The sequence below is a fragment of the Ptychodera flava genome, chromosome 14 (genome assembly GCF_041260155.1).
Source record: "Ptychodera flava strain L36383 chromosome 14, AS_Pfla_20210202, whole genome shotgun sequence".
In the NCBI taxonomy this organism is placed as follows: domain Eukaryota; kingdom Metazoa; phylum Hemichordata; class Enteropneusta; family Ptychoderidae; genus Ptychodera; species Ptychodera flava.
Window position 1 is genome coordinate 3,971,162 of NC_091941.1, and position 72,089 is coordinate 4,043,250.

The 72,089-nt window shown below is 37.9% G+C and overlaps 2 protein-coding genes across 3 annotated transcripts; one reads left to right on the forward strand and one right to left on the reverse strand.

The window, feature by feature from the left end:
- Nucleotides 1-4,045: 4,045 nt before the first annotated feature.
- LOC139148997 (mitochondrial 2-oxodicarboxylate carrier-like) lies at nucleotides 4,046-12,758 on the forward strand. The gene is made up of 8 exons (XM_070720485.1): nucleotides 4,046-4,228; nucleotides 5,775-5,823; nucleotides 6,999-7,082; nucleotides 8,186-8,315; nucleotides 8,606-8,713; nucleotides 9,039-9,203; nucleotides 9,555-9,736; nucleotides 10,480-12,758. Exons 1-8 carry the CDS (start codon nucleotides 4,171-4,173, stop codon nucleotides 10,592-10,594), a joined length of 891 nt encoding a protein of 296 aa, XP_070576586.1. The 5' UTR covers nucleotides 4,046-4,170; the 3' UTR covers nucleotides 10,595-12,758.
- Nucleotides 12,759-25,643: 12,885 nt separating this feature from the next.
- LOC139148998 (paired box protein Pax-9-like) lies at nucleotides 25,644-47,837 on the reverse strand. Of its 2 annotated transcripts, none has more exons than XM_070720487.1 (5): nucleotides 46,744-47,837; nucleotides 43,080-43,688; nucleotides 28,276-28,478; nucleotides 27,648-27,891; nucleotides 25,644-27,221 (listed from the first exon to the last, which is right to left on the reverse strand). In XM_070720487.1, the coding sequence occupies exons 1-5, from the start codon at nucleotides 46,757-46,759 to the stop codon at nucleotides 27,142-27,144; spliced, it is 1,152 nt and encodes a 383-aa protein (XP_070576588.1). In that variant the 5' UTR covers nucleotides 46,760-47,837; the 3' UTR covers nucleotides 25,644-27,141. The 2 variants fall into 2 exon arrangements, with proteins under 2 accessions (XP_070576588.1, XP_070576587.1); XM_070720486.1 differs by lacking the exon at nucleotides 46,744-47,837 and adding an exon at nucleotides 46,277-46,517 and having other exon boundaries at nucleotides 25,645-27,221.
- Nucleotides 47,838-72,089: the final 24,252 nt, after the last annotated feature.

A 72,089-nucleotide genomic window follows, 5' to 3' on the forward strand; every position in this document is an offset into this window, starting at 1 on the left:
TGGAAAAATGTGTGACTAAATTGAATCTTTTATTGTTATCAAATTTGCCATTATTACACCCAAAATTTCTGAGATTAAAACATTAATTTCATGGAATATTTTAACCTTCCAGTATTGTCAATTTTGTAAACATTTTATAAGTGGCATCTAAGTTGTATATGTCTTGTACTTTTGAAAAAAAAATTCGGTAGGTCACTGTGCTCATTTTTTCACAATTTGGTTAAACGTAGCTAGGAATACACAATTTTCATACTCTCTCATGATTGTCATTTTGTGTGCTTTTCAGCTGGTGCCATTGAACTGGCCAGAGTTGGATAAACTCAAGTCGGCTTAGACTGAGAAATCCAAAAAGTTCACTGATGCATTTAAAAATGAATCAATTTAAGAACTTGCCCTAGGTATATGGCTCTACAACCTGCTGATAAGAGGTAGTGTTGAACATTTGCGTGCAGAACCACACATTACATGTTTTTTTTTACTCTGCGTGCATTCCTAATAAATAAGCGGCTATATGGTAATTTGGGGGGGACTTGAAAATTTTTGAGGGTATTGAGGGGGGGGGACTTGAAAATTTTTGAGGGTATAGAGGGGGGGATCTGAAAAAAAAATAAGATTTCAATCGCGATTCCTCCAGCCCCCCCCCCCTCACCATTTTTTTTGAACGCGGCCTAAAGGTTGTACCAGCGGCAATGGTAGTTACCACTTACCAAGGTCTGTCTGCTTTCAATAATTTTGACCCACGCTCAGTATAGCGGCCAAGAACACGCGATTGAAAAAAAAAAAAAAAAGACACCTCTTCAAAATCCTAACATCAAACTGTTTTTTGTGCCTTTTAATCTTTTAAAGGAAAGCAAATGCATTCTCGCGAGCCAGAGCAATAATTTCCGCTCCGCTGACTACGCAAAAATCAATCTTAACGGGTAGCGCTGAGCTGTTGCCGTTTACGACGATGAGCAAATGAAGACGACTATAAAAAAGCACATGCTCAAATACTGGCATATGGTTTTATCAGATGACATTTTACTGAGTCTGCTTATACATCCAGGTTGAATTCAGATTGGTACAATTATATACAAAATATATTGAACTCTTACAGTGGGAGTGAGATATGGTCTGCTGTTGGCAATATCAATTCCACAGTTAATAATGATAATGATAGTTTATGTGAAATTTATGAACAACCATGGCTGAGAAATATTCAGAATGATACAAGGAAGTGTGGAATGCAGAGGAATGAGCTCCGAACTTACAGACTATTTAAGACAAAATTTGAATTTGAAGTTACTTGTTCGATATAAGATCTTTTACCCATAGGAAGTGGCTGACAAAACTAAGAATTTCGGATCACAACCTTCAAATAGAACTTGGTAGAAGGTCAATTCCAAAAGTTCCTGCAAATGAAAGATTCTGCAAATATTGTAAGTCTTTAGTTGAGGATGAATTTCACTTTGTAATAGAATGTCCAAAATACAGAACGTATCGAGATAGTCTATTTTCATCCACAAGTTTGTATAATCCTGGCTTTCTTGATTTGAATGACAGAGAAAATTTCATGTATATCTTTATTCACAAAGATAAACTACCTCTTGCCAAATGTATTTCTTGTACTTTAGTTCCTCCCCAGCAGCAGCTTCATCCATTTGTTGAGCTGCATCTTTGATTTTTGTAATTTTTGCCTTACCACACTCCTTGATGTGTTGTTGAGCAACAAAGTATTGTATTGTATTGTATTGTATCAAAACCAAAAATTTGCGCAACTGATCTCAGTGCCAAAAGACAAAAACGTATGAAATCAGTGAAAGGTTAAGCACAAACACATAAAACGTTTTTATTTCCTAAAACAGCCTTTCACGTTGAGAAAACGAGCACAAGCGTGGGCTTGAATAAATTCCGTATCTTTTAATAATTTTGTCAGGTATTTAGCTTAGCAAAACATTCTGGTAAACTTCTGTACACATGGGGAAAGTTACTGGCCCGCGTCTTTAGGAACATTAACAGCAGGACATCTTTCAAGATAGAGTTACTGGTCCGCCATGAAAACTGCTGGTCTCGGGCCATCGGGTTAGCGTGAATTTCGCACGCTTCTCCCGTGAACCGAACGTGAGGTAGAGAAGAAATACCCTCCGCGACTTGCGCAAGTAGTTTTCCCCACCGGTTTTAAGGTCAATAGTAAGCAAATTTGTTGAAATATCAGAACATTGTTATAATCTGTCGAGTAACAACTACAATGATTTAGAACGGACTAATCTTAATGGTCAAAGTGGGCGATCGACAAACACTGGGATTTACTAATTTACTGGGATGTAATGCTCATACACTTTTTAATTGCCTAGAAAAATCCATCGAAAGTTGATAGTAACCTCCATAAATGTAACAATCTCCATAAATGTAACATAAACCATAATTGTAATAAAGTGCACCCATAAATGTAATATAACCCATAAATGTAACAAAAATCAACCATCTTAAATGTAATAAAAACACCAACCACAATTGTAATAAATGGTAACCATAAATGTAATAAAAAAATCACCCATAAATGTAATACTTGTCAACCATAAATGTAATAAATCTATTTTGTCGTTGCAATTGAGGAATTAGCAGTTAAATATTTATCTATGTAATAAGGAAAGCAACTCCACATATTATTCATATCTTAATTGTTTGCGTTTAGTGTGTTTTGTATATTTGAAAGTGTATTTTACGTTTCCCTGTTTTGTGTACAGATCTGATTGGTCATGGCGAGACACAGCTGTAATCTAAACGTCAGTGCAGTCTCTACTCCGGAGTGGAGGAGACTGTATAACACTACGATCATTTTTCGAAAATTGCCGTACTTTCTTAATCAGTCGCCTCAAATTCGTCTTCAGTGAATAAATTGTGTGGAATAATCGATAGATTGTCTGCATTCCTATGTTGTCCCACTTGAAGTTTGTTCCTTCACTGGGGTGCTATAGGATGTCTAATTTTGTTCTACTGTGTTCAAAGAGTGATCGTATTGTTTTTACTATATTGAAATATAGATATATGTTCTCGTCAACATGTTTTGTGTCGTAAGTTTCTGTTATTAGGGTTTATATTTCTCTGTTATTTGTTCTGAGTCATCTGTCATAAACTGTGTGGTATCACTGGTTGACGAGTTATTTTGACGCTTCCTTATTATGTAATCATTAGGTCTTGAACTGCTATTCCACTTCCATTATCTAACGGTTTGATCTGTACACCACCGTTTTCTGATAGTGTTCTCAAAATATGCTATTCTGTGTTTCGGAAAAGAAACCTAGTTTCAGGAAAGTACGCAATAACATTACACTGGTCTTATTAAAGTTATTATTTACTCAGGGCATTGATAAACAAATGATCACATATGCAAGTTCAAGTTTATTACATTTATGGTTGAGTTTTATTACATTTATGGTTAATTTGTTTATTACATTTGTGGTTGCGGGTTGTTACATTAATGGTTGACTGTTTTATTACATTTGTGGTCGATTTTATTACAATTGTGGTTGATATTACATTTGTGGAGATTATTACATTTATGGAGGTTACAACTGTAAATAGGTGCAGCATTTCTATTCAGTTTTTGTTGAAAAAAGTAGGTACCATCTCCACCAAAAGGAAACGTCGTAGGGCAGTCATTTATGACACGTCTAGCTTGGAAGATGCCCAGGAGTAGAGCTCATACATACTATCAAGTTGAAATTCCGTGTTCAACAATGTTCAAGATTGACAATTACTTATTAGGCCTAATTGTTTGGAATGTGTTTTGATGTTTATGATGTTCAACTTGCCATTTATCGATCAAATCCATCCCTTTCACAACAATAAAAATAAGTTATTAGCAGTCCATCTATGGCTCGAAAATAAAAAAGTTACATATACGACATTTATTGATCAGATTCATAACGTCTAGACGAATAATGCTTGCCATATCCTGTGGAACGTCACTGTGTTGATGGCTGCGCATAAATATTCATGATGTTCGAGCTCGAGCTCGTACATGTCATGTCACATGGAAAGCCTGCCCTCGTGCGTGACCTCTGTCTGAACTACGACCTCATTTCTTTAATCGTGTGTTCTCTGCGGTTTCGTGTGTGTGCTACTCCAACCGTGCCGTGGCCGTGAATGTTTATGCCGTTAAACTTGACGTGATCCTACCAAGAAGAAATGCCAGAAAATATAGCTAAGCAAGCAGCCCAGCAGTTGGCAGCTGGTGGGCTAGCAGGTAATGTCTTTCGAAAGTGTGAGGCCGCTTGGCCTGTGCTTTCTCGTTTTGCGGTCACACAGACTTTCATGCAAGCGACCTCGACTCAGGCATATGCAATTTGCAATCGGTCATTTTAAAATGGGCGAGGATAGATTCTCATCAAAATCGTGGATCGTAAACGTGTACAATTTCCACTTATGACATTATCATATATCGCACAGAAAACCAACAAACTTGCGCGACCATTTCAAATTGCTAGTGCCTAAATGCGAGAAGTACACTATTACAGGTCACGAACCCTACTGCACGGCTCTGTGTAAAGGTCTGATAGCCCGGTATCTGAAACATAATTACATACAGACCCTGGATACAAACCTACACACCTACCTATCTAAGACAAGGTATATATAAAATGGAAAGTGAAATGTCGGTTTGATTTTAACATGACATAGAAATATAGTCCATTGTAATCAGTGAATATTTGCACATATACAAAACCGGTAGTACTAGTAGTACATTACAAAAACTGAACTCTTTCTAATTGAGATAGTTTTAATTACTTTGATTTTGTTGAAATTTGATGATTTAATATATGTAAGTGAAGTGACGACTTCACAAAATCTCCAATTTTCACAATCAATTATAAAATTTAAATCATAATATAATAGCTGGTACCAGTAATTCCTGTTCAATATTGTTTTCTATCATTCTTGAATTCTTACATTAGAATGCTGTTGATATGTAATTTAACCCTTTTCCTGCCAGACAGTATCCATTCCCCATCAACCAAGTCAGTAAAAAGCGGTTTTGAGCCAAAACACGACGTATTTTCACCCACTTGGCTTGGTCTGTTATAGCATCTTTAGTCCAAAAAAAATCAAGTTAACAGTATTTATGTTTTCAACAGCCTTCAAATGTACAGTATTATGTTTAAATACACCATTTGGAATATGTTGTGTTTCATTAATTTTAACCATCTTGACCACGTGGTGAAATATGGACTTGGCAGGAAAAGAGTTAAAGTAGACTAGCACCTTTTCTTGGTAATGATGAACACAACACTTCCACTGAAACCTGCATTTGGTGGAAGCGTATCGTATACTGCAACCGAGGAGAGGTCATAGACTAAGTTCAAGCACACATTAGTACAAAGAAAACCCAAATGCATATGGGGAGGGGGAGGGTTGTAACTCTATTTCAATGATTGTGCACACATACTGAAAGTTTATCTTTTGGACTAATTCCAAATCGACTGAAAGTATCAAATGTATCAGGTGTGATACAGATTAGATTGTCATCAGCTCAAGCCAATGATGTTTCGAGTGCAAAACATTTTTAACTATAATTATGGGACTTGAAAGTTCATATTGTTTCACAGAATGATAAGACTAACTGTAATTAGAATATATAAACTGTCATCGTTGAAACAGTCCGCATGTTTACTTGGCGAAAAAATGGAACAAAGCATATATTATTGAAATTCCACAAATTAATAGCATGTTCAACCATCGTCTGTTTATTCTTATGTTTTAATGTTATTGCTTGTTGATTTTTTTTTCACAAGGTATGGTTGAAGTCAGTTTGATGCATCCGCTGGACTTGGTGAAAACAAGGTAATTCAGCATAATGTTTCTAGCTCAAGTTATCTGTAGTCTCAAGCGATGTTCAATGGAAGCATTGACCTTGTCCCATTTCAAGGTCAGGGCTAGATAATAGAGAACAAGTACCAAAGTACAGTGCAGTTCAAATTTCAAAAGCTGGAAACAATGGAAACAATGTCATCTAATTGTTGTTGTAAAAATGTTGGTAGCAAAAATCTTATTTTTGACGATGATTCCAGTCCAAAATATCCTGTATTCAAAATAGTATTGTACTGTACCCATTGTTAGTTGACGAGCTAAAGAGTCCACTGATATAGCTCATTTGCATTGTCAATAATCATCAGCTGTCTCAGGTTTAGAATAGTCTTTCACATTCCACTTTCTGTGGAGAGGTTTAGAGCCTTGTGAATTTCTATAGATAGATACATCACGTTGATGTTATTCATAATTCATAGTTCTTCACTGATTGGTAAAATCAGAGGGTATCTAATTTGCATACTGATATACAAGTTGATTTGCATGTAATTTTAATGAAATAAGCCCAAATAATTATATCTCGAAGCTGGCTTTCCAACTATAATCCTGAAACTTTTGGTAAGCCTCTGATAATGACAGTAAAGCAAACATACAAGTTTTTAAGATCCTTCATTTCATCATTGTAAATATATGTAAAACATGGCACTTTCATAGCTATTTTCACAGCTATATGGTTGTGTGTACAAATGTTCCATGAAATTTAGTGGATGAGTGGATCAAAAACTCTTTAACTGCCAACATAATCGTGCCATTTGATCAAATCATGTACAGTCTATGTATGATCAAGTGTGTATTTCTCAAATTGTAAGTTGTATAATAATTGTGATAAAAGGATTTACTTTTGGTAAATGTTTATGAAATAAGCGTAAAAAGTCAGGCCCTTGGCTAATTCAGCTGCCACTCTTCTTGTCAAACTCACTCATAGAGATGGATGTCTAGATAAGTTGCTATATATAGCGTTTTCTAGTTCCATATCCATACTCCTTTTCATTGTCATCTATTGTCAGAATGTTGTATGAGATTGCATTGAACAACATGTTGTATATTCTTGCAAAATGCAGTAATGTGAGAATTTAGTTTCCAGTTGAGTGTTCAAAGTTCACATGAATATCACTGTTATTTGCATATTTGATTGTTTACTTTTGCGACAGGTTTCAAGTCCAGCGGGGGCCAGATGATCCAAACAGATATAAATCACTTGCAGATTGCTTCAGAAGGATCTATGCAACCGAAGGGTAAATTTATAAAACATTTATTCACCACATCCTTCCAGTCACAAATGCACATATACTAGTTCTACTCCACCACAGTATATGAAGGGTTATTGTTGAGGGAGGAAGATGCATCAGGAATGCACAGTTGTGTCATCATCATCAGGAGCCTGTATCAAAAGACACTGCAGGGCTATTCATAGAGAGTACTGTGTCAGTTCAGTATTTCAGAATCTTGAACTTTCTACTCTCATTTCATCTTTGCCAGCAAAAAAGTGTGGATCAGTTAGAAAGCTATATCACTTTACATTATGAGGTAGTCACAAATCTGTTCACATGCAATTCCAAAAGGTATAGCTATATTGGCAGTGACAGTCAAACAGCCATTAGATAGGGAAGTTTTCTAGATTGATTCCTTGTCATCTGTCAAATAGGGCAGTTATACCCAAAATTTCAGTGATCTTGGCAATCTTAAAGGTACTAGCTGCAACTTTTGATTCTTTTTTCATTGTTTTTACTCTGTATGTCAATCGGAAGTTCTTTTTTCTACTCCCTAAAGCATGTTAAAACTACCACTATTTACTTGTCAACACTGCGCCTGTACATGTGCAATGCACTGTTATTGTTTACATATGAATTCTAGTGTGGGGCAGAATTCGATTTTCAATAATAACAATGCAATTCACATATGTAGAGGCTGAGTTGACAAGCTGAATACTGTGTATTTCAACATGCATTTGGGGAGTAGAATAGGAAACTTTAGTTGATATTAATCACAAAAATAGTGGAAAAATCATCAAAAGTTACAGCTGCTGGCCCTCTACATTTGTAAGTCACTGAAATGTCTTCAAATGTTGTGAGTGTAGTAAACACAAAACAACGCCACTTGTAATAATTTCTATATCATTGTCGATACAGATCAAAACCCAGTGGGTGGTTGGCAGTGTTTTTACAATATTCTTCTTAGCGTGCACAACAAAACTCATGTCTGGACTATGAAGGCAAAACAGGAGGAATTATTTTTATCTTCAGTTAGCTAATTTGTATCAGGAATCACCATTTTCTAATTTGCATTCCAGTTGCAAGTTGCTGTGTTTTAATCGTATTTAACTTTGAATTTTCCCCAGAATCATTTCCTTCTACAAGGGTATTCTTCCTCCAATCATGGCAGAGACTCCCAAGAGAGCCGTCAAGTTCTTCACCTTTGAACAGTATAAGAAAATGTTTTTATTCGGGTCACCTACACCAACATGGGTGGTGAGTATATGAGTATATTCTGCTGATGATACAACCACTATGTGATATAAGATTTGGTGACGGCCTGTAACATTTTATGGTCAGTCTATCTTCCTTACACCTCTCAGATCAATATCCACAATTTATGAAATATCCACCATGGTGAAGCATATCATACAGTACATACTGATGTTATCATAATTATCTAAATATGTTATGCCAAGAACATACTCCTCTATGTTTCCTCCAAAGAATGTCAGAATTTTCCAAAATGTCCTATGTGTTACACTGTATTTCTTATCTGTTCACAGACCTTCACTTTAGCAGGCCTTGGTGCTGGACTCACTGAAGCAATCGTCATCAATCCATTTGAAGTGGTCAAGGTTAAACTTCAGACAGAAAGACAGGCTTTTACTACAGTAAGGAGTGATTAAGGTTACGTGTAAGAATCTTGTACAGTAAAAACATCAAAAGGAATGAAATCTTCAATGAGGTCAATCTCAAGAATCTGCAATTATGTTGTATGTTGCCCTCAGTGGCCAGTTACAAAAATCTTTTGGTTTGATTCATGCCAGCAGGGGTGTGAGAAGCGCATGGGTGACACAGCTATCAATTTCACACAGCACATTCCACAGCATTTCTCACAGATAAAGATGGATGATAGTCATTAGTTATCCTAGAAAAACATTTTTGTTTAGTATAAATAATGATAATTGTATAAAATTTGATTGCCTTTCTCTTCAGCAAAAATCAGCTTTCGCAACTGCAAGAGACATCGTCAGAGAGAAAGGTCTTGGCTTACAGGGTCTCAATAAAGGTCTAACAGCAACCCTTGGCAGACATGGTGTCTTCAATTGTGTCTACTTCAGCTTCTATCACAATGTCAAAGGCTGGATTCCCAGTGTGGAGGTATGTCATATTGCATTCTTTACATTTTAATCACAAGATCGCAACACGTTGTGGTGATGTTATGGCATCCACTTTTGAACAAATATGGAAGAAAATAGGAAATTTGCAATTGAAGAAAATGGGAAAACATATTCAAATCCATTTCTCCATATAGTGCCTCTACTATGTTTCCACACATATATGTACCAGTTTATGTAACATTACCAGTACTGTGTTTGTGATAGCATGCCACATGTAACTATCTTTTCCATTGAGCAATATTGCCTGTTTCTGTCACAGAAAAGGACTTACAATTGATTCATTTAACTTGTTACATGGACTAATTTTGCATTGAACTCTTTGTACCCACAGGATCCAACTTTGGAATTTCTCAGGAAGTTTACAATCGGTCTTATAGCAGGAACCCTGTCTTCCATTGTTAATATTCCATTCGATGTAGCCAAGAGTAGGATACAAGGGCCTCAGCCAGTACCAGGACAAATCAAATACAGGACATGTTTCAAGACAATTGCCATAGTCTACAGGGAAGAAGGGTAAGAGCCTAGTACTTTGTGAGTGTGTCTGTCTGCCAACTGGTTTTCTGTCTCAGAGGGGGTTGGTGGGGGGGTGCTCATGTTTGTTTGAAACAGACGGCACAAATGTGACCTATCAGATCTATACTTAGATTGTCCCTTTGCCTTATGTAGCATAGAAAGGTCCCTCAAATTTTTGCGGTAATTTTCGAAGTAACTCTCTGTCGCCAGCTCTTACAGCATGGTTGCTATTTGAGTTACTATCGTGAACAGTCTATGTCTAAAGCCATCAGTTTAAGATTCAAAAATCTAAGACATGAGAGAACTTTGTTTATCATAGATTTTCTAACCCCCCCAAAATACCAGTATATCCCTTTCAATTAGGCATCTTTACTTGCATGACATAGGCTATTATTTTGTAAGTTGTAAGAAATACACAGGGCCAATGATAAAACATTAAGATACAATGTGCTGTCTTCGTGTCTATCAATCATAAAGTTCAATGGCAGATCATCTTAAAGTGGGATACTCCTTCTGCGTAACAAAGTGGACACAAATGTGGAGATTGGAATTGTGTTATTGATAATATATCTGGCAACGACAGAGAAAAAAACATAAAAATCATCAAACCACATTGCCATGAGATATTTTTGCTAACATACATTTACCATGGTACACCATCAAATGTAAGCTACTTTCAATCATGTCTATTTTGAATTAAAGAAAAAAGTCTCTAACACAAGGTTTGTCATTCTTCCTTGCAGGTTTTTTGCATTGTACAAAGGATTGGTGCCAAAAATAATGCGACTTGGACCTGGAGGTGCCATTATGCTTCTTGTTTTTGAATATGCATACGACTGGCTGCAAAAATACACATGAAGATAATATTCTCCTATTCTGAAGTTTTGAATTTAAGCAGAGGTGCAATTTGTATTTTAAATTTACTATAATTACACCTTCTAATGTTTTTTAGTTTTTGCAATCACCTGTACATGAAAAATATGCGTTAACATTGGTATTATCAAACTTCTGAGTATTAGGAATACTGATGTAGAGAGTTTAATGTTTGAAAAATGTGGCTGATCAAAAGATGCCTGACCATGATGTACACCAATTGTCCTCAGTATTGCGATATGGGTATTTCTGAAATTAGTGGAATTGTTTCCAGATGTAGTCATAAATGATTTTGTGTTGAAGGTTGAGCAACATACAAAGAATGTTAAGAAAAATGTTTGTTCCCATGAAAATCCAGATTCCCTCTGCCATATTTGTCATACACATTCTTAAAAATGTACAAAAGTCGTATTGAGTGCTACAGGGTCCCTTTTTGTAGAATTAATTTTTGCAGTGGAAAGAGATGTTTCCGAGTAAGACAGCAAAAATTCCAATTTCATACAGTGTTCACAGGGTCGAAAATACTCTTCCGAAGACTTCCCTAACTGAATGGTTCATGTTAGTTGTTGGATTGCATAAATTGCACATTTTTAACCACAATGTTTCCCTGAAAAACTGCCCAAGATACAAAATCACAGACTGCCAATCTTGCAGTGTGTTTTGCCTTGTAAATCAACTGCTCTAGACGGATAAAATTTTGCCATTGATTCAGTTTTGAGTGTGTGGAATTGATCATAAATGCATGTTTATCAATGAACACAAGTACAATTTTTGCTTTCATTCATTGGCCATGGCAGATGTTGAAAGAGTAGTGTGGAATGTTTTATCTTCTCTGGATTTCATGAAATTCATTATTCAGGCACTTTTCCATCAACTGAAGAAAACTTATTTGTTACATGAAGTCTACAGGCTGCATTTGATGAATTTGGAGTAATGTATACAGTGAAAAGCAAGTTAAAGCTGAAGTGTTTAGCATTTGCCACACTCAAGCAAACCTGTACTATGGTCAAATCTACATAAGTGACTTTCAGTAAGGTCATGAAAAGATAAGAAAACTTCACAGCTGATGATGCTGCCACAAGTGATGATGTTCAAGTGTTGACTTTTGCTCATCACTCGCTCTGTTGTATTTTGCACTGTCAACTATGATCTTTTTAAAGTCTTGTGAATGGGGTTGTGATATTAGTATTTAAAAATTGAATTTTATGCTGAAAACAGCAACGATGTCTTTATGCAGCTTATCACCATTTTATACACCAATTTATAAAGCGTAAGTGATTTATATTGAATAAATTGCACACAAGAGCTTTTACTATAATTTTTAACATTTTATCAGGGAATTACCGTTTAACAGTGATCACAAATCATGTTAAAATTATACATTTTTATTGACCTTTATCGAGTTAGACTGTGCAGCTAAGTGCTTCACTCCAGACTTCAGTGCTTCATCGAAGATAAATCTGAATTCTGTTTATGACAAGAAATCAAGTTGGCTACAAATACAGTGGTGCTAATCTTTATTATTTAGTGTGCTCAGTTTGAAAAACTGATAAAATCGCAATGTAGCAATTAATAGAATTCTTTTAGATTTTTCAAATAATGTGAATTTCTGCCGAGTATATAGATCTTATGATAGATGTGTTTAGCGGGTCTTTCTTGATAGTGAACTCAATTTGCCACTTGGATTGTTCAAAGACTAAACGTGTGCTTTTCTGCCATCTCATGTGCACACGACTTTTTAACTCTTCTTATTTGCATCTGTGTATTTCAGAATCAGTACAGGGTAGATATAACTATTTATTCCTTCAAAAATGTACAATTGGCTCAAAGTCGCTGAATTAATACTTTGTGTGTTCTTTCCTTTGTGTTTGTGGACATTGTAAAATCATATTGGTTTTGATACAAATCATGGAAATAAAACTAGTTTCAGATATTTTAAATTCAGCAAAGCTGTGATCTCATCAGTTAGAACAATTTGTATGCTACTGTACATGCCATGGCAATACTGGTTGTAATTTTTCTATAGGACAGTGTATGTAATATTTTAGGTGCTCTGCATTGATATTGTCACAAATGATATACAATTGTAGCATTTTAAATGAAATAAAATCTGATTATCCCATCAGGTGAGGGTGGGATTTAAAGTTCAGGCTGTGTCCTCTTTGGCATTTTCATCATCCTGAGTAATATGAATGCTATTTTGAAGACACTGACACCTAGAAATGTGCCATCTCACATGGTGAACACATTGTAAAGAGTGCATAAAAGAAACTACTGATTTTCTTAGGTGATGTTTTGTTATGCAAGCACAAAATCTCTATCCATCAAGTTGTAAAATCGTATTTCCATGGTCTGATTTCACTGAACCTGGAACATCCACTCCCGGAAAAACAACGTTTTTCCCTCTACAGCTTGTAAAGAAGCTGCCATTTTACAAAAGTTTACCTTTCACACTTCTAGTCCGGTTCCCTGAGCCATTTCTACCGCTGGCTGCGCTGCCTATTTTCGTTAGCAGCGCAGCCAGCGGTAGAAATGGCTCTAGGAGCTAGACTATCACAGTACGAAATTAAAGTTGACAGAGAGGGCCGGTGTGAGGGCGCTATGTGACAGGTATCTGAAGAACTGAGACTGCTGGTTTTTTTTTTGGGGGGGGGGGGGGGGTCGCCTCCACAAGGCACAAGATAGATGTCCCATCTCGCAATAAGCATTGTACATTTAGTTCATATGTAGTGCTAAACCTGTTGTTAGATAATACTTTAGTTTCCAAACGAAAATTTGAACGTCATATGACTTAACGTTCAAAGTACATGTACATCTGTCGCCATCATCAGATAGACAGTATTGCGGGATATAAGTGCGGAATACAATTCTGTACAATACGATCACAGCTGGACCGTGATTAAGCTCACAATACGGTTTAACAACTTGACGTGTCCTGTACCCGCATAATCTTCTTGAAAAATCTTTGTCTGGGGACTGAATGAATGGAGAACAACAATTTTGCATGATATATCATAATGACAGGAACAAACACTGCTACTTACAGATATGATCGATGTTATGACTAAATCTTTACGGGCATTTCCATTTAGTTAACGTTCATTTATGACAGTAAAACTGTAGTGACAGACCGGCCTGCTTGCAGAGTAAAGTAAAACGAATTAGTCGCAATGGAGTGACCCAAATTCCATAAAATAGCATCTGACTTTCTCATACTCTATCTAGTATAGTTCATGTGATAGACGGGATACTGTAAATAGTATCTAATGTTATATTGTTATAATTTAAAACGAACAACTTTTTAAAAAATGACATTTTATTTATTCTATACAGAATTTTATTCCTGTAAAATACAAAGAAATTTACATTTTCGTCATCCTATCTCGAGTTTATTTTAAATCGACGCAATTTTTAACTCTCAGTTCCCTGTGTAACAAATCATAATTCCCATCCCGTCCATACTTCTCTAACATATTTGAATAATATGATATGCATTTGTCTGTAAGTTTGTATCGTTCACGCGTACAGAAAAAAGCCAATTTCAGCAATTTAGTAACTTGCTTGTCAAAGCACTCGGCCCAACGAGCCATTCTATTTACATATTCACGACCCTACCACCAGCACATTTCTTTCCTCGAATAAAGTGCGTACCTCATGTTTGAACCGCTCACTTCCCTAGTTAGGGCTGCGACCCAAATTACAGGGGGGGGTGGGCCGGTGTTTTTTGGGGGTGGGTCGCCATTTTTCGCGCAAGCATTTTTGAAGGGTCATAAATTTTGTGCAAGCCTATGGGGGAGGGTCACCTTTTTTTCATGCATCAAAGCTGAAATTGCATGTGCACGTTATGGAATACTGAAAAAAGAAAAAATACCTCCTGGCACTTTCATTTCTGCCATTACCATTTTCGGCGCGCCCTTCGGGCGCAAATTTCAGGTATAATAAACAATGTATTGATGATCCAAGCAGCCACATTGATTTAAGTTGTCATGATTTCTACTTATTCAACACTATTGTGCATAACTGTCCCCTATAATGACTCTTTCAATAACAATTTGGGAGATTACTTATTTGACATCATTCTCCCATTGACAATACATTGGGTATAGGTCGGTGTCAAACGTTCATGTCGCTGTATGTACATTTTTTAATTTTTTGAGGACATTGACAGAATACAAACTGTTCAGAATAGTGCATAGTGTCATCAATAACAACTGGAAGCTTCAGGTCGAACAACTTTTGAATAACAATTTAGGATCAGATAACCTATGAGTTATTTGTAGTTTCCTCATAGCCTACAATGTATAGTGAATCAACATTTTGGTGAAATTCCAAAATCAAATTTCTTGCACAACCATTGACTTGAAACCACTCTAGTCTAATCATGAATATTAATACTAATGATTAGGTGTACATAAATGCACAGGTTTACCAAGTTTTGTATTGGAAAAAAATTATTCATAGTTTCATCATAGACTGCCATGTATAGTGAATGGACATTTCAGTGAAATTCCAAAATCAAATTTCTTGCACACCCATTGACTTGAAACTACTCTAGTCTAATCATGAACATTAATACCAATAATCAAGTGTACATAAATGCACAGATTTTCCTATTTTTGTATTGGAAAAAAATTATTCATAGTTTCATCATAGACTGCCATGTATAGTGAATCGACATTTAAGTGATATGCCAAAATCAAATTTCTTGCACAACCATTGACTTGAAACCACTCTAGTCTAATCATGAACATTAGTACCAATAATTGAGTGTACAACATGATGTTTACCTATTTTTGTATTGGGAAAAAATTATTCATAGGGTTTCACCATAGACTGCCATGTATAGTGAATCAACATTTCGGTGAAATTCCAAAATCAAATTTCTTGCACACACATGGACTTGTAACCACTCTAGTCTAATCAAGAACATAAATATCAATAATCAAGCATACATAAATACACAGATTTGCCAAGTTTTGTATTTAAAAAAAATTATTCATAGTTTCTTCATAGACTACAATGTATAATGGATCCACATTTCATGCGAAATTCCAAAAACAAAGTTATTGTACACAGATGCACGTGTTACCACCCTCTTCTAATCAAGCACAATTATGTCAATTATTCAGGGTCATATATACACAAATAGTGCATATTTTTAATTCTGAAAATTTTTTTTTACAGTTTTGTCATAGACTCCCATGTATAGTGGATCAACATTTTATGCGAAATTCCAAAAACAAAGTTATTGTACACAGATGCACATTTTACCACCCTCTTCTAATCAAGCACAATTATGTCAATTATTCAGGGTCCATATATGCACAAATAGTGCAAATTTTTAATTCTGAAAATTTTTTGACAGTTTTGTCATAGACTCCCATGTATAGTTTTGTCATAAACTCCCATGTATAGTGGATCAACATTTTGAGAGAAATTCCAAAATCAAATATCTTGTTCACATGTGCACTTGTAAACAACCCATGCTAATCAAGTATATCTATATCATTATTAAACATCTGTATATGAACAGATATAGCTAGTTTTATACTGGAAAATACACGTTCGTAGTTTTCTTATAGTCGACTACATGTATAGTGAATCAACATTATCGATAAAATCTAAAATTACATTTTTTGTACAGGCATGCACTTTTTACCTGCCACTTCAAACAAAGTACATTTACATGAATTATCACACACATATGATTTGATATTTTTGGACAACGCGTTATATCGGCCACATTTTGCCTTCCTTTCGGGAGGGCGACTTAAAAAGTATAGCAAGTCAGAAGGGGGTCTTTAACACATTGCAGGTTTTTTTGGGGGGTATTGAGTAACAGGGGAGGGTCACTTATTTTCATGCACGGATAAGGGGGAGGGTCACTAATTTTTGTGCATGAACTTTTGAAGGGTCACTATTTTTTACGCAGCGGTTTTTCAAAAAACACCGGCCCACCCCCCCCCCCTGTAATTTATGTCCAGTCCCTTAGGGTGCCACAGTCTCATGTGAAGTCCCTTTAGCCTGTACTCCCTGTCATTCGCCCTTCCTATAGAATAAACTATGATGCCCATCAATACGCCTATGCGCCGAGGTCTTACACACCAGCTTGCCTCAGGGGAAGTACTCCCTCAACCCCCCCCCCCCAACGTTTTCCTTTTTAGGGAGGATATACTGGCAAGTTTCTTATTAATGGAAACACTAAAACTAATCCTAACTTTTAAAGCTTTTCAAGGTTGGAACTAATGTAATTCTTCCCAGGGACGTTCCCGTATTAAACTAATCTCAGGTGACGAGGGGTGGCTAAAGGAATTTTTTTTATTTGATTTATTTAGCACTTAAAAAAATAACCATACAATACAACAAGAAAAAAGACAAAGACAAAAGTGTTGGGATAACACAGAAAAGTTAAAAACTTATTTCCACTGTGTCCCACGAAAAATAAAATCACAAGAAATCGGCTCGACAACAATTAATAAAAAACAAAATCATTTTGCTCACGTTGATTCATGGCTTCATAAAATACTCCTTTAACTTTCTTTTAAACAGAGAATTTGAAGTAATACTCTGTATATTTCTTGGAACTTTGTTCCATTCAACACTAGCTGTATATACAAAACTATTCTGATAAAACGAGCCCCACCTTGAATAAAAATAGAATAGGAAGACATTGAGATCAACCTTCGGTTTATGTCATTCTAAATCAGCATGTAAAATCAATGTACCCATCAAGAAGATAGCTGTCCGTTTGTTAAACACCAATGTGAGATACACAACCACCATGACTGTTAGATTAAGGGACGTGTAGCCAACGAAGCTGTTCGTGCATAAGGGTATCTGTGCGCAGTTATTCAGTGGACGGGTAAATGAGAAAATAACCAATTTGGGCGCGCAGAAAAGTCACTTTTTACTGTGGGCAAGGAAGAAATTAAGTTTTTACCGTGAAAATTTCTGGCTGTTGGTACTGGAAAATAGCTAGAGGGAGGGGAATGGTTTGATTGATACAACTTTAATAGGTGGATAGAGGACAGTAGGAAGCTTGAACTGGTGTGGGGAATGGTGAGCGGGCAGACCCTAGTTGCTGGAGGGGAGGGTGCATTGTAATTCAGTGGGAGTGCATGTTTTCCGCACATGTTGGTGGGAGGGCAGATACGAACAGCTTCACTTTCCCCTCAAAATTTTAAGGTCAAAGGCAGAAATAGGTAAAATCACCATATCAGCTTAAGAAACACTGAATTAACAGTCACTGTGTTCATTTGTGTCGGCATAACAAGTCAGTGAAAATCATGATAATATGTACCGTTTAGGATCTTCAAACCGTCGAGTATGAAGGGTTATTTATTTGTAATATATTTTGGTTTCTTGCTTGTTGGCTTGTTGGCGAAAAATGAACCAGACTGCGACAGTGATGGGCTTACACAGCAATGACATTGCTTGAAAGTCATGTGTACATACGTTAACAGTTTTTCACCAAACTGTCATCATCGTCTCTTATTTTCAGGATTTTAAATATTTGTGATCGATCATCTGAAGTGACCATGACTGAAGAATAACAACAAGACCACAAAGTTGTACACAATTATCCCCATGGGAAATTTTGAAGTAGAACAATCAAAACGCGCTGTCGTTAGACATATCCCAATCATGTCGATATAATGTCTCCGTTTTCCCTAGAACTTCAATTAATACATGTAAATCTCGATGACTTTGCAATGTAATCTTCCGTATGCTTCTGTCGTGTTTTCTATTTTAAATAATGAAATTGGACATTTATGAAAGAAAGAAAAAAGTGTCACGGTTTAGCTATTCTTGGTCAACTCACCACTGGTTTTAAAATGTGTGATAGTAATAGTTGAAATCAACTAGACTTTAACATTTCAATTAATCTAACTACCAATCATGCAACAGAAAATCCCTCGAATAATCTCTGAAGTAATGCATACCAGTACCGCAGACAGCTCAGAAGAAGTATTATTGATTGAAAGTAGATTCAAAGATCACTATCAGTTATTATTGTAAGTTTAACGCATTTTGAAGTCGTTTGTTTGGAACAGCTTCAAACGAGGCGTTAAATGTGTACAACACCGTCTACTCCCACGCTTAGATTTGGTTTTGGTAAGTTACATTTCCCCATAACTCAACTCACAATGCTACTGAATTCCCTTACTCTGCTAGTGGTTTCTTTCTTCATTACCAGTAGAACTTTGGCAGCGATAGATTAACATGTTAGCATTCTTTGGTAAAGACCTGCTGTTCTGTGAAAGGTTAGAGCTATAACTTTGATACTTACTAATTCATGTTCTTTAAAACAAAGACACCTTATGTCGCCTACCGAAAGTATGTTGGAACACGAAGAAGGAGCCTTGCCGATACGACACATTGTAAAAAATGCGCGATGTATTGTTGACAAATGACAAATGACCAAAAGCCAGTTATCAACAATAACTAAGGACATCATACACATACAGGCTGTGTGTTGAGAAGTTGAACACTGTATGTTCGATATGATTTTGAGAGAGGAACAAGACGCTTTACAAGCAACAAAAATATGTGATAAATTCATCAAAAGTACCTGGTGATGGAGTTTCGGGAAATGTTTTGCTGGTATATTGGCTTGGTTGTTTGTTTGAGAACCTTGCCAGCACCTATCTGTCAGTGTTTGCAAATAGTTGTCTCAGACGAGAGAGGAAAAAATAAGTCGTTTTCAAGTTTCTCACAGTCTGCGGTAACTATGAAAGAAAAGGTATGGCTGTTCTTTATTGGTTTTCAGTCTCTCTGGTTCTGTAAAATGCACTTCGAAGAGAATATGGCAGATTCACAGAAATTGCAAATGTTTCGCGCCGCGAGGCATATGTACATTCGGTTCGACAATCAGATTGAACAAAACACAATTTGAAGAAAGCTTCTTGCAAGTTGACATTTGAATGTCGCATATAATACTAAGAATGGAAAACTTCATGTAAACATCATAATGTATTTAAGTGTTGACAATAATAAAGGCAGTCAATTATTTAATATTTATATTTTTGTTCTAGGAATATGAATACTGTCCCTATACTGGGTACCAAGTGGAAAGGTTGTCCTGAACAGCCGTTCATAGTATAAGAAAATAATAGCTTTAATTTACACTTAATGGACATCAACTAGAATAACTTAGCAATGATTTAAAAAGCGGACATGGTAATATTCTTTCAAAAGCGATAACACCAATACAGCCAACGTAGGAAGGACCGACAAAACATTGTAAACATTCCCACCGACAAGTAAATCAACGTAATAAGGACCGGCAGAACATGGTCTAGCTCCAACTGTGACCGATTGCCAGCGTTTGTAAACTCTTTGCTCTTGAAATGATCGGACTCTCACACTATCTACAAACAACACGTACTTCAGTTTTAAGTGATGGCTCCGTACAATTCAAAATGAAATGACTATAAGTGGTGTACTGCATTTCTCGGCTGTGTTTTTTCCGTGATAAACGTGAGAAGATTCGTAGAAATCTTTCGAAACCAACCATGCACACATTCAACGAATATGTATGTGTAGTATGTACGTGTAAGCTATGTAGTAATCTGAGTTATCTGTGTAATTTCACGGCGAGGCGAAAATCTTGTATCGAAAACGAGAGACATGATAAAATAGACTAGCTCACGGTAAACAACTCGTTGATACCTTTTATGGAGAGATAAGTATTGATGGAAATTTTGCACAAAAATCAACTAATAAATAATGAACAGACAGCAAAGACTGGGGGTGCAATGCAGACAATAGACGGAAATGGTTTCGAAGCGCCTGTCATTTATATTTTCACAGTCTATGTTGATAAAGAATAAATCATAAATGTTATATATATGAATCTACAACATGTTTTAAATCCGTTTTAATAACCTTAATTGTTGAGGGAAGTCCTAGTCGCTATGATCAAACCTTTCCTGTTTATTGTCAGCTTTTTTTGTTTATAATAAAAGCACGGTAAGATTTAACAAGACGCGGATGCTGCCTGTGCATTGAGTATTGACGTTGACAAATTGGCGGAAAGAATGCGGACGGCGGTGATGTTATCTTGTGTGTTTTTTGTGTCTGTCGATACCTGTCTAATCCCTGATCAGTCAACTATAAATTACAACTCAGAAATTTTTTGTGGCTTTCCGTCTTTTGTGCGATTTGCTGACTCAAAAGGGGACACTTCCTACACAGTCGGCGTACTTTTGCCAGGAGAGCGATCGAATTACTGACCCCCAGGACAAATCCAAATATGTTGATGGCTGGCAAATCACTACCGACCTTTATGTTGAGTTATTTGGTGTCGACAGATCTGGCCAGATTTAGCTAGATTGTGTGCGGACACACAAAAGTAAACTTCTCTCTCTTTCCCATGGACTTACAAGTGTCCAATTGAAAGGAATGTCGATTTCCGTAAAACATTCAGAGTAAAGAGACAGTTTCCGTTCAGATTGGAGGCGAGGCAATGCAAACAAAAGCCGCTGAGTTTGTTCCGAGTATGACTTTTCTATCATCTGTAAAACTTTGTAACTTTTCATTTCGGTCAGCGTCATATTATCAGAACATTTTTACATTTTATATTAAACTAAGAACTATCACAAATGCACGGTGTAGGGACTTACAAAATATTCCTTATGAATTTGTCGACTTTGTCGAACTTTTACAATGACACCGGTCCTTTAAAACAAAACACAGACAATTGTAAAAAATCTGTGACTTTTTCTTACAATCATTTAAAACCATTAAAATTTCTCAAAATGTATCTTTTTCAGTAGAATAATTCCTTCTGGCACAAAAGTTGTTTATGCGAAAGCTGCGATTTGTGTTAAGATGTTCACGTTCTAAGGCTGTGTCTTGGCATTATGTTGAGAGTCAAGTATTGTTTGATGAGCGTAAATGCAAGCGTTGCCGTGATAGTACATTTATAAGAAAGACAAAACCAGAAGCCATATGATGTCAAGTCTGTAGACACACCAGCTATTGTTGTAATAGACAACCTGTTCACTTTGACAAGTCACACTGTATAAGAGGATCGTGTCGATTTCAATGTCTACTCGTTGTTGGCATAGTGTATTGGTTGCTGCAGCAAGCTGGGGTGACCAGTGAAGTGTTTTACAATAGGCTGAAAGTGAGGAACTTTCTTACTTAGGAACGATCATTTGTTTATGGTGTTCAAATACCTGCACCTTTTACGATTAATGGGAGAGACAATTAATAACTGAAATACAAAAAGATAAACGGCAGTCATTACATGGGAGAGGGTAGTCCTATTTCAGTTGTCGTGAAATTCGCACTATGTGCCAAGGTTACACTATGTAGATGTACAATGCTCAATCATCGCTCAGATTTGGCTTGAATGTTTGTTTAAACAGTGAAAACTTCCGACAACCTGTCCCAACATTTTGTTGTACTTTCGATGTAAAAGTTCAAGTCATGATTTCGTCATCTGATTTTCGCATTTCCAAACTTTTGTTTAGAGGATTGGGGATCGGGGTTGAGGTTAAACACAGTAAATGAGCAATTCCTTTCAAAAAATAGTCCTCGGTCTCTAAGCTCAAGATAGCTTCATATCTGTTTACAAACATCGACACGTGATATTGAAGTTTACCTGAAATGGTCACAAATTGACGAGATTTACTGAAACAAAATTGTTTCAAAATAAATGGTATCACTGTTTTTTTTCTTTCTACGATGAAATTCCGCAATCGAGAACTGTACAGAAGACCCTGCACTGATTGATATCTGCTCTTATTCTTTGTCAGGACTGTGAAGAATTTAAAGTTTTCTTTCCTTCGAATGGAAAACTTCAGCATAAAGTAGGAATGCCTTTCTCTCACCGGAAACGTCACATATCTGTAGAAGTGTTGGGTTTTCTGTGATCTCAGTGTCACTGATTGTTTAAAATTCGAATGAAAGAGACTCTTTAGAACACTTCAAGACATGAATGACTTCTTTATTCATCGGAAACTTTTTGTTAATTCAAAGTAAAGCCGAAAGAGACAAACTTTTGAAGTATGCATGGTCTGTCCGTCCCATCATAATCAGACAATGCAGGACGACTGTATATTTCCTCGGAGTCCCTTAATTAGGATATTCTGAAATATTATCGATATCAGTAACCATGTCCATTTTCGGATTTACGCTGACAATATTCATATTATTGTGAATGTCCGTGGTATATCGTTACAGTCCAACCATATCTGTCCATGAGATGACAGTGGAGCGATGATATAATAATTGAACTCATTCTTACAAAATGCGCTTAAAACTCAAAATCAACCACCCACATAGTTTTTACACTGTCTTTTTTTTTCAACTTTAAAAATTACAAAAAGGCAGTTTGCCTTCACTTATTCGCGTCATTATCTTTCATCTACGTACTCAATAAGTCTAGCCTCGCATTAGTTCTGATAGCACTCACGTGATGACTGGAGTTAAAAGATGTCAGTCAATCACATCAAGGCTTCTAAGAGGGGAGTTCAGTTCAGGATTGACAGTGACCACTGACCTTATAAAGCGTCTGCAAACTTTTGAAGTGTGGAACTGGTTTCAGAGAGCATCTGCTTGTAAAAACCTGCCTGGATTAGCTGCCGGATTATGGGACGAACGATTGGAAGACAATGAGCTTACTCACGATTCCCATCGTGACAATGTGTGGCTAGCAGCGATGACTGATTCCCATCAACTGAGATTCTATGATCCGCGACCTGACCCGCTTTTATTTCCAGCACGTAAATGCCATAGTCACCTTAGGAAGTTGACTATCAAATAAGAGCTTGATGTTTTGGTCTGAGGAGAGGTCACATCGGGTCAAGAGAAGACATAAGGCTGTTCACGGTGTGAAATAGAATACTTTTCTTAATGACAGCCTAGTTGATAAGGTTTCAAGATGTTTTCTCAAACTAGACGTTTTTGTCATCGACTTTTCTTGAAAATATTTCTGTAGGGGGGAGCCTTAGAGTTTTAAAATTTACGATAAGCCTTCTTCGCTCACCATGACGGACCAAATTCAGCTCTCGAGAGGAAAGTGAACCTTCACGACAACGAGAACAAAGAAACGATTTCAAAGTTTCCGTGCAAACGCATGAATTTGCGTTCTATTTCCTTAAATAGGACAGTCTTAATTCTAGAAAAGTAAAAGGTGAGATCCGAGTTCTTTGGTCATTTGAACAAAACCATATAGATAAACTGAATGAGTTATGAACTTTCACAGTAAGATTAAAGCTGGTACAATACGAAACAAAGCAATAGCCACGGTGGGCCTTCACAAAAGTAAGACTCAGAGAATTTCTGATTGAGTATTGTGAGACAACCTTCCCGCTTTATAATCGGCAGCTGCCTGAAGAAATTTAACACACCACAGTTTGAAAGATGTCTTGCGAGGGCAAAACGTATGACCGAGCGAGAAAACTCCGACAGGTGGTTATTCCCAAACCAGTGCTGTCAAAATAAAAGACAGCTGCTAAATAAAAATGCCCGGGAAGAAATTGAAAACTCAGTGTGGCAGCAGATTGGATTGTCAGTGACTTTCGCAAAAATGACCTTGTACGTGCCGAAAAGAACAAGGAACAGTTTTTCTGTAGGCCTAATTATTATAAGTATTCAGACGAATCGTAGCAATTTGGATAACGACGATACCTCCACTACAACAACAACTTTTTTCGCGGCTGCCAGATCTCGATTTGCTCAGTGGTGACAATTTCTCTTACAATCGCTTGTACAGCTGTCAAAGCTGTTTTAAAACTTCAGTCAAATTTAATAGAAAAATTAGGTATACAACACGTTTTTTCAGGTCCAAGTTACATATTAATTTACTACTCTGTGGCAATCTTATCTTTTAATAAACCTGGTGAGATAAGAGGAAAAACGGACAACATAAGATCAACTCATTGTTTTTAAACTGAAAAAATACGGCCGAAAGGGTCTACAACCGAAGTCAGTTTGTTTTATAACGCTAGTCACATCTGAATTGTGTCCCCGGTAATAGTCGCATCAGCTTTACCTCTCTAGTCGCGTTTTGTAGGGATATTTGGTTACAACCTTTGGAAAAATCCGTTCCAAATTTCCAGCTACACGGATTAACAGCAGATGTGGCTGACACTAAAATGGTAGGCATGCAGTTGTCGATAATAAGCTTCCAAATAGAAAACACTATCATAGACAGAAACAGAGCATTTCACTATTCACAGCAAAGACTCTTTGACTTCGATACAGTAACGCATTGTCCACTCGTCGGGCTTATGTAAATCGAACGAGGGCCTTACTAGTCTAGAATACAGCTTTTGTGTGCTTATAGATGCGCATTCTCATAAGATTGCCAGGGGCGAAAGTGGAAACAGTGTAAAATTATTCAATCGCGGATAGTATTAGCTATTGTCTGCGATTCAATGTACATTATGAATAAGCTCGATCATTTTTGGTGACTGTTTAGATCATCAAAGCGAACCCGCACTCTCTTATGATATTACGATTTGGAGCGCGACATCATTTTGTGATGACTGCCAAACTAGCGTGGGGTAAAAACTAACCGATGTCCGATTAATTGATAACTTGCCTTCACAGCCAACAGTACAGGTTTATAGCAGAATGGCTTAGTTTAGAAGTATAATGTCATACTTTGTGAATGCTGCCACAATGGGTGTGGAACATACTGAGTGAAGGTGGCCATTAGAATAATATAGTGCGACAGCGCTTTCACCAATATGCTTTCAGACTTCACACGGGAGCCCACATAACAGCAAGAAGGGGAATCCGTCACTCAAACCAGCCTGAGGATGGGAGGTGTTTGTACAACTGATACTGAATTCAAAGCTCTGACGAAGTACGTCGTGTAAATTGATCAGCAATCAAGTTGAAATTACCATTCTCTTCCCACTTCAGCCACACGGCTTACTCTCGAACAAAAGGACAGCGAAGGTGACACTGAGATCAACTACAAACTTATCATTCACTCGTACACCATTCCATTCATCAACTTGGTCCGGCCAATCAAAGATTGGAAGGTTGCAGATAAACTGATAAGACCCATCAGCGTGTCTTAACGTTTTTGAATTTTATTATATTCTTTTCATAAAAGTGACAAAAATGACATAAAAGAAAAGGCACAAGAAAAGGTTTAGGTATTTTCTTTTTTTGATTTGATATTTTAAGAACACTACGTGACGCTCTTTCCTATCTTTTAAAATTGAGTTGTCTGCAAAATTACAACGAAAGCGACACAACGTGAAACCCGTCATCAGAGTTCAGCTTCGCGGAAATAAGTCGCACAATACGACGGACTCAATGAAAAGCGCCCTCTTTAGCATTTGCACATAATCTTTCGATGTTGTGTCTTTGTTTTAGAACAAAAAATACCATACTGTTTGCACGAGTTTGGAATTCGAGCCTGGCCTACAAGAACAATGTAATCAAACCGATTTTTTTAAAACTAGTGATACCTTTTGATTTCAAGTTTGTCATTAAATAGCCTTTTCCTAATATCTCCCATCTTTCAATGAAATTTGATTAATATTTATCTTCGATCGTATGTGTTCATGCCTGTATATATGCATAAATAAAACACCATCAAATGATTGCATACGAATCTGAAAAGTCTTCTGGATTATTGACTTTTAAAACCTCAACAAGGAATATCCAAAAATATATATATGATATCAATGCAGCCGTTCCGAGGTAAAAATAGTAATACATAAAATACTAGTCTAATGTAATTACAATTAAAAAATTAATAAATGTGAAAAATTGGCATTTGCGTGGTTCCTGTCCTAAAGATTTTCATTGTGGTTTCCTAAAAACTTCAAACCTGGAAGTGTTCGTAACGTTCGTGCTCGGGTTGAACAGTTCAGAACTGGCATGTAATTGGCGTAGAATCGTCTTGACGTCATCGGATATGCTGGCATATATCGGCTGCAACCGCAGAGGTAGGTTGGTCATGTGACGTCGACGTTCTGACCTGGTTATTGCCATGGTAACCCGACCATGGTAATCACTTGGGGGTGGAAGATCTGAGTACTGTGGCTAACAAACACCGTTCATCGGTGAAAAGTTTCTGTGGTTCATTGAAGATGTTTTGACGCACAAAGTGTCATAAAATACCACCATAGTAGCCTCTGTGGAGTCCAGACTTAGTTGCTATCGCTACCAGCCATGCCATCCGCCTCGGTGTGACGTGCCGTCTCTAATTTCAAATCTGTTTTGTGGCTTGTCTATGCACACATTTATTGCATACTTCTTTTCTTTCTTGTCCAACAATAATTTCTCCCATGAACGGTCGTGTGGCTGCGACCATTTTTTTTCCATTGGAATCATCAAGGTCAAGTAGAAGTGCACCGGTTTTGTTGTTCTTGAGGCATTTGTCCTTGAGGACTATTGTCCTTTAGTTCTCTGTATGTCAAACTTCAAGAGGTGAATAATGGTTGTTTGAAGAGTCGTCAGCAAAACAGGATTCACGAAGAATAGCACTCTTTTCCATCCCTAAGTTTCAAGTTCGAGTTCTGATCAAGACAAGTAAAAGTAGACTTGGCTTCGTATTAGCTAGCCGACTGCGCATGCGTTGCCGGAATCAAATGCATCGTTGGATTATGCTTGTGTACTGAAGTACCACCTTCAACTGAAAGAAAGACGTGAACAGCTATAAGTTATTTATTGTTTTTCCGAACAAAAGAAAGTGGTAGATATGTCATGTCACCCTTGTTAATTCACAACTTTGATTCAAGAGCAAACTAGATAATAGCACGCTGCAACTATTCTGGGGTTTGAAAAAATTACCCGTGTAAGATTTATATATATATATATATATATATATATATATATATATATATATATATATATATATATATATATATATATATATATATACACCTACCTACCTTCCTACATACATACATACATACATACATACATACATACATACATACATACATACATACATACATACATACATACATACATACATACATACATACATATATACATATATATACATAGGCATTTCATGCTTACACATTGTATGTTTTCTTAATATTTTGAAGCTCACCTGAACACGAGGACGACGTCGTCACCACCGGCTTGTACGCAAGAGGTGCCGGTCTTAGTACTGCTGAGTCCGCTACTGTTGTGGCTCCAGAGGCGAAACCACTAGTAGGCCAAACGCCATGCCCCAGGGAACTTGGTATTGGTGCCGTGGCACCGTATGTTGGTACGTAGGTAGGTGTTGGGTGGTACGGTGATATCGTCAAACCCGACGGTGCAAAATTGCCAACTGCTGAAAGTGTTGGGTCCTGTTAAGATAACCATTTTATATAAAAAAATATACTCTAACGGGCAGACATCGCAACTTGTCGGTTTTAGCAATACGGCTGCTGTTACAGTAGCGGCTTGTAGTCGCGTCTCTTAAATACCGAAAATTCTTACAGAAAATATGCATTTGATACGTTATTCTATTCTGACAAAATGTCGGAAATGGTAACCTCTCTGTGTAATTTGGTACTAATTTCACTGTAAAGGCAACCACTGTTACTTCTATGTTTGGTACGATAAATGTATTCATAAGATTTTTACCAAGTGTGACTTAAACAGTCGTCGTTTTATAAGTATAGGTATTTGTCATATTGATATAGGTAGTTGTTAGTGGTCGTCTCTATAGAGAATCCGATTTAACATACCGCCTGAGATATCTGTAATTTGCTGGTGTCTGCATCTACGTGTGGTTTTGATTCTGCATTTTGTGGGTCGACGGTACCTCTCTGATGATCACCCGGTGTTGGGTAACCGCTGCCGTGTGTCGGAGGCGGTGGTCTGGAGTACTCGGCGATGGCAGTGTGTGAGTGATTGCTGCTTTCCGGTGGTGGGTAAACTGAGAACGGACCTGGAATACAGAACCACAATAAATCAATAAGTCTGCCAATACAATCGATATTTAGTGTTACATCCACACGTCCATGAAACACTGAGCCGCTAACTTACATCGCACCAACTTGGTGTGCCGCATCTGTACGCTTAAAGGGACAAATCGTTTGTCGTTTGGACAATATTTTAACCATTTTTATACTAATTCACATGCCATTTATATTTATCAGAACCTTAAGATTTGCTTGAAAAGTCGACGACATAACATACGCTAAAGCTCGCCAACAGGCTGAACGGTTATATGGGGTATTGTGGCATACTCTTTGGGATCTATGACTGAACTATAAGTGGCATTAAGCTGGTGGCTTCTTTCACATATTGCCAACCTTCACAATGTACGGTGCAGCAAGTTTTTATTTCATACTCACATATTATATGGTCTGCACCACTTGGAGCATTGATTTAATTGAGAAGCAAGTAAAGGCATCGTGTCGTGCATTTAATGTCATTGTTCATTGTATTCGTCGCTTTTTGTTACGGCTTTATGGAGTTGCTCAGACTGCGCATCATTACAGTAACATGTATCGACGTGCAATTATCTTTTCTACTCATATACTTCCTACTTCAACACAGACTATTAACAAATATCGAGCTTCTAAAACCAAAGTTACAAAATAGAAACAAATTAGCTGCATTTGATGGCAATAGACAGATAAAATTATTTCTTCCACACTATGTACTTATTTCAAGGTAATTACAATTGATTTGAGTAACCAGAAGTTTATACGTTACCAACAGCATTTCATGTCACGCCCTGTGTTAAGTACGCGACCGAATTCTATGTACAACTGGCAACAGTTTTGCATAACATGCACCCGTTTCAATTGTTTTAGTTGGCACCGGGGCCAGGCCAATTGGGGCTTCAGACACATTCTAGGACTACGCCAATGGAATAACGGGTATCGATAATAATATCAAAAACGCAGTTTCTGGTCATTGCTTACAAAATCAAAAGTAATTTAAATGTATTTCTTCATGTTGCAGAGATGGTTACGTCGCATTAACTGTAATTGATACATCTTTCAGTAAAAGTTCAATGTCTTTTTCTGAATATTCCCTTCATGTCATGTGTGTTCGCGGAAAGGTACTATTTTCGTGCATGCGCAGTATCATTGTGTCTATAACTTTTAAATTGTTCCATGACCGTTCGCCGGAAAATTCCCTTTTCTGTCTTACCTCATCATTTAGGTGTTACATGTAGACAAATATGACAATTAATAAGTCTAAATAAGTCTCACAGTGGTAGCTTTCCTTCATATGCGAAGTCTAGCTGATAAAGAAGGAAAAGTTTGACACACATTCACCCATAGTGTCGTTAACAGCAAACCGACTGCATCGAAGCATGTAAAACATTTACAGAACTACGTCTGCACCTCACAGTAATTCAAAATACAGCGTCGATCGCAGTTTTATTTATTTATACTGTTATTGGCTGTAATAGAATACCACTGAAGCAAAATCTGGCCCAGAGCGATGACAGGAAGTGGCCGTTTTAAAAACTTGTTTCCAGGTTACGTTGAGCGGCCAGATCTCCGTCATGCCATGCCAGATGCTGCTAAGCGTGTAAAAACCACGCTGATTGTTTGTGATTCCGTCAAAGTAAATAAAACAAATTCCCCCTCTAGCATGTCTTCTTGTGAGGAAAAGCACGTTTGCCGAGGAAAATAGATATTAGGATGAAAAATTATCCCTGTAAAGCTTGTCTCACAGTGGATCGAATTGACTAGAGAGGTCGATCTTTGTCGAAGAGAAACAACTTTTTCATAGTTAGTGCCAAGGGAATAAGTTCGTTCAGCTATATGAAACGTGTCGGTAGGAAGGCAACACCCTTACAATCAATGAATCGCAGATAACTACCAGAATTACTAAGTACCGTAGAGGACAACGATAAATTTAAACGTTTCGACCTATGTACAGATATTTCATTTTACTGGACAAAGCACAGTCGTCCCAGCAGGCCGACAAGGCCACCTTCTCTTTCGTCAGCGATAAATTCAAAGTTGTCACTAGTAGCGAAGGATATCCAAATATTGGTTAAAATTTGGTCGATGCTGGCGGAAGTTCTTGGTTTTATGAAACGAATACCGCTGATGTCTTGGAAGGATGGGAGTCAGAAATAACTTATTCAATGGTTAATTTATTTAGATTGTTTGTGTATTCAAATGCAACGTGGCTGGCATCTGGAGACAGCAATACAGAATTTAATGTAGAGTACACTACATTTACTAAGGTGTGCATTGTGCATACACAAACGGAATAAAATTGTTGAAGGAGACGCATTTCTGCCAATTTCAAACAAAGTCACCATTACATCAACTGTCCAGCACGATGACTCACTGCAAATTACAACTTCATCCGGGGAAATTCAGTTTCCTAACTTTTGTGAGATTTTTGTCGGGTGTAATATTCAGTTGTACACATTGAAGAAACTTTGTCACGGAGATCTTATTTGTTGACACTTTAAGCATACCATTGGTTCTGAAAAACCGAAAATAGATCACTACAGACCTATTTCAGTCATATGGGATCAGCATCACAACTGTACCACGTGATTGGCGTCGTGGTGCTGGATTTTCTAGTCAAAATCTGTGTCTATGTTGTTGTTGATTCAATGTAGTGCATTACAGTTGAAGCGAAACGGCTTTGCTGATAGCAACAGATACCTTCTGCAAAGAACATCAATTTATCCATCAGCCTGAGACACTTTAAAACAAACAAAACAACGCTTTCATTTCGAACAGGGGGGTCTTCAAAAGGGCTACATATCTATATAATACCGAATTTACGTATCACCGTTCCACCCGTCGTGTCCCCAGACACACAGCCGATGTCCTTAGTAAAACCTTACTTGCTTGTCCGCAGAACCTCTTCATCGGGGCTAAACAAATAAACAGGCATTTATTTGCAAAACAATTAATCACCTTGGGGCTTATTTGTTTTATCGTGTTCTGCCAGCTTCAGACGTGCGTTAATTGGTATTCCCATGCTCGTCGTTATTCAACACATTACTTCAGCCTGTGACCTTTGACCCCCGCTCTCATACTCATCCCTCTGTGGAATTTTATTAATAACACGAAGTCACCGTCATTCTCGTTTGCAGTCATTTGCTGCGTTGCGTGTCATTTTGGGAGAGGGGGCTTCATCCATTTTTTGGAGCGGACTAATCTTGCGACGATTCTAGATGACTCGTTTTCCGGCAATTTTAAGCACCGTCCCACGTTCGGGCGTGACTAGGCAATAATTCCCGTCCCCGGGCGTTTCTTGTATTTCATACGGCAAATATTGACGCGCGGTAAAACGGCTAATTTAATCCATGTCGAGGAAATCTCTCAGTTTTCGTTTAAAAATCAAAACCCCATTAAAAGCGGTACGATGTACTCACAACAAACAATGATTTCAGGTTGCGACAACTTTTCAGAGGCCAAATTTCGCCACCGGCATTTCTTCAATCGTATTTGTTCTCATCAATTAAAATAACACTACTTATAACGAAGAACAGAGAGTTACCGCCAGCGAATTATTAAAATTTCATTCGAACTCAAATATTATTTCAGCTAAACGATTGTTAAATGACTTGGCGTCTGTACGGTTCGAATATTTGAATCACATATGACACGTGTCAGTATTAGGATAATGTCTTTATTTTCATGTTCGACCACAACTTGTAGCATGCCCCTCGCAATGTCTGTGTCACTAATAGGAACCACTCCTGTCTGTGTGTCACAGACACGAAACTTACTTTGACATTAATGGTTCTTTCAAACGCAACAAGAAAGGACATGCACATCTGGAAAATTCATCGAAACATTTTCACGCTCTGCTGTTGGACAGATCATAGACCCTCGACTCGTTTTTCTCGAGGGTCTATGGACAGATCAACCTTTCTTATCCATCCGTGGACCTGGGCGGCCACTCCTATCAGAAATGTTATCATTCGATTCATGACGTTGTGAGATGTGACAGAAAACGATCCAATCGTGACTGTAGACATCACATCTCAGGGAAAAGCAAACTGATTGTCTGTGTACCGAAAAAAATCAATATCGGGGGTTTTAATTTAATACGAAGTCAGATCTATCGATTTTCACTCTAGTCGAAATTAAAACTTTTCCACTGACAGTTGCCTATGGCGCTGATAAAAAAAGACCAGAACTACTCTTTTGCGCGAATCAAACTTGAACCTTGCGAGAAATTGAAAATGATGACGTAAAATGGTTGAAATTCCAAGAATGTAAACAAGTGCTTCGTGGACATTGCAATCGCGCAGTTAAATCTGGTTAGAACTTTTATGGTGTAATTATTGCTGGATTTACTGGAATCTAAGTTGTTGGTACGGTCTAGTTGTTCTAATGAGACCAACAACGGACCAGATAACGTCCAAGGGTGATCGGTAGATTCCACTGAAAAGAATCAACTTGGATCTTCGTGCTCTATCGAGTCCCAAGCAGTGATGAAACATAGAGTCAATAGCACGGAATGGCCGAGGAAATCGTTCTAGGAGCTCGTAAAGATCAGGGACGACCCGTGGGCGGTTTTCCCATGGTTCTTTGGCAGACTTCTCATTCCAATAAAACGACAATATTATTCAAAACCACGATACTTACAATGTCGGGAAAGTCATTGTTTTCACATAAAAGCCTGTAATATCTCAGTGTTGTTGTCACAAACACTAAGATACTACAATAATTATTTGCGATAACTTAAAAACAGCTTCAACTCCGCACTGATGCGGGGCACATCTTTCCATTTTCGACAAAGATCACTGCAGGTAACAATATAAGCCGCTCCTTATTCGAGACTGTTTGACAATTTATCCTATCCAAACTTTTATTTAAAACTCACATCCCTGGCTCGATTCCAATAATTAACTTAGAAACTGCCCTTGCTTGTTTGAATTATAATCGGTGAATAATTTCCAAAAGGGGATACTGGGGTACCTTTCGAGAGAATCTGAATTTCCAAAGGAAAATGAACTATAAGTTCAGAAAATATTGATTTTAATTTTGCCATTTAATTATGATGATATAAATGAGGAAATCCACAGAAAAAATATCTGCCATGCCAAGCAGTCAGAGTAGGCTACTGTTTCGCTAGTTTATAAATACTGTACTTCACTTAATACATCACTCCACACACACACATGCACACCCACACCTGGTTTACACATGCCTTCCTGACGCTAGCTCCCACCAGCAACGGCCTTTGATTTCAAAAACATTTGACCAGCGCTGCTTTTTATAGTGTCCGTAAAAATAACCGATATTCCGACAATAAAATGGAACGGGCGCACAATATTATGATTCTTGACCCAATGATTCCTCCATTAGATGGACTGATTGATAGCGTATCTGTGGTTTTGACGTCAAGTGACTTTGAAAGATTTATCCACTCTGGTTGTGTCCCCTTTGTGGGAAAGACGACTGTCATTGATTGCCACAGTGGCTAACAGAGAGTTTAAAGATATCGAGTGATACTCTAATTTTGTTTTAGTACATTCATGTCGATTACTGTGATGTATATTGCATTTTCACTGATCGGCTGCAAATGTATGGTCGTCAAATACCTAATGTAATCGTGGTACGTAGACTGTATGAACGAATACTGCATTGTGGGCCAATGAACGGTAGCTCCGACTACAAACATCTTCCCTGTTTAAAGTTGTGGAAAGTCTCAGGTCCTATTTTAGATGATATAAACGTAGCCGTTTTTGTAATGATCTGAGATTTTATCTCCACTTTTGAACCTATTCTGGCTCCTGGCAATCACAGATTGGAAAGCAAAACGACCTCTCTTTGTGATAATGGCAATGAACACACATGTACACACATACCCGTGAACACTGGAGAATTAAAACGGGAGTTTTGGCTCAACAACGAAATGAACACCAGAAGGGGAACGCATCAGTCCATGGAAAGGACTGAACTGGAAACATTGTTCGGATAGTGGTAACGTTACGGCCATGGGTCGATACATGTGGTTCTTATCGACTGTACTATACGACTCACAGACCGCCGTTCCAGGGGATATCGCCGTCGCAGCCGGCGAAATTATTGGCAGTGAGCAAATCACCCCGGCGTTGTTTCTCACCCAATTTGTTATGCTTTGATAGCTTCGGCTGATATTACTAATTGAAAGCCAACGATCGGGCTGTAAAAGCTAATGCAAACATAACAGCGTCCGTCTCAGGGGACGAGGCTGATTGTTGTTAATTCTGACAGAGTAAATCACATAGCCTGTGCCCAAAGGCTGTTTGAATAGATAGCCCGCCGTCATGTTTGTTATTGCAATTACACATTAATTAAACGGTACTTAGAGTGGTATAATAGTGCTTAAATGTTTAAAGCCTCTCTCAAACATTGATTACTGACTGTGTACATCTCTGCCTCGCTTTCCTCTCAACAAGCGAATTTGACTGAACGCTATTAAACATTCGTTTTCCATCACCTTTGTTCAAATTTGACGAAAATGGAGGTAAATACTGCAGGCACGATGTTTGGTTTCCTAAGCGATAGGCGCGTCAAAGCGATAACATTGATTTACTATTAATAACGAAAGTAATTGTGAAAGCTAAGGGATGGAGTATGCAATATCGATTTCGTGTGTATTCCATTTCGGTTTTTTTGACCAACAATCTTTTAGATATGGGGACTTACTCAGACTTGTCCGTGGCAACATATTGTCAACCGTCGCAGAAAGTAAGAAATCATGGAATGATTATTACGATATGCAATATTTAATTGGCATTGATTGGTTTAAGCGATGCCTCCTTTTTCGAATTCCCTGCAAAGTTCTAAAGACATTATTTTCGTTTAACCCCTATTGTGTAAATCCACAACGAAACAATGAAACTTTTCTTTCAGGTTTCCACAGATCTGTGACTCAAATTTCCCTGGACTCTTAGAATTCAACATGAAGAAAAAAAAGATGGTTATTAGAGGAAAATATGACGCGCAGAAAACGGAGAAATAATTGAATTCTTCTCCATAGACCTTGCGCATTGTGTACTTTGAACATACATTGAACACGTATGTTTTGTCAATGTCAATGTCTAATTCTAAATCAGACTTCGGTCACTTTGATATTTCACCTTTATGAAACTAACGCGTGTATTCACAATTTGAGGTTGGAGTTTTACGGGCTTCTTTGGGAAAAACAAGCTTTCAATGATAATGAAATTTTGGTACATCTGAAAATATAAGGGATTCGGAAAAATAAAGTGATGACGGACCGATTCCAAATGTTAGCTTTTATTTTTATTTTGATGGCAAGGGAACGTACTTGCATCTTTACATGCCCAGAACGTGGGCGTATTATGATGATTGCATAGGGGTTTCCTTTTTTCATGTACGTTAGAACACAAAGGAGAACGAACCTGCCCAACCTTTGTTCGGGCCGGTTTGTTCTTCAAATGCTCTGTTCGACAGACCTCGTGTCAACATAAAACATTCACCCGACCAGTACACAAACCAAGATCACTTATAAGGTAAGGCAGAAAGGTAAAGATGAACATGATACAGCAGTCGACGGCAGCGTAAGACTACGTTGACATATTGAAACCAAACTGCTGATGTGCTGATGTTGAAGACAATCATGAAAAAAAACGAAGAAAAAGATTCCAGCAGCTCGTCTTGATTGTCAACTAAAACTGCCAAAGTAAAGCCTTGTAACCGTGATTTAGACGTTCCCGAATCCGCAGAGACATAAAACACACGGTTTTGTCCAAAAAGTCAGATTCAATCGCTTCTTCCATGGGGTGATATTTAAACACGTTCAGATATGTATGGTTCTCAAATATATTCAAGGAATCCTAAAGAAGACCAATAATTCTGTGTGCCGATTACGTTTTGATACCATGACGACTCGATGGGTCTTATGTTACTGATATCATGAAATCGAATGTTAGATGTGCACAAGAAAGCTGCTTATTTCCTACAATATGCTGAGTCTTTCATGTTCGAAACGAATTACTAAGGGTATAATTCTTTAAAGGATAGGATAATTCCATATCATTGATAGGTATACGCAAAAATCAGTAATTGATAATGATCATCATGATATTAGGAAACTTAAGCTAGCATTGTACCAGTATCTCATACACAAGAAAACTGTGCTGAATGCTCGGCAGTGTACAGAATATTCTGTGAGTTTGACGGCTTGCGTTATTCAACGCACAGAGAAGCTCGCCTGGATGATCAAACGTCCGATGAATTATTTTGCGGCTGGCCGACAGACCGAATCGGCGAGCGCCCTAAAAGTCGTAATGGGCTAGAAATCTTAGAGGATTGTTGTGGTCAGTCGGCATCCAATCGAAAATGAACCACCAAACGCCACCTGAACGAGCCTCAGGTTGACCCAACGTATCCCGGTGCATGGGTGTTGTTTGGAAATGTGTTTTGTTCGGTGTTTTTCTTATATTCCATGAAGTTCCAATACGCGCGGGAATTAAGTAGTTAATAAAATCTTGTCTAATTTAGAGAGTTTGATGTTGGCTAGACCTTGTTATGATAAAATGCGAACGGCTCTCGCCACGCTCTAAAGCCTTTGTTAAAATATTGACTTTTGGTCATGGGAAAATAGACACTAAAAGGAAATCTTCACTTTTATTTGTTAACTAAGCGACTCTTCAGCGACCACATGAAAGTCAACTCGGGTAGATACCGTCGCTCTCTTATCTGATCGCAGTCTCGGCCTCAAAAGCAACGGATTGGTCTACCTGTCAGAAAAATGCCGGCCGAGCAAACAAAGTTTGCCTTTGTTGATGTCTGCGGCCGATGGTCGTCCTTCCTCCACCGGTTCTACCGACAACATGATGACAGCGATGAATACAGGCGATCTCTCCGTGCTGTTATTGAGCGAACAAAGGGGATTTGTTCAGAATCTAGCCGCTTGCTCATTACCTTCATGACATGTAATCTTTAGGATGTGCAGGGATTTTACTTCTTTTATTTTTAACACACACACGTAGATGTATGCCTACCGAATAGTTAAAACGAGAAACCGTCTCGACACGACTCAATATTTTTGTATAAACCCCTACATCTGTATGATATGATAAATAATTTTGTTTTTTGTTGTTGTGTTTTTCAAGTGTGCTTTGGCAGCCATTGGCTGCAAGTTTGATTTTATGATAACGCTAGAAATAGCATTTCACAGGTAGTAGCCATGATCGGATTTCATGTGAAATTGATCTCCTGAAAGTGATCCCGTGTTTGGTAGCACCGAACAAAAGGCAGCCTGAGAGACTTTATTATTTCATATATTCAGTCTTGAATTGAGGTGGCATTCTTAGAGTGGCATTTAGTTATGTCGATGAATTGTCGCCATTATCTTTAGAGTGAACAAGAAAGAGTGGAGGAATTTTTGATTGATGTAATACACTCAGTTCCTGCCTGCGTCCCCCCAAAAGCCCATCTGTATACATCATCGTGTAAGCGAGACCGTGAGAAACATACACAGGTTACATACTTTGGAAATGACTGTTTGTCACTTTGAAACTTTGCAAGCCGCAACTTTTGTCCATTTTTGACAATCCACATCACGGATTACGACGTTGAAAGGAATACAAAAATGCTTCCAAAATTTCAGACACAGGATTTATGGAGGATCTATCCCTAAAAGCCCAAGAAAAGCAAATTACTTATAACTTATCGGTGCACTAGAAAACATTTGCAAAAAATCAGTTTCTCCCCTCACAGACAGATTTTTCTCTTTTTTAGTTCATAGCAAGTTATCAGCTCATTGCGGTACTTTTTATCGCGCAAATGTGCCGTTCAGGGATTTCTCATTCCGGTATGAGGGCCCTAAGCGAGGCTGCTCGGTTTCGTTTTACACCATGGTAGCATTATCATGTCTGTGACTGAACGCATCAGGCGATGCTGTGAACACCAATGGCAGCCTTCAACCCGTAGCTGATACCATTGCAAATTATTTTTCCGGCATTGAGTTCAGCTTTGCTACGCTTCCAATGCATCAAAACCTTCACACAATTCGGTCCACTGCTCAAGGCGAAACACACTTTGCAGGTGAAAAGCACATGACTAAAGTGAATGGAAAATAATAGCTTCTAGGGTCAACCACAGATTTCTCCTACGGATATCTCTCTAAGAAATTGCAAATATCGGAACGGAAACGAGATTTTAATTGGCTTTTGATGGAAAGATTATTATGCGGCAGACACACTTCCATATCATCATTTTATTGTTTAAGGGGAATGCCAACAATATGGAGATCATAAATTATATTACAAGTTTTCACCGGCAGATTGTTCCTTTGCACATTTGCTTTTACACATTTATTAACTCAGTATTTTTGAAATACCATCTCCCTGTGGACATTGCTTGATCCTTTGCTGGGTAATCTGTGTTCAAGACAGGCCCGCCGTGTGTTTGTTCACAATAGCACAAGTGGGTGAAAAGTCACTCCGAGTCTTCGAAGCATGAAAGAACATGACATTCAGTAGAGACTGCTAACTATAGCACGTCGTTCACGCTTGTGTACGTCCGATTAAACGGTCATAAAAAAAGTCAACCTTCGCCGTCATGCCACCGTCACTGTCAAGAGATGGCTACAAACCACTGCTGAACGTGTTGCTCGAGGGTTTTACCGCAGAGTTTTACGGCTTATTTAGCACTCAAAACATAAACAATGTGATTTTTGACCGGCGAGTGCAAGGAATGATCTTTAATGAAACCAAATTTTGAGTCCTCTTTAAATGGCACCGGGATAGTTCGAGAATAACTAAACTATCATGGAAATTGAAGCTGAAATTTGAAAAGTAAAGATATTTTACCCTGTTGCAGTTCTCTGTCAAGACGTTTTGGTTTCTCGTAAGACAAGCTATTCCCGCCACTGGCACGTTTTATTATCGGCGATAACTTTCTCCTACTGTGGGGGATCAGAACACGATGTCCGATGAGAAATGTACGATTAACAGTTTCGTCATCCAAGATACTCAAGTGCACACACAGAAATTGATAGTTTTTTACAGCCAGCTCAAATGTCACATAAAAAAGTATGGGAATTGCCAGCAGATGAGAAAGGCTGCAAGAAAGAGAGAGAAAACGTTCTTGTGAAATGTTGATGTTGAAGAAAATTATTACTTGATATACCAAACAACAAATTTCTGACTACGTCCCCACGAAAGAGAAAAAGCTAGACACACTCAAAGAAGTAATGCTTTGACTTTCGACGGACATTTTCCATGTGGTCGGCAGTTACCAAACCAATACCTCATTTTGATCACTATTGCCAGAAAGCTAGGATGATATTAGGCACCGTTTACTGATGCTAATATGCCATTTCTCTGAAAGATGAGTGTAAATTGGAATGATAACGTCAAACTGTGAGTGTTTCATCCAGTATTCATTCAATACTGATTTCTATGTCTTGAATTTCATATTCCAACGTCTACAATTTTGATTTTAAGTTAAGCACAGTGCCAATTTTACCCCGACCTGTACTTTTTGAAAGTTTACAACTTGCATGCGGCTCTTAAAATGGAAAACGTGTTTCCATCCGCAAACACTCATAATTGTATTGAACGTATCTTGTGTAAATTCAGGATATCCTAATGTTTACTTCTGAGACACAAGTTTAATTAATGTTCACTCGTGCTTCGTTTTATTTATTCAAAACACTCTCTTCCACATCCAGCTGAGCTCATTCATGGCTCTTACTAGACTATATGATGATATCACGTCCTACTATATGACAAATTACATGAGAACGGAAATTTACGTAAGTCATCAACAAACCAGTTTTTCTCTAGAGCCACACAAACTAAAATTCAATAACGAAAAAGCCAACTCTGTCATATTGTATTCATCAATAATTTATATTAAACGGCTTGAATTTCTTACTGTTGACTGCATATCTATGTGCGGTGAATAGTTATCTATCCAATCCTCTTTCTTCAACGAATCCAGGTCTGCATACATGTAAATAGTGGGCAGCATCTCATGAAACTAAGCAAGTATCGCCCACAGACATGAAAACTTCTCCTGGTCCGCTTGCTTAACAAGGACATCATTTAATTTCATCACTTCTGTGTTTTGTTTTCACATTTAAGAAGTTAGGAATTTTAATATATATATATATATATATATATATATATATATATATATATAACACCTCACCTTGCAATTGGTAAGTACCTACATGGCCGTTCGATAGGAAGATGCACGATGTTTTCCTAAAATTGGCTTCGAAAGAACTATGTGAGTAGCATTCTAGGGACCTTGTCTAGTACTTTTGACGTTAATACAAAATTTTCCTGTCGACTTACCGGCGTAAATATATGGCATTCATTTGACCGCTTCTTAGTATTCACGGGACGGTAACAGACAGTCGCTGAAAACAGTGCCAGATAACAGTAGCGATTGCCCTGTCAAATCTGTATGCTCAGTGGTGTACCCCTAACTGAAGTTTGAAATCAACCCGAACTAAATAATTACACTAAGACGAAGGGCACACACATAAAACCACCATCACAAATACTCGTGAAATACACGAAACGGTGATTAGCGCTGAATATTTATGTCCTTCCCTGGGCACATGTTTTGACCATTACTCCCGGGGAAAGGGTGTTGTCCTGTCGTAGAACTGACTGTCCTTTAGAGCTCTGAAAATACGTTTCAGCGAGATTAAAGAAAACAACTTAGGTCTGCGGAGACGCTTTGATCTCCAGTAATTTAGGCGGACCAGATACTACTGAGAATGTTGTACAACATTTCAACACTTGCAATTAGCCGAGTTTCCATCTTCCACGCAAATATTTGAGGAAGGGGACACCGCATATGCGATTTCAAGGTAAAAAAACTTTGCCGGTGTCACACGACGCTGCCCAGCCCCTCCGTTTCTGCGCGACAGGTTGCGATAGGGCCAGTCAGGCACTTATATGTAACGATGTGGCAAAAGTGCATGTAAGGTTGGTGGTCTGACTTTCATGTCACGGTGAGAGAAATCAAAATAGTCGACCACAATACCGAGTAAGATTTTTTGTATTGTGGGGGCGGGCATGAAGATTGTATACGATACTTCAATAATAAAGTGTCCAAAGTGACTGTAAACACAACAAACTGCTCAGGAGATAATGTCTCTTATTTTATTATTGGTCTTTTAGATTCGCATTCATTTGTTTGTACGACAGCGCTGAGATTCTTCATCCGGTCAAAGAATGACAAACGTGAAGTTGTTTTCCTACGGTAAAGGTCAGTGAGAGGCTTTATCCCCAGCCGAGCATCAAGTTTTTTTGTCTTTGTTACACATGTTTGAATGACAGCCCTGAGAGGAAAACTCTCTTCAAGTCTACTCGGATGCGTGCGAAAACTACATTAGACTTTGCCAGTACTGACATGCATGTCAAAGGAAAGAAAAGACACGACTTCTAGAATGACTATATAGCTTAACAGTCAAAAGTCTGTGATTTCGTTTTTCAAAATCGTAACCGGAGATTTCTGTCCATGCGGAACTAAAGCACATATCTGCAAACTTCTGTTCTCCCAAACAGGCGCTCGAAGGTAATCATACGCGACTTCTAGCCAGCTGTGGTGATACCATACGAATTTAGCGCCTTTTAGTGTTGGTTTTGTGTCTTTCGCTTATATTTGCAACCTCCGTCCACACAGGAAGAAGCCAGGGACTCTATTCAATTACTCGTTTCATCGCTCAGTCGAATCAAACGATATCAATGGATTAGCTTTTGATCGAACTAAGTAATATCCATTTTACCGTTAGCCTCCTGATAAACGATTTTTTATTTTATTAATATCATAAAGAACTTTGAAAGGCGTTAAGTGGCCATTTGCAACAATGGACCTCCGGCACACCAACGCGTGTGTTATGTCGAAAAGCAAAACTCTCCAGTCGGTGTTTAGCACTCCAGGTCCGTTCTTTTTAAAACTATAATTGGTACGAGGATCTACATCTGAAATCAAACGTCTATTCCAAATGTCTAGTCCAAGATAGAATTTATGTATGTGTGACTATTAAAGTGAAAAGTTCAAGAAAAATTGTTTTGACCAACGCCAAAAGTGGTCAACGGAAGGTACATATTCTTTGCACGTACACCGTATACCTACCTGCCTGGCAAACCGCCCTGAAAGTTATACACATACAGATATACACATCAGTGTGCCTGATACACGGCACTTAGTGACAAAAATAAATCAATCAACGATTATACGTATGTAATGTATAAATAGTAGAGCTCTTCATACATAAAGTACATAAAGTGAACAATGTTTTCGACAAGAGGGCACTCAAAACAACCCTCCATATTAAGTATTTTACGGTCAACGGTCATGCCATATGTGAAAATTTGCGCTAATATCGTTTCGACCATTTAAGTGTAAACACTACTTTTTTTTAAAATAAAATAAATTTGTAAAATGGAAAGTATTTTCATCAAGATTGCTGGAACGTCGGAAGTTTGAAAAATCATGGTAACGTTGACATTAACGCGAATGAAGTTCACCATGACTCTGCAATGTGTTGAAGGAGCGAATAACTTTGATTTGGTCATCATGAACTGTCGATAGATAAGAGACTAGTTAACACATACCTTGATGCTCTATCAATTGGCCGTGTCTGAATCCCAGGATGTCATTCACAGAGTGCGAGGATGGCCATCTGATTGGTCCTGGATTAGTCGCCATCGGTTTACTGTTAACGGTAGATGGGGCACCTGGACATGGATACGGATAAATGGGATTGTAGATTGGTCGATGGTCTTTGGTCGGGTCATAACTGCTGTGCTGCAAATGTTGCATGTTGTTGTTCCCGATTTTATTTCTGAGTATTCTGCTTATGGAGCTAACTGATGGCACGTTGTACTTGTCGCAGACGCCGTCGGCCATCAGACGGTCTCTAATCTCCCAGGCGAAAATACCTGGGTCGTGCTGCTTGTATTCTTTGATGTGGTTGACGACTGTCGGAGTGGTGACCCGTGGCTTGCTGCCGCCGATCGCACCGGGCAAAATAGACCCGGTTTCGTTGTAGCGGGCCAGGATCTTGCTGACGCAGCCGTGAGATACTCTCAACTGTCGGCTGATGTCGCACGGACGAATACCGAGCTGAGCCAATTCCACAATCCGCAACCGAATTGCGTTTGGCAGCGGTCGGCCGTTAACAAAAACCCCGCCTAGTTGGTTCACCTCTCCAAATGTTTGTTCTGACAAGAAACACGGGGAAAGGAATGTACATTAATTTCCCATTTAAATATAATTTTACCAATAAACGAAGATTTAAATTGTGTGTACACTGGATTTTCAAGCTGTCTATGTTCGATAAACGACTTTATAATATTTAAACAGCGCGAAAACACATTGCAAAACGACATAGTACACAAGGGGATAATACGGTGCAAAATCGACCACTTTGGCCAAGAATGTTTTAATCTGGTGAGCATTCAACGTCGCGACGTAGATGCAAACAAGTGTGAGATACCTGGATCGCTGTTTGCAAATTCAATTGCTAATTTAAACCTAGTAAATCAATGTTTATAAGAACTACAAATTCAAACATACGGCCAATTTTCACCGAGAAAAATGTACCCAAAGTTGCCGGTAAATATCGTTCATTTCCCCCGATGAAACTCAATAATATCTGACAGAATTCAATCAGAGTGGTGGCGTTTTTGAAGCTTGAAACAGATGGGATTTTGTCAGAGTTTATAGAGGAGTAGATTTTCATCAGATCATGAACAGTTTTCCGACTTTAGCGGGTGCTTGTTTCCACTCTACAACAACCCTATTTACCTGAAATTAGCTGTCAACAATTCCCGCAAAAGTTGATGTAATTAAGGCCAAGCAACTCGTGGTAGCCAACAACTACACTTCGAGAATAAAATGGTTAACTTGTAATTTAATCAATTTCGCAAATCTTTGCAAAACATTAAACTGCGTTTTGTTTTCAGCACGTTGTGCGGTCATGGCTTTCGGCACAGCTACGTACATGAATTTTGAGGCAATGCGATCGGTCACTGAAAATCGTGCGCAATTATTTTCCACTTTTCAAAATATAATTTAGAGTAAGCAAAAACACGCAGAGATTATTGTCCATCAGTACTTGAAAGCTTTCGACAAAACTTGGTAAAGGCTGAACCGTTTTCACAATCCAAAAACTGGCATTTTTCTATCAGCAAAAACCTGTGAGCATAACAAGGTTAGGATTGTCAGCACAGAGAAAGTGAACACTACAACAAAGTTTGATCAAAGGCTTGAAATACTGCATCAAGAAACTGTGAAGTCAAAGGAGGACGTTTTCGCTTTTACTGCGTATATATTGTACAAATCGAAACAGCCGAATTCCTGTAGAGATAAAGTAAAATACGGTAATGTTAGCAACCGTGGCTTCGTTTCCGGGCAAACTATTTACTTCCTTCGACGTCACAGTTGATGTTTTTGAAGGGGAAAATATTTTGAAATCTACCGCAGACTCCAACCTGTTTCATAATTCTCCTACAAAGACAGTGGTGTTCGGAAGAAGAAAATGTTTTTGATTTAAAAATAAACTTCGAATTGTTTTCAAAATATATTTGGTGATTTCTTGTTCAATAAGAAAGAAAGGCGATTGAATGTTGAATGAATAGAATACAGAAAAGCTTAATTAATTTATCAGCTGCATTCCATATGCCTCTTTTCATCTATTAATATCCGACTTTTACACGTAAAGTTGAACGGAATATTTGAAGGAAGTCCCGACTAAAAAAGTCCTGCAGTACGGTAACTATTTACCGGATCTTTCAACGGGAAAAGAGCGTGCTCTCATAGCGTGCCAAAATCTAATCACAACTTTCTAAACATCGCGAGGTTATCAAAGAACATGATGAAATAATAACTTTTTAATTGCAAGATAAATCTAGTGGGTTTATAATTATGCATGGGTGGATTTCTATTTGATCCGGTTCAGCGAAGAAGTTTACGTTCCGCTAGTGAACGCTAACTTGCACAAACAGCTGTTTCTCGTTGTTTCAAAGTTTGGCTAAAGAGAGGAAATTTTTGTTTTTAATCGACTTTCCATGTAACAAATGGATAGTATATTCTCTGACTGAGAATAGACAAATGTAGAAACATCGCATGCAACTACTAAATAGCGTCAAACTGACATGTAAATGTGTTCGTCAGAGTGGCTCCAGAGCTAGGCTTGTCCGCCATTTTCAGTTCTCGAAATCTCGCCGTGGGATCAATTTTATAGGATTCAGAATTACCATATAACAGGCTGTATTTTCAAAATGGGATTTTGTATTTAGGACTTCAGTAGTACCTCCGATCACAAAAAAGAAGCTTTAAAATTGTTAGTTGACTACTCGAATCTAAAATGTCCTATCTTCAGACTCAACTCCGTTTGGCCTTAGTTATCACTGTGGTCTGCGTATGCCACATAACACAAACCAATGTGATATGCTAGCTGAACTACAAAAATCTAAATCGTATAGATTTTACAATATCTTGAAGGTGTTACTCTTCGCCTCTTCGAACCTGACACTGTTTGGTAGAATACTACATTTCGCTGGAAGGACAAAACGCCTTGGCTTCGAGGCGATATCACGATCTATGTGGTCCTGTCTTACACTGTTTTGGAGCAGTTCAACCTTAACGTTACATATAATATCAACAAACAAAAACACAATTTGCAGTTCCCGACGAAATACATATGAACACGGCCCTCGGACAAGAAAAGCGTAACGGTCTTGAGATGGCCGGGTAAGCATGAAAATCATGGCAAATGTGTCCTCTGATTAAAGATTTTCCTACTTACTTTTAAATTTACCTCTCTTTCGAATACAGCTGTCCGCAAAAGAAGTACGAAGAGAGCGTCGCCTAGGCAGACTGGCGGGCAATCTCGGGCCAAAGACTATCAGTATGGGCACCATTCAATATATATATTCGTGCTTTAAACACGCTCCGTCGCGGTCTTTTGTATATTTTGCCTAGTCTCACGAATTCGACTGTTTAGTTGTCCTGACAAGGGCACACAGCACATCTGGAAATAATCTGTTGTATTCAGAACGAGTTTTGTTTCTCTTATCGTCTATGGCACATGATCTTACAATGACTCCGGTTAGCCAAACTGTCAATTTTGTTTAACTCGTCGCGCTAAACGAGATTTGGGGTCTCTTTCCCATTTGGACCGAGGCAGAGGAGAGAGTAACTCCTCTCCTCGTCTCTTGGTGATAGCTGGACTTTTTTCAATGAACCGTAGAAAAAGAGAGATTTGTGGCTTACCCATTCCGAAATGCATAGATGCTGAAGTGTAGTGGGTTTCCCCCGAGTCAAGGTATCTAGTGTGTTAAGTCTTGCTCGGACACTTGGCAATATTCAGGCTAGTAAGTCAAGCTGGGGGTTACAAGTGACTGACACCCGCTGATGTTTGACTGACTTCGTTAAAACTGGGGGGTCCTCCCGTTGGTTTGTCCGAGTCGGCTCTCTAGCAAGTGAACTGCAATTAGTCCAGTGAAAGGCAGTATCGTATGAAGTGCAACTTGTCTCGCTCTATGTATCTTAAGTCTGCTACGACGTGACTTCTCCGTAGTGTCCTCATCGCCATGCATTCACTGAACGCTAATTAATTGGGCAAACGGCTCTCTCATTGGTCGCCTGTCGGGAACTTGTCAATCATATCCTAAGTGAGTGGAGCAGCACGCGTGCTCACTAAACGGGATCTATTTTGCTAACTGATCGATATAAACATAACGGGCAAACGCTTAGATAAATATAAATTCCGAACGTTTTGTCCACACACTTTTTTCAGGATCGTGTTTGCATGTTTGACTTTCGACCAAGGGGGGTAATGGCTTTTCATCTGAAGGGATGTGGCGGCTACCGTTGACTCGGTGTTGATGTCATCAGCGCCTATAGTACAACCCTCACGATTTTTTTTCCTTTCTTGCTTAATATATAGATGATGAAATTAGCGAAGCAGTCCCGGTGTTCTTGGTGTATCTTGTTTACATTTCCCATGCAAGTTTCAGCAACTGTCATGTCATGAAATCGAAACTTCTTAACTCCGCCCAGTGGCAGAAATATCAAGTTGTGAATACCTTGTGATATTTTACAACCGAAATTGACACCACAAAGTTTGCGTTGTGTACAAAACTTTACCCTACCAATCGTACAGACACCTAGCAAACTTAGAGATAGAACTTATAAGGGAAAGCAAAAAATAATCAGAGTGAGTTTACCGTCGTAGGGACAACTTGATGTTCCATTGGAGGGAAGATTTTGGGTGACAGCGTTTCATTTGTTATCACGACTTTCCAACTCTTAACATTAAAATATTATACCCGACAACATATCCCACGGGGTCGTTGAACAGAGTCGGGCGAACCGGTGTATTCGTTTTCCCCGCTTACTTAACTCGCATTCAACAGCGCGTTGGAAAAACACCGTTAGACAGCGGCCTTTGTTTAAAAGGCTTGCCCATTCATCGTCTAACGCCTTAAGCCTACTCGATGACTAAAATCTGGCTATGTACACCGCCACTCGATACCGTTCCAGCGGCAACACGTGGTGATTGGGTCTTTTCTAGGCTCGGCCAACACCTTCCATCCACTGACCAGCGTTTTCTCCACAACGTTACAATGACAGCCTGACACAGATAGCGCATTCATTACAGACACCGAAAAAACCCAAAACTATAAAATTACTACCATAACATGACAAATTTCAAGTATACTTTAAAGTGAATGAATTCTGGGCGGTACAGAAATTACCCTTTCTTGTCGCATCACTGGAAATGTACTATACTGTTTTTGTGGCAGGGTTCTCCCAACAGCAGTGAACAACTTTACGCCATACTCATTGGGTGTGACAGTGAGTGAAGACCATACAGTGCAAAGCTTTTGCATTACTCACCTAAATGCCTCAATCTTAGGAAGCATTCTTTAAGCATCATTAAAACCCATCTCTCCCACTTTAAAGTGTGTATCTACTCACACAGGTAGCTAACAGTTGTGTTTACCGATCATCAATCTGAAGAAAAAAGCAGTAGCTGTCAGGAATCAATCCCGTGGCTACTGTGGGCCTTCACATGGGGCACTGACAGTCAAAAACAAGCACGTTACCCTGGACGACCCCTCCATTGAATTCAGTGACAATAAAGATAGAGAGCATATGTCTATAAATTGCAATTATAGCTATTTTGACTAGCTATTAATCGTATAAGGGTTTCAATTACACCAGGGTGCATTAGGGCCACATGAACTGTTTACTTCGTCATTGGACATAAATACCTGACAAAATGCCGATACACTCAGGCCACTTTGCGAGTCCAGGTAACATAGGTATTGTCGCAACCATCGCCATGACACAACCGCCGTGTCAATCAAATCTATAATCGTTGGCGCCCCTCTCCCGGAAAAACCACTCGCATGAACGGAGAGGACAGTCTCCTCCTTGGTTACCGGGAAACGACGGTGGCTGTTTTTCAGGTGTAATCACTCCATCAACGGACTAACATTTCCGAATCAGGTTGGCTTACACCGAGGTGGGCTCGGTGTAACACTAGCAGGCTAGACTGCTATGAATCTGCATTGTCCAGCCTGGTCAAGCCATTAAAGACCTATCAAAGGCGCGGACATGCCAATTGTTTGAGACATTCCCTGCCTGTCCACAGTAAGTTTAACTTTACTAGTCATCTGAAAGTCGCCATTATTTGCCATTGTCTGGGAGGTATTTTGACTTTTATTACAACTCTCGCCACTTAAGGCAGGTTTTGGAGATCATAAAGCCAGAGCGGCTCAGGTTTTACGACGTTTACAACACTAGAATTTTAATTTTAAACTGAGGAAAGTCCCATCTTTGTTCTTTCCCCCCTAATTATCTTGATTGTAAAAAGACATGGGGACCATGCAAAGTCAAACTTGCACTTGACCAATAGAATGAAAAACATCCCGTCCATCCACTTGTTCGTCAACTTCATAATTTTAAGGAAAACCTTAAATGAATTTAAGTTACATCTATAAAACCCATAAGTTCATATTATTTGGGATTCACAGAACGTTTTCCTTAATGCTGACAGCTGAATTTATTCGTTGTTAAGGTGTGACAAGAAGTCATGTTGAAACTACAACTATACAGCTGTTGTTTCTGTAGCAGACCTTACAAGTAACTTTTAGTAGTGTTTTGAAAGAATAATTTTTACCGTTATGGTAGTCTCTATTCAATAAATTACACACTCTATTCAATAAATTACACACACACACACACACACACACACACACACACACACACACACACACACACACATATATATATATATATATATATATATATATATATATATATATATATATATATATATATGTATATATATTTATCCCGTTTTACATATAAGAAAACAGAAGATGGAATATGTTAGTGGCGTGAATATCGTGAATATTACAATATACATGTTTGTGATGGTTGAATCTGCTGTTGAATTTGATCAAATACTTGGCACATGATCAGAATAACACTTGCAGGCTCCTCATGGAAGAATCAGCGGTTATCTGAGGTTCCCTTCAAGTTGAATGAATACAAAAAATCACCTAGGAAATTGTTTAATAACACTACAACTTGGAACTAGCCCATGATTCTTCAGTTATCAAAGCGGGGATCGCACTCACACTTTCGAAAGTTTAACCCTGAGAACAGCGTGTTGCAAAATCGCTGATGACAGATTTCAACTTTACTTTATTAACAATCGCCAGATAACAGATTTCAACTTTATTTCATTACCAATCGCCAGATAACACATTTCAACTTTACTTAATTACCAATCGCCAGGTAACAGATTTCAACTTTTCTTCATTATCAATCACCGGATACCAATCGCTAGATGTCTGATTTCAACTTTACTTCGTTACCAATCGCTAGATCAGTTAATGCTGACTCACTCATTGCATGGGTCTTTATGTCTGTGTGTTTTTCTTCCACCGCAGATTATAGCAATCATCGGATAAAGAGCTTAAGACCGGATCCATTTCACCGTACTATTCACCCAAATCCGCAATCCATCAAAACCTTCCGGATGTTTTTACAGTCAAAAATTTGCCAGGCAAAATTACGGCAGTGTTCAACGTCTTGGAGCACAAACGAAATCTTTGAAACAAGTAACAGCAACGTTATTCGAACCGTTGTATCGGATATCATACACATGTTTGACATTTTTCATTTTTCACAACTTCGCATTTACTTACCTACGGTAAAATGCTGGTGGGGAAACAATTATACGAAACCAACACACCAAAGTGGATCGGTCATAGAAGTCAACCATCAGCCACATAGTGTTTGCCAGGAATTGAAAACCTCAAAATGCTTTGCAAATTTATTTTCATCTTTAAGGAACTGACTTTCTGTCGGTGTGGCTACTCACATTCACCGTTTCAACCAAGATGTGACAGTTTTACCACATAATTTGCCGAAGAATCAAATTACTGTTGCACCTGAACTTGACTCCCGCACCGACAGCGCCTAAAGTCATCTTGACATTCATTTCAAAACATCTAAACCGCTATTTAATGTTATGTTCAACAAAATGCTTTAACTTCTTAAACCACATCAAAGCAGATACAGTGAAGAGTATTCATCTCAGAAGTTCATAAATCATACTGACAAATATGTGACAATGAAATTTCAGTTGTATAATTTAAACTAATCTCCATCCACCTTAACAGGAGTCATACTGCCATTTTGATCCCGTGAATTAATCTGACAAAGTGACTTTTGCATAAAATAAGCTTTGATCGATACTGCCTATGCAGTTTGATATACGATCTGCAAAATCAGATAATAATGTACATTACGAAAGCGACATTATCCTATAGAATATTATTACATTATATTTACAAATAGCTGGCTCTAAAAAGCAGTCATTAGCTCTAAGATATCTTGAAAAACCTTTTACATGAATAGTTCTTTTTCTATTTGTATTAACATGTATGAGGCTGAAACAGTGATTGTGAATATGTACACATGAGAGAGAGAGAGAGAGAGAGAGAGAGAGAGAGAGAGAGAGAGAGAGAGAGAGAGAGAGAGAGAGAGAGAGAGAGAGAGAGAGAGAGAGAGAGAGAGAGAGAGAGAGAGAGAGAGAGAGAGAATTATCGTTCAATTTGAATACGGCCCGTAAGTTATACGTTTGGTTAAAGGATTATGGGAGAATTTGAGAGAAATCGATCAGTTGTGACCAATGTCATGTACACATTGAAGTTTAAGTCGGAAGTTTTTCAAGTTTCTCTCCAGTCAAAATCCTTATCCAACAAAAGAACTTCACTTTGTGAGCTGGACTGAAATGCCGACTGTTTATTGTGGAAATACAAGGACTTTTTTCTCCGTCGGAATTTTCACAAAGTGTTTTAAAATGCTTGACTTTTAGGCCTTGACATTGTTCTCTTCATTTCTTTGTATTCGTTTATTCATTTGTCTTCACTTTTACGCTCTGCTATACTGGTATAAGTCGTATAACGATTTTTTTTTTCTTTCTGATAAAACACTTGGGAAAAGACAGCTAACAGAACTAATTTTGACATAACGAAAATTAACAGGGATAGATGCATAAAATGTATCCTAGTAGTTCCGTCATACATCGTCAGTGTGGGACAGTCATTTCAAGTTACACTGACAATGTTCATCCGACGATTTCGTTTTTTAAGTGGAGCTGCTGCCTCGATATTGATAAGACCGAAGCAAACATTACGTTCAAATAACAATCTAAATCATGTTTGCAACAAAGTGACTGAAGAATTATGAGAGTTTTTAAGATCGCAGGTTGCTGTGACGGAACCGCTCTACGCTACTCAAGTAACATAGTGCTGTGCGAAAGTGCCACCTGTTGACGTGTCTCCGTGATTTCAACGAAGCCGAGTCGGTTCACCCGAATGTTCCCGAACTCGGAAGAGTGCATGCTCGCAGCTGTGTCTGGAATGGCGACTTTCACGACGCATGTGGTACGGTTTTGAAGCGCGGGAAAACGGGTCTTGTCATATTAGATATCGACTAGGATATTGATGATGGTTTGTATGCCACTAGGATTTGGAGAGTATTACTTCACAACAAGAAATCACTTGTCAAATTTGCACACCAGGCGTAACCAAATCGGGGTTGGACCGCAGCGGACCACCCAGAGACCAAGGTTCGTAGGTGAGGAAAAGAAAGTAGCGTTGGCAAGTCGGCCCCATGTCACGGATCGCATTTCGTGAAGCAAACTACGACTAGCTTTGTTGATCGAGTTATTATATCCTGTTTCGTCAAGTAAATATCGGTGTGGTAGAAATAGCAGAATATTTTCCGTCGACGTACTGTGTTATCTTAAGGTACAGTCAAAATAGTAATTACATTCGCATCATTTATTGACTACCCAGTTCTTGTTTTCCATCACCATCATCATCATAACTTTGGCAATGTGTTTGTATAGCCGTCATATTAATATGTTGTCGACAGGTCGTTACATTCCATCGAAGCATTTACTGCATGAAATCGTAACCGATGATAGTCAGGACATAGGCAATTGTAAACTGCTAGGCTAACTGAAACATTGTCGATAAACTTTCTTTTCTGTTGTTGTTGTTGTTGTTGTTGTTGTTTATAGACAACACTTTCGCGTTTTTTGACGAACCGTCGACTTCCTATGTATGGAGTTTTAATATTGTAAAGCCAAAATGTTACGGCCTTATTTGAATTAAATTAAATAGTTTCGGATTATCGAGACACCGCTCGTCCAAATGGTGTTTATGGACGCCAGATATCGGGACGTTCTGATTCCAATCTACATAGTTTACTAACAACTAGACTTAATTTAGGCATGTGACATTGTGACTTCGTGTAGGACACGCATAAAACTAATAACGCCTTTTTGAAAATAAACTGAGGGGCCTATCTTCAAAACTCTTCCTGCAAAGAAACACAGAGCAAAGAAACCAGTTTGAATAAGATTTGTCGTTATATGGTTCTTGCCGGCGAGAGGGCTTCACATCCGAATACTTATTTACTTACTTTACTCAACAGTCGAAGTTTTCAGAATAACAATAAAATATCAAAATTAATTTTCTCAGAAATGGTTATGTCACTAAATATGTTCCTGAAGTAGTAAACGCTTACTTGGAATAAAGAGGAATACATTTCAGATTAGACCTGTGAGTGAGCTATTTTTGTAGATTTGAGTGTCAGTTAGATGCGCAACCTCGAAGTTCTCCAACTGGACACGTTTATTTATACATTTAGTTGTTCCTGGGGATCCTGCAGCGACTGACAAGACACAATTCGTGACATTGACTAAAACTTATCCGACCGCTGGTCATGATTCAGAAATTTGTTTACAGATGTAATGTTGGACCTGTACAACAACTTTGGTTCTGTACATGGCCGTTCGTGTCGTTAGAGCGACCTTATGTTTAGCAATAGAAATCTGATGTCAAGAGCTTCAAACAAAATGCTATACTTGACTTCCCAACTCATTTCATGTCTAATTTGATTGGTCTCTGTCAAGCAGTCTGTTCTATAAAAAAGGGAATATCTGATATATAAATATACATGGACGATCTTTAAGGTCTTTGTGTATGGTTTTAGTGAGAAGAACTTCAGATCTACATAACACTGCGTTTGGCAATGTATGGTTGATCTCCCTAACGTGGTATATGGTGTCGTCAAACAAGTTATATTTTGCAGCTGACAGGGACGGTATCAGTTATGAACGTATGTGCCAAAAATCATCGCAAATTGTCGAAAAAGTCCACGACAAGGACAAAATGTCGCCGCCACTAGAGAGTGTAAAGAAGAACAAAATTTATAGTAATGAAGTGCTCTTTGGTACAGGAGTGTAATACAAACAGATTCTCGAGCGAATGATATTTTTGATCCGTTTTCCGAAAGGAAACAACAACATTTACACGAAAACGATGAATTAGAAAAGGGATAAGAAGAGATCACAAACAGAAGAGTAAGCACTACTTGGAGTTAATTTCAAATTCTGTGCGCGACTGCTCAAAAAGCATTAACGTTTTATCGGTAATTCATGGTCAACCAAAGTAGAGGTCAGTAAATGTATCTGCCGTAAAGAAGTAAAGAAATTGCAGCGTGTTTCGTCGATTGAAAGTATAAAGATGTAGTGAAGGTGAACTTTTATAGAGACGACAGGCGAAACTGCGTTCATAATCATGATCGTCTCTAACATCAAGAATTTCCAGCTCGTTTGTCTTTTGTCAGCCTTTCCATTTCTGTTAAAGTTCACCAAACGCAGGCGTTTTAAGTCCAGACACGCTGTGAATACTAAGAACAGACTGGGCGCTAGACTTGGCTGAATAATGACGAAAAGTGATCATATTTACTCTTTGAAAAAAAACTGACTAAAACGGTAAGACTGTTAAGTTGACGACCTTCTTTCCCGCCAATTGACCCTGACCCTTACCAAGTTACCCTATGGTATATTCATCACTGTAGTCTCCATTTCCACAGCAATTGTCGTATCCCCCTTTTTGATAAGTAACATGTCTGAACTTAGTGACGGTTCTCGGCGCACAATCAAATCTATCACTGTTATCAAAAGCAAACCCAAAGAAGTGTAAGCAACCATGAGACAGCCATCGAGCTAGTCAACGTCTCAGAGAGTCTTGAGAGTGTCTATTTTAGGTTTTCAAAACCGATGGAAGAGCGCCCTTTCCTTTGAGAAACTCTGCCTGAGTGAAGTTGCTATTGAAGTGCATGTTGTCCAGGTTGTATTGACATCTTGCTAGTCACTTTCCGGGACGTTCTGATCCTTGCACCTTAAGAGGGAAGTCGTTTGCTGTATTCTTCTCTTATTGGCGTAATTACGTTTTGACATAACAGCAATCAATAATGCATCTGGTTTTGACAGCCTTGCTTTGTCTGCGTGTGAATGGTGCTGCTTTTCCCAGGACACACCGGCAATTCTAACTGCCGCTGTGTTTGTACACTAATAGTTGCCCACTGTTCCACATTGGTAATGCTTGGTAACATTTATTCATTGACAGGCTCAAAGTTAATCAGTTCGTTATTTCTGCACACCAACTCTATTTAAGGAATAAAGATAGGCTTTACCGCCTGAAATCATTGTTCGTTCTTATAGACTTATCTTACAATGTATGTCGGGTTGTTGAGTACATTAGTTAAAGATGTATAAATCTTAATATTTCAACTATGTGGCATAGATAGTGCAATGCATCCACAAGACTGCAATAACGTTACCCGTTGCTTCACACTTACGACAATCTGAGTATATTAAGTTTGTTTGCTTGCATTGGGTTCTCAGTTCGCTCTTGTTGATACTTGAAGTTGAAAACCAAAATATTTCTACTGTTTTTGTTCCATGGTAGTCGTTGTCTAGTAGGAGACATTTGCCTATTTATACTTTTTGCATCGGCACTTCCATGTTGACCTTTGTGTTCCAGCGAAGATCTCTAGAAAGAAAGCTGTCGGACCTTAAGTTCGCCTGGTAGACATATGTGTTAATGTTATGGAAATGTGTTTGATAAGTCAAACACTAGACTTGATGATCGACTTTTATGAATGGGATGGACACTGATATAAAGATCTACGACGAACAAGGCATTTTCCCGTCTGGTTATAATAAACTTATAACCAAGCTGGTTCAGATGACACGAAACTTTCATATCACGTTGTCCGAGAAATTTGCCGAGGATTTAGGTAGCACGTTGTGTTGCATGTATTTTTACATCTTTTGCATGCCTGAAAAGGTATAACTGACGTCGGTCATAAAAAAATCAGTATTAGAGCTGGAAATCGAGCTGATTATCTCGATTATAGATATTGTGTATTAGGGAAGTCTCTGAGGGACGTCCGCTTTGGAAATCTTTTGTTTTCACCTGTCCATATGCAGAAACCACCAGCATTGCTAAATTACACACGTCGGAACATGTCCAGTCACAGGTGGATATTCTCAGGAACGCTTTATCAATAAATGGAGGGAAACCGCTTTTCAAAAACAATTCTCTTCATTGGTTTGGTGATCATCGATACAAATGTAAACAAAATTATAAAATACTTTTCAATGAATGCTTACTTCAGCTGAGTTGAAGTATGTGAATTTCGGTTCAAACCTACGAGTGAGCTTTTTTGTAGACTTGAGTATTTGTATAAGAACTCCCTATCGAATAAGGTGTTCGTTGATGTAGCTCAAGACGCGTTATTCTTAATTGGTTTGACAAACCCAGCTAGTTGACAATTTCGAAGCTATATTCTGAATATACCCCTCTTCTATAAACCTTGCCACGTACGTACAAGACTGACAGAACGTTTTCCTCGAAAGAAGATGTTGTCAGACATTTCCCGGTATAATATTTTTGATGGTGTAGCAAAAGCTTACTGGCATATAATGGCAGCCGGAAAATAACTAACTGCTGAAACGAGTTTCTTTCAATTTCAATATTACTGCATATTCCGTTAACTTGAAGAGAACAGCATACCATACCCGATTTTTCATTCCGTTTGCCTCAGAAAAGAAAACTCTGGTGTTATCAGCATCGGATATTTGCCCGAGTAGAAATCTCTGTGACAGTTAAGCCGACGTGAGAGAACTTGAAATGTTCAATAGAGATATACACACTTGGATTGATGATTTAGTATTGATGTCAGTGGTGACTGTAACGACATACTTTAAGGTTTTCCCGAAATCTTCTGAAATGACTCGTCAAACAAACTTTAGTTGGGTGCACACAAGAATGTGTGCATGCGGCTGAGTTGTCAGATACTGGAACCTCAGGTACATCGATACGCCAACATTTGCTCTTTGCCTTCCACATATCATTGCGGTCGCGACTCCCGACAAGAATAGCTGCAATAAAGCGGCAACACGTCAACTACAAGCGTAACTTAATCAAATGGTTTCCACACACAGAATTGTTAGTCAAAAAGTTTCCCGTTGCATTAGTCACGTAATTTGAAAATCTTAGCTTTTAAACCTACCCAAGTCACTTTTCTTTTCAGTCCCATCGATCGCAGGGTAGATATCACATGGCTTGCAGTTCAGTCGTAAAGAAAGACTTACACTTTACTTGTGTGATTATTCGGGTCTGTACAAATGTGAATGTTATATTGACCAATAAAGGCTTCATGCTAACGACTTCAAAAATCTAGGAAGTAAGAAAAATATGAACCATTGTTCTGAGTGCAGCATCCTCCCTCATCTAAAAAAATCTTGCGAAAAAGCAAAACGAAACCTTCGCATGTATAACGTGTATGGTACCTCGCTATTGAGATTACAAATAAATTTCCATTAAACAAACTGAACTCCTATTGGAGTCTTGTGTTACAAAATGTCAACTTCTCAGAATTGTTGAGAAATGCGAAAGCCGCCAAAACAGCACGAAACGCATTCAGAGCAATTGGATCCCAGTTTCATTATATATTCAGGTTGTCGATAAATTTTGCATAATACTGAACTGATTTTGTCCTCTGTGATTTTACAATTGTACATTTCTTGTTTAATTCGCCTTCAAATCAGACTAATGTCGGCTGCAATGTTTCCAAGTTTCTTGATGTTTAACGGCATTTATTACATAGCATGATTAAGCTTATGTAACAAGCCGGAATTACAACTTGAAACGTCTACTCAACTGTTTGCTTAACGGTGTTCATGTATTTATAACTCTGAACTTAAAAAGACGAACAAAATGGAAGAGAATTACACTTATCGAAATGATTGAGTTTTTTAGACTACATGGTTGTACAATTCGTGTTTTTAGTTGGCATAAATGTCCTATTGATAAAATACAGACTGATTATCAAATAAATTTCGATTCAAGACTCCATCCATGCGGACAGAAAATGTATGCACAAAACGATTTCCGACAATCTCGTTTGCTCTTTGTTGAATCTATCTTCTCAGTTTCATTAGGTTTACGACATAACATGATGGCCTAATTAAGATACAGTGGTGTAACATCAACATATTTCAAGATCCATTACCGGTAACGTACGATGTAGTTTCGCGTATTTCTGTTCTGCTTGTATAATACTAACATAGTTTCTAAATCTACTAAAATAATCATATGGAAATTCACAGTGTTCAACTTTGCAACGCTGACCGTATGTTTGTACTGTTCAATGTTACTTTCAACACTGACGGTATGTGTGTACTGTTCAATTTTACAATTCAAATGATGAATTCTAGTCAGCTTTACAGCTCATTAGTGGACAATTACATCGCATAATGTGCTTAGTACACTGTATTCACATCAAACACATTGTGTTCACAGCTATTTCAAAATTCTTTTGGAAGAGGAATAAGACAATACAATGGAAATGTTATCAAGTGTTACAGACATTGTTCATCTAGCTCTTAAAAGCTAGTTGAATATAGCATACTCTATCGTTGGTAATGGATCCTCTATTCTGGCGAAGTGTCTTATTTCAATGAGGCATACGTCTGAAAAAAGATTTCACTTTACTGCCTTGGTCTAATGAGAGTCCCTCTCACGCGTCACAGCGCAAAGATCTGATATATTTGATCTATCTGATTTGTTTGAATCGATCATCTATTTATTGTCCATTTTCAATGATGTTAAGAAGCAAGCTTTTGAAACTTTTTGACTTTATGTTGAGCTCTGAAGAGGAATGAGACACAACTGTGATACTATTTCTCTAGTCTACTTGGTAATCACACAAATTTTCGATGAGTACCAAAGATTAAGTACCGAAGACATTTTGAGGATTCACATGAGGTTTTATTTTCATGTTGTATTTGTTGGCCATATGCTGTGATATCTAAATTTGAATTCGGGCCTGGCAATATTTATATACTAACGTCCATTAGATCTGTAGCTATCATGCTACACGCATTGTGGCGCAAACATCAGCGGTAAATATCAAAAACAGCAAAATTATCATTAATCATCTCCCCTACCCTCAGTTTTCCGCATAATTTTGACTGGATGAACGAACATCGTACCATTTATTTACATATTTGTTTTGCTTTTAACTAAATTGACGTCAAGTCAGGCAGTCACTGTACAGCGGAGTTGAGGCGTTGACAGATTGAGAAATTATCCCAGTGTAGGCTGTTTTAATAACAGTTAAAAAAAACTTCCAGCTATGTAATCCCCTAGATTCTGGGATTGAAGGCGACAGGAGACTCTCTTTCTAGTATTTTTATATCTGGCCATAGATATAAGAAAATCAATTGAAATTTCTGATAATCCTCTTCCTGTCCCGTTTTTCACAGCAGAGTTGTAAAGTTTTAAGGTAGTATGCCCCTCGAAAACGAAATACTTAAACCTTTTCTCAAACTTTCCTAGATGAAACTTTCAACCATTCTCTTACCAAATCATTGATAAACATTTGGGGTCACCGTTTGAAACTAACCACACAAATTACCAAATATTTTGCGATATTTGAAATTCAAAATGGTCGCCATCCCTGTGTTCACTCTATGGGGAAATTTAATTTCGGATTGTCGGAAAACTAAGACGATGAAAGTTTTTCTTTTTCCAAGAGCTTTAAAATGAACCCCCACAAGTGGTAGATCAGAAAAGAATTGTATAAATTTGAGAGTCCGAATATCTATCCCTGAGGCGCGTTCTACCTTAAACTCTTAAACTGTTGTCAATTTTCCGCCAAGAGCACCACCTGGTCATCTATCTTTAACGAGTTCGACCCCTCAAATGAACAAACTATTCAAATAATACGATACCAACAACCTATACACCTTTTGTCTTAGGTCAGTCGTAACATGTATTTCACTACGGAATGGGCAGAGACAACAAGGTACGTAAGTGTTCATTTTCTAATGGGCGTACAAAGTGAAAACAAATATCAGCGCAGTAGTTTATTTTGTCGAGTTATCTTCTAATGCATATTTTTATGATATCTCGACCAGTTGATCTGCATATTTGCTTCTATAAATGTGCGAAAATGCATAATAAGAAACTGTCTTCATTGTTGCTACAATTGATGATCAAACTAATAAGGATGACAAAAAAACCCCACTCAGACATGAGTTATTCCTTAAGTATCATCGACATCGGAGATAATTCTTCCATTGTTATCTCTCCGTGTTCACTGTTCAACTAAAGCGAAAGCAGCCTTGGTCAATAACAAAGACGAGTCTTTACCTTTCTCCAACTGCAAGATAGAAAGCGGATTTCAAAGTTTAAGTACAAAACCAAAACTACATAAGTATGTTCTCATTGTATCATCGACCCAAATTACAACAAAGCAGAAGTACATATTATTGACTCGGGAAGCAGAGCGCCCCCATAATTACATGACCGTCAGAGACTCCTATCTCAAGAGTAGAGCACAGTCGCTTCACCCACGAGGGTCTGTGACAAGAGCTTGTCTTTAATTCAGTCACTAAGATCGCTATTACGTATTTCTTTCAAAACTTATATCCCTGCCAGGTCTCTTCTCTTTTACTAAAAAATGAAAAACCAGTATCCATACAGTTTAAAAATGACTTTAGTGATATTATTAAGTAAGCCCAGTACTGTCGGTTAATGGTGTCACCACTTCTTCTTTGATCGATTCTGCCTTCGCCGCTACTACATGATAATGTTCATGATGATGATGATGATGATGATGATAACGAAGATGATGATAACAACGACGACGACACCATCGATGATATTGATAAACGTGATCACGATGATTATAATCATGACAGTTACGGTAGTTAACGTTGTAATGGTCTCGATGGAAGAGGTTTTGTGACATGAGAAAAGTTTGCACTGCATGAAAACGGCTATTACCAGTTAAACATGGGCAAAAGTCTAGCCCAAACAGCAAAAATATCTACGTTTCACCTCGCTTGGGTGACCTTTTACTCGAGGTCACTGAAAGTGTGTTATTTACAATCGCACAGAAGAGGTGGACAGAAGAGATAAAGTTGCACTCACATGTCAACTCGAGATGAAAAGACCAAGCAGATTATCCTCTCTCGATGTGAAAAGGGCCTTGATCCAGATGCATTCTGGGAAAAACGTGCCGAAATAAACTAGGAAAGCTTCGATGCCTTTTCAGGAAACACTGGAAAACCATGTCATTATAACTGAAAATGATTTAAAAGAATAAATTATCCTAAAGAACGTAATGCAAGTTATGCATATGTCTTGCTCTTGATATAGTCTTGGCAAGTGATCTCCTTTCCGAGTTTTCAGACGCTTGGTGGTATAGATGGACAAAGATTATAAAACAAAGATATTCGAACCAGCTAAGTCACGACCGGCAAGTCATAAAGTATTTTCATTGCAACTGACTGAGGGGATATACTTGTAGGAGTAGTAACTAGCAACACTGGCAATGATCCCCAGGAATGAAGTGATTTACAAAACTATAATGAGTTTCTTTGTGAATGTCAAATCCATGTTATTTTTTATTCACCTAGGACCTAGTAAAAATCAAATTTATACTAAAGATCTAAATGCTTTGAGCTTATGTATATCAATGATCTGCTTTGCTATCATTTAGAAAGGGTGGCTTAAATATTTTTGGACTTAATATGAATTGATGTTTTCCCTCAATTCCTTAAAATTGTTTTAAAAATGTGGCAGACTAAAAAGGAACAACATTTTTATGTTTTATGTTACTCTGTTATCGTTCTTGATTAATGCAAATGTAAAACCGAGGAATCTTATAAGTCATGCATTCCTACCGGACACAAAGTTTTACACACTTTGTAGATCTACCGAGCTTCTTGCTAAATGTTAAACATATTTTATCCTTGCATGTGTTCGCGATGCAACTTGTTTTATTAAAAAGGATGCGATAGACTCTTGAAGGACTACAACAAGCTTAATGAATAAGAGATATTGAGTTTAACATGACTTATGAATGAATCCCTAACTATATAATTCTTACCGGGCACCCACCTAGCGATAAGGAAGTAATGCGATGTAATTTGTCTTAATGATGGTATTAAATTTGTTAATGATTCGCAGGCACCATTTTACTGCAAACGTTTGAACACGTAGACTACTGTTTGGAAACCATTCTAATACTTCTGCTGTCACCAATATGCAATTGCCATAGTGCACAACGGCCGAATGGAGAGGATAAAGCGCCCTCAATGTATTTAACCTGAAACGTTTTGTTCACGTTTTCGGTGCTTGCCATTAGTATGGTATAGTTAAGCTTTATAAATATTTCTCTGTATTCTTATTTTCCTGGTTCCTTACCCCATCTCTCAACAATTTGTAATCGATTTACTAACCTTTAGCTCTAAAAACTTCCCCCTCTTATGTCGCATACGGTCTTGGTTTTTGTATTAACTATACCTATGCTAAAAATATTCAAATTTTATCTCATGTTGAATTTATGGCGTCAGGAACGTGTGTATTTGTATTTTGATATTTACGATCGTGCCATTCTTTGCACATCGTCAGATCCTAAGTTTTTTTCAGCGGTAAGTATAAAGTGCAAATATTTGTAGTATTGAAGAATACCTGAAACAAATGGCGACCTGCTGTTGCACGAAATATTTATTACTATGATGGGGTTAACAAGCATGCAATAATGGTGACATTGTAAATGCTTACCTTGGATACAGAATGTGATGTCAACCGAAACTCACGTGACGGTAGCACCTGACGAGACTGACAGTATTTATTTGTTTGTTCAGTATTTATATATTTATTGTTGTCAGTATTTATTTGATGTTCATTTTAAGAATTACTTTTTACAGCGGATATATTTCGGACACCTAAATCAATTTGCGGAATTCCTTTGTGATACCGTAGTCCCACGTGGGTGGAGGGACTGCGGTGATACCTAAAGTAAACCGCAAACCCTGAAGCAATCATTGACATACTTATCTTCTGTCAACACCTCATGTTCAGTTGTTATTTTATTGTTACTGTTGGACGTTTTTATATCATCTTAGATTCTCTGACGTTGAGGGCGTTGAGAGTAAATGTTAACAGAAACATTACAGATAAAATCTCCACCTGCATTTTCTACTGGTGTTGTTGTAAAGTCTGCCGCCTATTGGTAGACTCGGTAAAACTTTGAATTCTGAGGGCATCTTAGCAGCTTGATTGAATAATTTAAGGGAATAATGGTTGGTAATATTGTTATTTAATATTCAAATTTATTTTGTGAGTGAAGTACACTGACGCGTTGCTATTGGCTGATCGAGTTGGCAGTTTGTGATTGCATAGTAATGGTGTACCAACAAGTGAACAAATGAAAATCTGAACCTTCGTGAGGAAAGTCGAAAGCTGAGCAATTAGTTGGCCAGTCAATCATATTGACAAAATGATGATTTTCGCGGATGAGCTTTGGAATTGTATGTGCAGATTTTGTCAATTAGCGTCTTATAAATAACGCCATCCAAACAGAGTCCCACTTTTCTTGCCTTGGAACTCAGGTGGGATTTTCTTTTCACAATTCAGAAAGTAACATTATCTCGCTTCTATTCACTGCAAATGATGTCCAAAGCCATTCTCGGTCAAATCTTCACAAGTCAGCTTCCGAAAAAACCCATAAATTTAAAGGTCAGCATCATGCTTTTAAAGCTCTACATTATATGTGTGCAGCAATCAGGGATGTGGTCTAAAAAATCTGCATCGTTATGGCTTCGTGAAACCTTAGAATCTTCTCATGGAATCATACTTCATATTCGTTCTGAGATAGTACTGATTATTGTTGGTGGTTTGTTAAAACAAGCGACCTAGCGGCCGATATCTCCGATTGGTGATTTTCCACAATAAACAATAATATAATATGTTTAAGCAATAAATCACACCCAGCGACGGTATACCACTCGATTTTGACCAGTTCACGACATATATGCACGAGCAATAGCGAGTGCATATATGAAGTGAACTGGTCAAAATCGAGTGGTATACCGTCTCTGGGTGTGATTTATTGCTATTATATCATAACAGTATATTGAAATTCTGGCATGGAACGTCGAAAACGTGTTTTTGCTCAAGCTGAGAGCTCGCGCGTATGCCAGCCGTGGTATATCGCCAATATACCACGGTTCTTTTCACGTCTCGACCAATCAGATCGCTGCATTTGCGGCATCAATATACTGTATGATATAATGTTCAATCTAGCATTCGATATTTCACTGAACAAGTCTTTTATTTACCTATATTTGAAGTAAAAAGGGTGAGTAAATTCATTAGGATATCACCCGCTCAAACACTGAATCCGAGCATCTGGCATCGAAAAATCCGATATGAAGACAACTGAAACGACAAAACTCTTTTTAAACATTTTCCCCAGTTCCAATGCCATTGTCTTTAAAGTTGGTTGCCATCATCTCCCATAATCTTACTTCCGTTTTTTATTCTTGTCTCGGGTTTGGCGGTCTTCAGAGATTATCACATTAATATTGTTGAGGAGTCTGTAGTATCAGTGAATTCCTTCGTGTCAGTATTTTTTGGGTCACTAGTGTGCAGGTTAAAATCACCAACAATAAACAGGTGGCATTAACATTAACTGAACTGTTCAAGTAGATTACCAAACTCTGACAGGAATTGTTGTGTAGTTAATTTATTCCTCTTATTTGCTGGAGGGCGATATAGTATGATCAGTTTGATTGAGATACCATGGCATGAAAGAATAGCTAGCGTTGCCTCGAAGGGTTTGAAATTTAATGGTTTCCATGAAGACAGTTTCATCACTGTGAGCAAGAGCGAGAGCAAGAGCAAGATGACGCAATGCGAGGTGTTTGACAAAATGAGTATCATGTAGAATGCATTCATTGATGACATGACAATTTTTATCTTTCAACCAGGTGTCAGTCATAGCTAATAAATCAATGTTCTGTGATGTGATGTAATCGCCAACTTCAATTGCTTTGTTGCAAACTGACCTAACATTCCAGGTTGTATGATGAAGATTGGTTTATCTGAGTATTGGCTTACATTGGTGACTTGTTGATGAGATTGAAGGAGTGTGGTTGTTGTTGGGTAGATGTGTCGATGCTGCTGTGGAGCAGTTGAGGTGAATTTCTGCTTACGAGTGTCTGTCCTAAGACCACGATGAATTGCAGGTCTTGCTTCAAGATTGCAGGTCTTGATCACATTTCAGACTGGTGTTGGCAGTCTTTCATTGGCTGATACTTTGTTCAGCAGGTGTAGAATCTCACTGGAGTATTGCATAGTGGTGAATACGGTAATCAATAGCTATGTCTTCAATTTGAGAATGTTCATAATTATCATATGATTAGCATCAGAAAAGAGTCCACTTGGAGAGCAACAGCAGTGCAGAACTTCAAAGATAGCAAAGCTTGGGGAGTCACTATTTCCCAAAAGGAACATCCAGGAAATCTAGTCAGCAAAGGTTCAAACCAAGTTGAAATAAACAGAGTTCTGGTCAGTAAACATACATAAAGGATTTGTAACGAAATCAGGCTCCTCTGGCTATGACAAGAGGTAAACTTCGACAAAATTGAAGAGCAAGGACATGTAAGGCGCTCTACCAGCTACAATCCCGACACACAGACAATACAGTGTGACTTAGATATGTACATATAATTATTTCATGGTACGATCAAATATGGCCGTCATGTGACCATTTTGTTCCGACTTTTGTGCGTCTCAAGCCAGTACACAGACATGCACAGACTGTTTTCTTTGAATTTGCCACAAGGACAACACACAATGACAATGCGTGTCATATAGTTTCAGCAATATGCTCCAATATGGTTGTCAAGAAGTCATTTTTTCTGATTTTTCCGTGTTAAAAGCCAGTACTCACACATGTTTTAACCGATTTCATTCGAACTTTGTCCAGGTCCATATTCGACATACGACATCCTGTTCATAGTCTTACAGAACATTGCTAACGGTGCGAGAGAATTTCAAGCTCACTGTAAGTAATATTCTTTCATTCTTTGTTTTTAGTTGCCAAACAATGCAAGAATCACGGCATGACTGTGTGGGGATTGGTGAGAGAGAAGCAATCAACCAAAGAGAGAACACCACGTGTTTACGTTGATGTATACAAGTGGGTATGGTTACTACATTCATCTGTTTACCCTTAAACGATTTACATGTAGAGTGACGAAATCAATCTGCTGTCGTTATTAATTACTATCTCAGACTATACGCATTTTTGACAGCGAGCCAAATCAATGAACATTGGTTAACTCATTTGCCGATGCTACTAAAACCAGTAACTGTAGTCAAATCTTGACATCTTGACTATAGTCAATGTGAATAGAGAGAATATATACGCGTTCTAGACAGCGAGCCAAATCAATGAACATTGGTGAAGTCATTTGCCGATGCTACTGAAACCAGTAACTGTAGTAAAATCTTGACATCTTGACTATAGTCAATGTGAACATGCAAAGTAACTCATACTTTTCAATGTTAAGTCTATACCTAGTGATAAAGTTGAAAAACTAGGGAATATTTCCTTCTCTTTCCTCGTAAAAATATGCAACCTTTGACTTATATGTTATTTACAGCACCTAAACTGACAGAATTATTCTTCAGAATAACTACCTCCGCTCTCACTGATCTTGAAACATTTTGTACAATGTGCCAATCACCCGCATACACTTCTGCTTGCATACCAACTTCACTATCTACTTCATCGACGACCTCCCCTCTTGTTGTTCAAGTACACATTGAATCATTTTATAGAAAGCTATATTTCTGCCCAGAGAAGTACATATGTAAACTAGACTGTCAATTTTCACAATGTTTTTTTGAAAAATCTAATGACTGTCACTATTTTGTCATTACGACACAAAAGTAAACATAATTTATACGAGATTTCACAGATAAAATGTCGTTATGCTTGTATCGTGCACTGACTTATTTTAATATAATTATTCATTATTCATTTTTTATTTACACATTATTATTTCCCTTTATTTATTTATTTATTTATATTTATTTATTTATTTATTTATTATTTATTTATTTATTTATTTATTTATTTATTTATTTATTTTATTTACTTATTTATTTTATTTTATTTTATTTATTTATTTATTTATTTATTTACTTATTTATTTATTTATTTATTTATATTATTTATTTATTTATTTATTTATTCATACGGCATTCCTCAAGTCGTTGTTCAACTTTGCTTCACTTTAAATAACAGAGTTTCGTCAGAGCTTGAACAGCTTCTAGCAGAGTGTGATTATGTATGCAACGTCCTGCCAAGTACTTCTTTGACAAGGGGACTTCTGTCGGGGGAAGTGTTATCAGCCTGTGCTAGGAAGGTAAATCTTTGTTTGCTACCTATAAATTCAATATTTCTTCTTTTTGAAGAGAAATATCGACGGCCCTATCTCATTGATTTTTATTGACCATAAAGTAAAAGTAACAATTATCGTACCTCGATGTATGCGCAACGAAATGCTATGGGAGAGGGCGTTCTCACACCCACACCACACCGGTGATTAGATGAGCGTGTTCTACATTTTTATTTTCTTTCAATTGTGCATGCGAACCTTGCGAGTAGTTCATGAGGTGTCTCTTGCAATGTAAAGTTTACCAGACGACAATATGGACACTATCATAAGTATTCAGGCCTATGTTGGTAATTTATAGTTTGAACTGAAGGTCAGGGCGAGTCCAACACCGTTTCTGAGAGGTAGATAGCACAACATTTTGTGAATATAATATGAAGTGAGAGATACTTAAAGTAAAACGTTGACAACGTAGAATATAAATTCGCAAGAGCATGCAGCTGTGCTTGTATCGCTTCATATCGTACACAAAGGTTCATAGAGATACTATGTGACACAGGTGTTTGCAGCGTTGCTTGGAAAGTCGATCGAAGGCCCCGGGTTCGAAGTATGAGGCCGAAGGCTGAACCTTTATACACCACTACCAGGTTCGGCCTCACACTTCGATCCCGGGCCTTTGATCGACTGTCCAAACTACAAAATATTTGCAAACGGTTACTTAAGTCACATTTTAATGTACCTCGTGTGTAAGATATAACCTTTACGCTCTTACGAAGTATTCTTGCTCCGTCATACGGTAGGACAGTCCTTCCGTGCATGAACAAAATCGATGCATATGTGAGAGTGAGAGAGAGAGAGAGAGAGAGAGAGAGAGAGAGAGAGAGAGAGAGAGAGAGAAGAGAGAGAGAGAGAGAGAGAGCGAAATTCAGATATTATATATATGGCAGCATTATTTTATGATCATTTCAGAAATCAGTTTTCATAAATATTGGTAGAGGAGATATAATAGATGAAGAGAGCTTAGTCTCTGCAATAAGGTATGAATACCCTACTCTTGTATTTGTTGACTTTATTTGTAGATATTGCTGTGATTCATCTTTTATCATTATCATTTGTTACTTTGTTCTCGATTGTGATTTGCATCATCCTTTCAATATTTGTGCTTTTCAAGAAATTTCAGCCTTACACGCCTTCAGCCGGGAAGGAGAGCTATATAAATAAACATGTGTGATCCTTCAATCCGTGCCACAGTCATGTAAAGGTTTCAGGTGCTAATCATTTTGTGAAGGTTTGTATGTGTTGAGATAGAAATGTGTATTTTGACATATTCTTTCCGCCAGAAAATGGATGGATTTCAGGTGCTATCTTGGATGCTTTCCCAGTTGAGCCGTTGCCACCAGACAATCAACTTTGGAAAATTCCCGAGGTAACTGTTAAGAAATTGTAGTAACACTTACTTTTTCTATACGAATTGATATGTTGTGGGTTTCATACAGCTGGACATGTCAGGATAAACGTCGTAGTCTCTAGAAACAATTTTAAGACTACATCTGAAAAAGACGACGTGATCTTATCTTTTGCCTACGTTACGAGTGCAATATTTACATATCCTTAAGGTTCGTACGTATTATTTTCATCTTTACGGTTGCTCGGATAGGTTTTTTTTTAATCGCAACTTCAATATCTTTTATACCATAATTTGCAAAATCACATATTAATAATTTTCTATTCAAGAGAGACTCTTTACCGACATGTCTAGCATCGACTTAATTCCATTTGCATTTTGCTGACTTTTCCAGACATTACTATTACTTTCATTGCAGATCACAATAACTCCACATGTGTCCTGCAGATTTGATGTATCCTATGTAAGTCCATAATTTTATTGCCTGCGTCATATCACAAATTTTTCCTCTGAAAAAGTTAAAGATGCTTTCTTAAATTGTCCCAATCTTTATCATAAATATTTGTTTATCACAATAAGTCATGTAAAGGTGTTTCCAGATACTGGGAAAGCTTTTGTTCTTTTACGATGTTTATATAAGTATGGTATCAGTAACCGTCCTCGTGTTTTTAGAATGTTCCATATTTTGCCGGAAGTTCCTCCACTCTATAAATCAAAGATATGTATCAAAATTGTCCTCATGTCAATTTTCAAGTAAATGTAAAACTTGGTGTTTTTAACAGAACATGATATGGGTTCTCCTGTTGATTAACACTCTCTTTATTGAAACCAGTTGAAACACAAAGAGGCAAGATGTTTAGAAGAACGCTCCACTGCTGACTTGCAAGTAACTGCAGGAAGTCAATCCAAGCCCACCTTACTCGCTATACTACGCTAAATTTATAGTTAAAACACCTTTTCAAGAAAATTCTAATATGACGTAATCATTAAAACGATTGCACAACAATTTCGGCAAGTTTTTAAGAAAAACATGCATAAATACAAGATTCTCGGAAAGTTTTAATATCTTATTACGGCGATAATTTTTTTAACACAGTCTTCTTCACGACCTTGCTACCACCTTCTATTTGACCGGTCATCGAATGAGAGCGACATCATTTTCACATATTTGGTTACATAAACAGTCGATATTCGTTAATTGATTTTTGCATTTCTTGCCAGTTTGTGTGTGTTTACTCTCTGTTGACAAAATAAAGTGAACTTTTCGATTTTGATCATATCCATCAATCCGACTGTCAGTCTGTCAGAGATGCTAGGACTGATTTCTCTCTAGGTTGTTGCAAGGAAATGAACTTGCGTAATAGATATTCAAAGCAATTGGTTTTGCGATGCGATGCAATATGGCGTCAGACGGTCATTTGTTGCATTTTTTCACGTCCACAACCTTTAACTAAAACATGTATTGGCGGATTTGTGTCAAAGTTGGTACAAGGAAATAACCCTATGTCATACATAGTCACGTCGAATTATTTAGTGATATGCTCCAATATGTTCAAATTATCCATTAATGTGTGTCAAAGTAGGTACACAGAAGTAAACCTATGTCCTTCATATGCTCATCGATGTAATTTGTGATACGATCCGATATGGCTGCCAGTCGGCCTTTTTATTTCGATGACCTCATGGTCACAACCATTACTGGACATGCCTTAACAGATTTAATATAAGGTTTGGCATGAGGACAATTTACAATGGCATACACATGTATGTTTGTTTTGGCCATGATACCATCTAATGTGATGCCAAGCCGCCATTTTGCCAACTTTTAAAGGTTCACCGCCATTACAAAAATGAGTCTTAGTATATGACATTGCACTTTGACTTTAATATGCTAGTCAATTTATAATTATGTAAAAATGATTAGGTCTGCAGTGCAATGTTCAATTGTAGATGTTGCTAACTTCGCTCTAGAAATCTGCTGAGCAATAACTGCAACTTTCGGTATTCGTTAATCATGCCATGGAAAACATTAATTCCACTGTGTAGTTCTAGCAGTCGGTAAAATGATCGCACACTGCGTTCAATCGGTGTATGTACGACATTTTTCGAATGTAGCTGCGAAAGCCGACTACAAATGAGCACATTATACAAGCTTAGGATGCACACGGTTAAAAGTTTTAGAAACATTCCAGCAAAGGTAGAACACAAGTCATCGTCAGTGTCATAGTCTCCGCTGGGATTTAATCCCCGTTTGAATTGTAATTCTTGTTTTTATTCGATATCATTCTTGATATGATACTTTCACCGTCCACACTTAATTTACTTGTAAAAGTATGCAAACAAAATAGTTGCAAGGAGAAAGAGATTTCAGATTGAATAATGTCGAAAATAAAAGACTTTAGTGCAACCAAGTGTTGTACTCACGACAAAAATACAAATGAAACCTGAACACAGGTCTTATTTGTACTAGGACATGTTATGAGGCTACAAATTGAACAGGTTGTGGAAAACATGAGAACAAAGTCACTCCACTTATAGGGATGGAGCGAAATGCATAGCTTTACAACCTGAAATAGTTTAATATTTGCACACGCTTTACATTTGTAATGCTTATGACTATTGATTTTGCGAACTGTTCTACTCATTTAAAGAGTGCTAGTTCAAAACTATATACTAACTTGCCATTTATGCCCCTTACATTTCTTCTAGATTTGTGAGGCCTTCAAAGAAAACTACCTGAAGTATGTTGATGGCGAGAAAATGAAGTCTGTGGTATCTTGGCAAAAGCAGTACTGATATTTCAAGACAACAATGTGTGCTTTACCGAGAGACAATTTGCGATCGTTCAGCCTTACTTGCATTGTTCAAGTTGCACACAATATTGTTCCAAACGTTGAAATGATCATTCTGGTTCTATATTATACGAAAACTAGGGATTGTCAGAACAGATTTAATTTTCATCAGTTTGCCGATTTTGGTGTAGCGTAAATTGCGTAACAAAGTTTTCTCTGTGTTGGCAACTTAAAGAGATGACAAAGTAAGGGTGATACCGAATAT

What these genes read in the sequence shown, in the direction of transcription:
- LOC139148997 (XM_070720485.1), top strand. Translation starts at nt 4,171, where the DNA reads ATGCCAGAAAATATAGCTAAGCAAGCAGCCCAGCAGTTGGCAGCTGGT. An exon ending in AGGATCTATGCAACCGAAGG is followed by an intron (nt 7,083 to 8,185) that starts GTAAATTTATAA and finishes AATTTTCCCCAG; the next exon opens with AATCATTTCCTTCTACAAGG. An exon ending in ATAGTCTACAGGGAAGAAGG is followed by an intron (nt 9,737 to 10,479) that starts GTAAGAGCCTAG and finishes TCTTCCTTGCAG; the next exon opens with GTTTTTTGCATTGTACAAAG.
- LOC139148998 (XM_070720486.1), bottom strand. Translation starts at nt 46,391, where the DNA reads ATGGTGCCCATACTGATAGTCTTTGGCCCGAGATTGCCCGCCAGTCTG. An exon ending in AAAGAGAGGTAAATTTAAAA is followed by an intron (nt 43,689 to 46,276) that starts GTAAGTAGGAAA and finishes GTTTCTTGTCAG; the next exon opens with AACAAACATTTGGAGAGGTG. An exon ending in AATTACAGATATCTCAGGCG is followed by an intron (nt 27,892 to 28,275) that starts GTATGTTAAATC and finishes TTATCTTAACAG; the next exon opens with GACCCAACACTTTCAGCAGT.